The sequence below is a fragment of the Lissotriton helveticus genome, chromosome 2_1 (assembly GCF_964261635.1).
Source record: "Lissotriton helveticus chromosome 2_1, aLisHel1.1, whole genome shotgun sequence".
NCBI classification, from domain to species: domain Eukaryota; kingdom Metazoa; phylum Chordata; class Amphibia; order Caudata; family Salamandridae; genus Lissotriton; species Lissotriton helveticus.
In genome coordinates, this window is record NC_136059.1 from 1,989,352,499 (window position 1) to 1,989,424,587 (window position 72,089).

The window sequence follows — 72,089 nt, forward strand, 5'->3', positions numbered from 1 at the left end:
AGGCTACTATAACGTTGTTATTAATGGCGGCCATCTTGAAGTTGGGAACAAATTCCCTTGGCCCATATCAGTATTAAATAAGCAGCAACTCATGCATTACTCCATTCACTTATTTTTTTATGTATTTCAAAAGTATCCTCATCATGTTTACAGTTGTATTTATACCAAGATTGCTCCACCAATCTTCTTGGTCCCATTACTGAAATATTTGCTATGTCCTCATTTTAAGTACATATTGAAAATCTTAATTACATTTGCAGCATTTGGATCATACTTTTGGAGGATTATAAGAGTGTTTCCCAGTCCTCACGGCTGTTTAATCCTCTTTTTACTGTATCGAAAAAACTCATATAGTATTGTTCACGTTTTTTCCTTTTGATCTGTTGATCTCCTCCTCGGAAACTAATAGGTATGGTCTCAATGCCACACCATTTAAGATCGTCCAAACTATGTTTCTCTTTTATCCGGTGCTCTACTAAAGGAGCATTTCTCTTACTCGTCGAATGGCAGATTTATGTTCAAGGATCCTGTTCTTAACTTCCCTTGAAGTCTCCCCTATGTATGCCAGCTTGCATGGACATTTGATAAAGATATATCAAATTGCTTGAGTGGCAGTTAATCAGATTGCCTATCTTGTACCTGTTATATAGGAAAACATAGGTCTGGGTAGCATTTCTCTGTTCTGATGTGTTATCAAATGCCAATTCCTGTTAATAATGTTTTTAATTTTATTGCTCATATTTGAGAAGTTTGTCACAAAAATAAGCGGTCTTTTTTCTTTCATAGTACTTTTCTCTTTCTCCATAAACAAGGTCTCCCTATTAAAGTACTTGGCTCTTTTGTAAGCATGTTTGACCAATTTTTTCGGGTACCCTCTGGTGATGAGTGAGGGTACCCGAAAAAATTGGTCGAACATTCTTACAAAAGAGCCAAGTACTAGAAATGCTACCCAGACCTATGTTTTCCTTCAGAAGGAACAATACAATCAGAAACTGTCTTGTACATACCTATAGAGATAATAAAAAAACAACTCTCAATCCCTATCACCGAATGCCAGTCTACCCGTTGGGACTTTTCCATGTCAAGGATGCAGCATTTGCCCTCATATAATGAAAGGACCAGAGATTATCATCAATGATAACAGGTACAAGATAGGCAATCTGATTAACTGCCACTCAAGCAATTGGATATATCTTATCAAATGTCCATGCAAGCTGGCATACATAGGGGAGACTTCAAGGAAATTTAAGATCAGGATCCTTGAACATAAATCTGCCATTAGGACGAGTAAGAGAAATGCTCCTTTATTAGAGCACTGGATAAAAGAGAAACATAGTTTGGACTATCTCAAATGGTGTGGCATTGAGCCCATAACTATTAGTTTCCGAGGAGGAGATCAACAGGTCAAAAGGAAAAAAAGTGAACAATACTATATGAGTTTTTTCGATACAGTAAAAAGAGGATTAAACAGCCGTGAGGACTTGGAAAAACTCTTATAATCCTCCGACAGTATGATCCAAATGTTGCAAATGTAATTAAGATTTTCAATATGTACTTAAAATGAGGACATAGCAAATATTTCAGTAATGGGACCAAGAAGATTGGTGGAGCTATCTTGGTATAAATACAACTGTAAACATGATGAGGATACGGTTGAAATACATAAAAAAATAAGTGAATGGAGTAATGCATGAGTTGCTGCTTATTTAATACTGATATGGGCCAAGGGAGTTTGTTCCCAACTTCAAGATGGCTGCAATTAATAACAACGTATTAGTAGCCTGTATATGGATTCCTTCTCCATACATGCCCGAAGACATTTACACGAATACTGTCATCGGTAGAGGTTGCTCTACTCTTTTGTAACTATTCTGAACAAAATCGAGTTAAGTCCAGGGCAAATGTGACTTAATGATCAAAAAACACCTTTTCGGAAGGATTTCGGAATTGTGAACATATAAATATTAAAAAAGAACATTTAATAGTATAAACATATACCTATACACGATACCAGGTAACATATGATGTATTATAAGATATTTCCCAATCACGATGATAATGGCTTTGGGATTAGAATATTAGAAAGGGATTTTCTTTCCCGATTTAAGATGGCCGCTACGGAACCAAAAAGATCGAGTGAGTCGTGGTTTATGAGATTTCATCCTGTACTTATGTGACCGCAATTTGTAATCGCCCTCGGCATGTTAATTTAGACTATTCTTTGGGCAGATTTTCTCAATCTGTGCAATTTCGCCTTAGGCTTCACGGTCTATAGCTTAAATAAAATTTCTACCCCGATCTAAGATGGCCGCCATAAATTTCAACAATCAAGTGAGACGAAGTTTACAAGATTTCATCATATTGATAAAGAAATATAAAATAAACTACCAGTTAAGATCCCCACAGTGCGGATGTATCGTCTCTATACCGTCACAATTATTATTTAGTTTAAATAATGACTTTGTTTATGGTCATGTACCGGTACTTAACCTTTGACCCCTTACTGGCGCTTTATAAGCCGCGAGTACGTCGTACGATATTACCTTTAAGAAGAAAAGAACCCGTGTGGGTGCAAGGAGGCTGTTACATATTTTCAAGGTAAGCGTCCTGTCACGAGACAATATTATCGTCAGATGGAGTCTTTAGGGAAGTACGTTTCCCTCGTGTTGTTGACATAGAGGCATATAATGCAACAAACTGCCCCACGTAGTCTTTTTTATAAGATGTGCCCGTGCCATAGTTTATGATAATAGATGGGTAAAAATATCGTAGCGCTCCTAAAACATGAGGATAAATTGATGTGAATGCAAACTTATAAGTCCTCCAGTGCCTTAGAAATGAAGAATTTGGTCCGTTGGTGAACCTCTTACTCAATAGTCTGTTTAAAGATAGTAAGATGAGTTATGAGTTCCCATATAGATGTCAACTTGTGAGAATGCCACTACAAAATGATAGTTGTGAGCTTGTGACAAAGCCATGAAAATATACAGGCCAGATCGTTTTATCAATAATATAGGAACATAGCACAGACAAGCTGTCGTGTAGTTTATCATGACTCCAACATTAACGTCTGTTTCAATAGCGGCAAACTTTATGGAGAGTACATCAGTAGTTATAATAAAAATGTCTTAGACACACACTATCTTTAAAATGTCAAACAGCCTTACATTAGAACTTGACCTAGACAGGTACAAATAAAATGACAGTTTTTTTTCAATAAAATTTCATTGTAGTATGTCAAGAAAAATCTTATTGGGGTTTACAAGGCCAACTCGCCAATTTCCAGCGAAGCGCCAACAGACCAATTTTACAGTCTGGTTTCAACCAAGTATCAGGCAAGTCGGTTTGGACCTCTGTTACCGTTTTTTCTATAGGCTTTAGTTAATACCTGAAGAGGAGGCTGACACAAATAATATGTTTCTTTGCCCACAGAGTTTGTCAAAAATAATTTTTTGCCACCCACAGATGGTCTATTAATTTCAAAATGTTTTCATGACCAGGGTAGGTGTATCCTAATTGTGGACAAAGATTGATCATCAGATAGATCTTAAATACATATGGTTGATATAATCTGAATAATCCATAAATCCTCTCATTTATTTATTTGTAGGTATTATCCTTGGACCCAGTTAAATGATTTTATTGCATGAATTGATGTTAATTTGTTTTAATACATACCGAGACTGAGAGCGGAGACTACGTCTGGCCGTTGAGCCAAGATAGGTATGTCACCCCGCAATTATACTATTTTGTTCCCTGAAGAGATTGACTATAAGAGAACAGGAGGGAGGCCCATCTATTCAGTAAAAAAGAATGGGGCATTTTCTGATTAGCATAATAATTTTTCATGAAGTACTTAGTAAGATAATGAAACACTAAGTGTATAATTTGTATTTCACAACCCGATGTGTTGGTTTCTCCTCGTTATTTTAACAATGCGATGATGAGAGAACATGTGTGAGATAGATGTAAGTGCCAGGCATGATGGCACAGGGCGTTGATTAGGTGTTTTAACCATGTTTTTAGAATAAGGTTAGTATGTATTCTATGTATAAGAGAAGTGGTCACCAACAACGGATTTTGACAATAACTGCATATATTGTTTTTTGTAGAAATCAGTCCTGAAGAAGGTGAAAATGATAAACAAATCACTGAAACGTAGCGTCGACCTATGTTTCCTAAAAAGACTGAGAACTATAATAATATCACCTTGTGATTTTGTGACTTGTACATGTTTTTAAAAAAAGAAAAATTACTGTTTTTACATTTGAAATCTTTATTGCTTTTATAATGAAATGTTATAATAAAATGTATTTCAATGTTTATCTTTTAGTAAATTTGCTTTTATTAGGATCAGTTGTTGGTTTGACCTTTTGATTTAACATAGTCTGCCTGTATGGTATTTGGAATAGTTTTTGCTAAATTGTTTACCTAAATTGTGTGCCCTTTTTCTATGAAAATTCCAAATATAGGTTATTAGGGACTTTGCTTGTTTTTCCAAATGATACATCTGCCCCTTGGTTCTTCAATTTTTAGATCTTTCTTGCTAGCTCTCAGCTTTCCTACCGGGGTGGTGCCGGGAAACCCCTTGGGGTAAGCTGTGCACCCTACAAATTCTATTCAAATTCAAAAGGACTTCTTTGTGGTGACTTCAATTGTGAAAATGTGATCACACACACTCTGCCCTTCAAAGATCTTATCATAGTATGTCTGAACCTGCCTAATACAAAGCTTTCCTCTTTGTTCCCAGTCTAAAGCTATAGCTATTGGACCAAAACTTCCCTTAGCCTTGTAGGCTAACTCTTTCTTGGTCCATTCAAAATTCCCCTTTCTATTGTTAAGTTTAACTTATAATGACCTATGTCTATCTTCTACCTGATCTACAACCTTCTTCTCTGTCAGTTAACATGCAAGTTAAGTTGTGTCTATGTGCAGGAGCCGTGTCTAGTGTAACAGTGGGTATGAAATACTTTCCCATTCTCTCTTCTTGCTTGTAATAGTCATACTTATTCAGGTGCTTATAAGCTGGAACCTCTGAAAGCATCACATCATAATTCGAGACATAGTACTCATAATGACCTTTTGGTAGAACATGTTAAACAAAAAACTACAAGTAATACCATACGTCAGAGGCAAATGGTGGTACCTAATACCCTCTTCAAATGTCACTGGTAACTGCATACACACATAACAATCCCTCACATCCATCGTATTTACATACTCATACAACAGCTTCGCAAAAGCATTCAACGTATAATCACCTTTAGACATCTACGTGCAACATAGTAGTGTCAGCTCCTAATGTACCCTCTTTTGTACTAGAAGTAGCAGGTGTGGATGTCCCATGTACGCCCACCCCATCAGCTTCAGTTTCGTGTGAACCTATAATGGACATGGTAATGACTACCGCTATAACTATGATTACTCCTACTATAAGTGTACCTATCACACATTTGTTTCTCGGTTCGAATTTCCAGACTCCATTTTCAAATGAGTTTGGATTGTGACTGTGTGATGGGTTGGATTCGCCTAGCAGGAAGACAAAGCAAGAAACTGACTGGTGGTCCGCTATACCTGTCTCCCCTACTCTTGTTCCCCTCCAGCAAGATGAGTGGATATCGGAAGATAACTCTTTATTGTTCCCTGCAGACACTGAACAGGAGGACGGCTCCTTTAACTGGGGGTTTATGCCAGACGTGACTCCGCCTGCAAATGACGTCAGCCTGCACCCGGCGTTATCTGCGAAAATTTCCTGGATCCCTGGGTGCCCAGACACCGGAGGAGAGAAGGCGTGAAGTACGGGAGCGTTCGAGGTGACGAGAGGACAAGAAGTAGAGAGCGAGGAAGACTGAAGACTGGTTCCGGCTGGAGCCGCGATGGAGCCAGAAGGCCAACGACCCCGTAACCCACCGTGCCATGCCCCAGTAGGAGTGTGGCTCAAACAGGTATGGAGCAAGTTCTCGGGGTGATTTTGAAGGAAGGAGTGTAACCCGACCACCGAGGCACCTCCAAACACCCACCAGTTTTTAAATACCCCTTCAGCAGATCCGCACGAGCACAGACCCAATCCTTTCCTCGCGTGTCACCCAGTGCACTGTGTGTGGTGTTTCACCTCACTCCTTGGCCCCTCACAACACAGGCTCTGAAGAGCAAGAGTCCTTATATTTTTTTTTATTGTTTTTCTTTGTTCTGCAAAACACTCATCTACCTGACGGGATCCCCGGGAGCCCGGACCCTGACACCAGGTGTCCCGACCATTCAAGACAAGCCAGTTCCCAGGAGAGTTGGAACCACCGCTACCAGGGATCTTGACACCTTTAACAAAGAGAGACTTACTCAAAGACAAAAACGTATCTTTGGAAAAATAAAACCCTATCTGACCCGACCTGGCCTACGTCCTGTTCTTTTGACCCCGCCACAACTGGTGTCAGAAGTGGGATTGTCATCCCCATCCATCAGTCAACCCATGATGGAGACTTTTATTCAGCATCTCATCAAAGGCCAGGAGAATTTGGAATGGGCCATAGAAAGGCAGATGACCTTAGCGCAGGCCGATCGAGATGTCTTCAAAAATACCATTACAGCGCACATTGAGAGCATGCAGAAGGTTGGACAGGTCCCCGGCGCCTCTTTACAAGTGGAAAGACGTGCCTCCTTACCGAATCCGTCAGGAATAACCCTCCAGAAGTACCTACCAGGGAAAGATCCTGATGCCTTCTTACTGAATTTTGAGAGGGCAGCGCGAGCGTGTGGATGGCCCGAGGACAAATGGCCCTTCTTCTTAGCGCTCCTCCTAACCGGAGAAGCCCAGTTTGCTTACCAGGTCGCCAACCCCACAAGGGATATCCCTTATCAGAGGATCAAAGACGTAATCCTCGACCACATAGGACTAGACGCCGAAGCCTACTGGGTGAGATTCCGGAAAGAGCGAGGAATACCAGGCGAGAACCTGAAGACACTATTCTTCCACCTTAAAATGGCCGCAGACAAGTGGCTGAAGCCGACCTCTAGCACAAAGGAAGAGATAATGACAAAAGTATATCTAGAGCAGTTTATGGAAGCGCTCCCCTATGGGACCCAAAGGTGGCTGAAGCAACACTCTAATCTCACAGCCGAAAAAGCCATTGATATGGCTGCAAAATATTCGAGAGCACAACCAAAAACAGTGACCTGGGATACCAAGAAATGTCACAGAAGTGCTCTACCCCAGAAGATTGACAAGAAACCTAAATCTCAATTGGACCGCCCAAAAACCCCATTCAGAGGGCCACAGTGCTTTGAATGCGGCGACTGGGGCCACATAGCCAGTCTGTGCCCCCGAAAAAAGCCAGTGGAGGAGCCCATGGAGGCTGGGTAAATCCCGAAGGCGGTACTATACTCAGCAGAGATGGGGACATTGTTTTATGTATGTGTGCAGGTGGACGGTAAAACAGTAAAGGCGCTATTAGATTCTGGGTGTAAGCAGTCAGTGGTTCAGAACAACATCATCCTTCCCTCCCAGATCATTCCCGACACCTTGGTCCACATATGTTGTGTACACGGGGACTTAAAACCTTACCCATTGGCGCTAGTCACTATGGTGCCTTTGGACAGAAGCCTGTGCATGGTAAGGGTGGGGGTGGTGGATTCCCTTCCCAAAGACATCATTCTGGGGGTTGATAATCCCAGGTTTCTATCTTTGTTCCAGGATAGAGTAGGGAGAGAAACACGAGTACAGACAGATCCCCTTCCAGCTTTTACCTCCCTCGAACCTTGGTTACTGGATCGTAGCTTCCGTTTTGCACAAAGCAATGATCCCACGTTATATAATGCTTGGGAAGGCACCCAGAGAAATCAGGGTAACCCATCCCCCTCTTATCCCCGGTTTCTGATCAAAAACGACCTCCTGAACAGAGACGGTCGTTCAGGAGATCATGCACAATTACTAGTCCCGGCACCATTCCGAGAGCAGATCCTGTTTTTCTCACACGCACATATCACCGCAGGACATACATGCACGGAAAAAAACACTGAAAATGTATTGCGCCATTTCTTCTGGCCCGGTATTTACAAGGACATCCAGAAGTATTGTCAGACACGAGAAATATGTAAAAAAAAAAGAATATGCAAAGACCTCCAGCGGTACCGCTTCAACCCCTACCCATTATAGGTACACCCTTTGAAAGAGTCGGTATGGACTTAATAGGACCCCTACCTAGAACTTCAAAAGGGAATCTATTTGCGTTAGTTATCGTGGATTACACCACCAGATTCCCCGAGGCCTTTCCCCTTTGGGCCCCTACTACCAACAATATCGCAGAAAAATCTGTGGAGTTGTTTTCCAGGGTGGGCTTCCCCAAAGAAGTGCTTAGGGACCAAGGAACACCCTTCGTATCCAGCCTGATGAAGGAGGTCTGCCAGTCACTGTATATACATCACCTCCGCACCTCTGTATACCATCCTCAGACGGACTGCCCCGTCGAGAGGTATAACCGGTCCCTCAAGACCACTCTGAAAAAGATGCTCAGCGTTGAGGGACAGCATTGGGACCGACTCCTACCCCTAGCCCAATACGTGTTAAGTTCTCAAGTACAAAGCAGCCTGGGATGTTCGGCATTCGAAATGCTGTATGGATAACAGCCCAGATCCCTCCTAGAAATGACCAAGGACGTATGGGAGACAGAAGAAGAAGGCAATCAGCGTTCCCTGTTAGAATACACCCAACAACTAAGGCCCAAGCTAGGAAAATTAAGGGATCTGGCTTACTCGAATCTGGAAAAAAGCAGGAATAAACAAAAGAAGTACTACGATAAAGGAAAGCGGTGGAGGCATCTCTCCTTTGGGGACTGGGTGTTAGTACTACTGCCTTCTTCCACTCGTAAGTTCCAAAGTGAATGGTTGGGCCCCTACCGGGTAACAGAAACCCTAGGCAACACAACTTACCGAGTACAGACAACACCTAATAAGACACAATGCTACCACATAAACATGCTGAAAAAGTGGCTTGGACCCCCACCAAAAGCAGCCCACCTTTCTTTGCCTACTCCCCTTCCCAGAGATCCACTCTGGACAAACTGGTGGTCAACAAAGAGCTTTCGGACAGAATGAGAGAAGACCTACAAAAAACCCTCCTCCCCTTTTCGAGCATTTTTTTGGTTGTTACAGGAAAGGCTACCATAACCGAACACAAGATCGAAACACCAATGGGCAAGACAGTAAAACAAAGACCCTACCGGATACCTGCAGCAGGGAGGGAGGCCGTAAGAAAGGAAGTACAGGAGATGTTGAAGCTAGGCGTAATACGACCCTCCAACAGTGATTGGTCATCCCCGATAGTAATGGTCCCAAAACCAGGCGGATCAACGCTCTTTTGCATGGACTTTCCGGCCCTTAACGCTATCTCTACCTATGATGCCTATCCCATTCCTAGGGTAGATGAACTTATAGAAAAGCTGGGCGACGCCAAGTTCATCACCACGTTTGATTTAACCAAGGGGTATTGGCAGGTGCTCCTCCGTGAAACAGACCGAAAGAAAACCACATTCTCAACTGATGCCGGGTTGTTCGAGTTTAATGTCCTCCTGTTCGGTCTCCACGAGGCACCTGCCACAGTTCAAAGGATGATGAATAATATTCTCCAACCATACCCCTCCTTCTGTTCAGCATACCTGGACGATATTATGGTCTTTAGCCCTACTTGGTCTTAGCACTTGAGACACCTGGAGACCATTTTGCATGCACTCGATAGTGCAGGTCTGCACATCAATGCAAAGAAATCACGGGCAGCATATCCAAGAGTGAAATACCTTGGATATGTATTAGGAGATGGAGTGATTGCGCCCCAGGCAGAAAAGGTGAAGGCAATAGTGAATACACATTTCCCTACTACAAAAAAGGAACTACAGGCTTTCTTGAGCCTAAAAGGTTACTATCGGAGGTTCATTCCCCAATTTGCAGAGCTTGCAGCCCCTTTGACCAACCTTCTTCGAAAGGAGATACGACCACGACAACTCCTACATCCCTCCTCCGAAGCCTTGGAAGCTCCTGATTCATTGAAACGTACTATCACCTCAGGGCCCGTTCTCATTTCTCCCAACTATAACAAGACATTTATACTATCTACTGATGCATCAAACTCCATGCTAGGGGTGGTACTGTCACAAATACGGAATGACGAACTTGAACATCCGGTTCTATTTGTTAGCCGAAAATTGTTTCCCCGGAATGCAAATACCCCACAATAGAGAGGGAGTGTCTAGCTATTAAGTGGTCTATATAAACATAGGAGGGAGGGAGAGAAACAGTGGATTCAGTCTCCCAGTGCAGTATAAGTAAACAAAGTGGAATCCACTAAGGCGGTGGTGGTGGTCCCTACGGTGGTGGAGAGCACACCGTGTTGTTCAAATACCCCTCACACACCAACAGGCCCCTTGGTGTCATGCTTCATCATTGGGGTCTTAGCACCCCTCTACGGGATGCGGCGTGCTGCGACCGACGACTACGTGGGAGCACTTACTGTGGACTATGTGTGAAATAGTGTGGGGTATTTTATGTGAATGGTGGGGTGGTGAAAGTGATAGTAAAAAATACCTGGCTCATGGGGAAAAAAGACTTTAATTAAGACCCTGGCTGGTATTGTTAAAAGGGTGCAGCGTGAGGTTATTAATGTGAAATTATGTACATTAACCTCTGTAGTGCGTCGACATGAACATGTTTCGGAGTGCGAAACTCCTTCCTCAGGACAGGGAAAGCACAACATTCCCCACATTACTCACATGAATGTATATATGAAATATGGTATATGTATATATGAAAGTGTATTATACAAAAATCGTGAACTATAGGTGTGTATGTACCTAAAAATATAGTTCAACACGTAGTCTTTTCGCCCATTTGGCGGTAGTTAAGACCTGGAGGGAGAAAAGTACATAATCAATACCTTTCTCAATATGCATTGGTGATTGTCATGTAGGTTACTGTGACCCTAGGGACAAAAAAAGTGCATATATATATATATATTCACTGAAAAAACCATAGGTTTTACACACGTTATAGTTAGGAAGTAGCATTTACAAAACCTATGAAATTCACTGAAAAAACCATAGGTTTGACACCAGTTATAGTTAGCTGGAAATTTTACTGATATAAAACCAATGAAATTCCCACGTTATAGTTAGTTGGACTCACTATAACTTGCGCGTGCAATGCACTGCTGATGACGTCACATATTACATCACTCATGACATGGTCAGTGACATCACTCATGACATCACTGATGACACCATCCTTGTGACAGAGTGAGAGACCTCCTTTCACTGTAATGTAACCCTTGAAACACATATTCAAAAATAGAAACTAACATTTTCAAAAAAATGCAGATACCCATACCACTTACAACAACCAATTCAATAATTCCACCATCTATATACACATCCACTCATTCACCAACAGTTTTATATAGTCACTCATACATATACTCACTCATCATATGTATTGATACACTTATACATCCTGTTACACACTGACAGGCATCCAAAAGTTACTCACACACATACTCACACATGCAAATAAAGTATTGAACATCCATTTATTTGCATATACAGTTATACACACACTACCACTTTACTTCTAAGGAAACTTACACATACTTACTCTCTTAAACAATCACTTATAGAAACACATACTAATTTAAACAGGAACTCTTACAATCCCTCACTCTCACATATACTCACTTATATACATCAATATTCACATATACTAGATTAAAACATATGTAGTTACTGATAAAGACACTAGTGAGACAGTCATTCACTCACTAACACACACATATACACACTCATCCACCCATACAGTCCTGCACATATGCTATCTTCAAAACACATACAAAGAGAAAGTCAGTCATTCATGCATCTATGTGCTAAGTAATACCCCCACCAAACCATACAAACACTCATACTGATACTAAGAAAAACATCTAATAACCCATATACATACACATGTAGCTACTCACCAACCCATGCAGCCACTTATACACAAAGTGAAACAATAATACATATATTTAAAAATTTAAACATTACTCACTAATATTTATTTTTCAGAAAGACACACATTCACTGGATGGTGTCATCAGTGATGTCATGAGTGATGTCACTGACCATGTCATGAGTGATGTAATATGTGACGTCATCAGCAGTGCATTGCACGCGCAAGTTATAGTGAGTCCAACTAACTATAACGTGGGAATTTTTATTGGTTTTATATCAGTAAAATTTCCAGCTAACTATAACTGGTGTCAAACCTATGGTTTTTTCAGTGAATTTCATAGGTTTTGTAAATGCTACTTCCTAACTATAACGTGTGTAAAACCTATGGTTTTTTTAGTGAATTTCATAGGTTTTGTAAATGCTACTTCCTAACTATAACGTGTGTAAAACCTATGGTTTTTTCAGTGAATTTCATTGGTTTTTAAAATGCTAATTCAGAAATATCTCGTGTATGCAACCTATACTTTTGTCAATAAAGTTCTGGCAATATTTTTTTCGGAAACAAGCCGTTTTCTTCACTGTTCAAGTTGCATAGAGACTCCTTGTACAGCGATACAGAATTAGAAAGTCTGTACCTTGCCTTTTTTTGAACGCATTAAAATTTGTCTGTAAATAAAAATAACCTTTCTAAACTTTCGTGCACGACCCGGTGTGCGCACTCTCGGCAACAGTTCTCAATAAAATAGATAGCGCATTTCCAGGCTTTCGTGCGCGACCGACTGCGCGCACCCGCCTATATATTTCGTGAAAACTTTGCAATTTGAACTTATTGAATTTCTTCATAGACCCATCAAAGAACTTATAGTACGTCAAAGAGACTAAACCTAGGCTTCTTTTTTATTATTATGAAAATTTTCATTAAATGGAGCCGAATGTCTTTTTAAACTTTCGTGCGTGACCGAATGTACACACCTTGGTATTTTTAAAAAAAATATAAAAGGTTTTATACTTTAACAATTGTATGCTTGAATCGAGCTCAGAAGATATATTAAATCCGGATGTGTTTGGATTTACTCCTTTTCACGTTTTGAAACTTCGCTGAATTAGACCGCTACTTCCAAATGACGTACGTGACCAGATACTGTCACCGCGTACACGTCCTGAGACGCGCATGTGAAGTCTTGTGACTTGAAAACAACACTTCCAATTGGTTCTTAGTAGTTTCTATTCTGCAATTTACACGGAGCACTCCACCCACTTCCCTCACTATCTTTTGTACTCTCAAAAGAGAACAACGTTCAACATCTTTCGGAAAACTTTGCTGAAATGGCTGCCGTTCCGCATTCATCTTCCGAATCTGAAGGAAATGAGCGACTACCTTTAAAAAGAAAAAAGGAATCTTTTATTTGGCAATTTTTCACTTATCCTGAAGAACAAAAGAAAGTGAATGCGCCAAAAGTTACCTGCACGATATGCAAATCGGTTCTCTCAAGAGGAAATCCAACAAAAAAATATTCCTTTTCCATACATACCATGGTGCGGCATGTCAAACAAGTGCACCCTGTGGAATTTGCACAGGCATCGACAAGAGCCCTGGCCACGCTATTACCATCAGAGGTGGCCAGCACATCTTCTGGTGGACGACCTGTATCTCCATCGAGTGCTGTGATGGACTTGAGACCATATCTTGCAAAGGTGCACATGAAATGCAACGAGTGTGGAGAAATTCTTCTGTACGGAGAGCAGAGCCTCATTCTTACTAAACTAAAAATTGAGAGTCATAAATGCCCCGAGAAAAGATACATTTCTTCATTTCATTTTGATCCTGTGTCACACATGAAAATGTTGTTGCAAGTTTAAAAAATCAAAAACAACATAACACTTGTTTTAAAAAAAATAAAAAAAAAGTTCTTTTCAGAACTAACTCATTGTACCAAAAAGAGCTCTGGAAGCATATTATAAAGGGGGTTTATCTCCGCTTTTTTGGCTTTCGTTCGTGCGCGACCGTGTGCGCGCACCCGCCTATATATTTCGTGAAAACCTTGAAATTGCAACTTATTAAATTTCTTCATAGACCCATCAAAGAACTTATACTACGTCAAAGACACTAAACCTAGGCTTCTTTTTTATTATTATGAACATTTTCATTAAATGGAGCCGAATGTCTTTTTAAACTTTCGTGCGTGACCGAATGTACACACCTTGGTATTTAAAAAAAATATATAAAAGGTTTTATACTTTAACAATTGTATGCTTGAATCGAGCTCAGAAGATATATTAAATCCGGATGTGTTTGGATTTACTCCTTTTCACGTTTTGAAACTTCGCTGAATTAGACCGCTACTTCCAAATGACGTACGTGACCAGATACTGTCACCGCGTACACGTCCTGAGACGCGCATGTGAAGTCATGTGACTTGAAATAACACTTCCAATTGGTTCTTAGTAGTTTCTATTCTGCAATTTACACAGAGCACTCCACCCACTTCCCTCACTATGTTTTCTACTCTCAAAAGAGAACAACGTTCAACATCTTTCGGAAGACTTTCTTTTCACGCGATAATGTGAAATACTGAGATTGTTACAGGATTTTCTATCAGATATCTGTTCCCATTGCTGTTGAAGCACTAACACCGTGGAAAATTCCACCGATAGCAGTGATATTTTTAACGCCGAGCACCGGCGATTTTTATCGCTTAGAAGCCTTCCTATTATGAAGGTTTATCTCCTAAGTCTCTGATTCTCAAACTGTGCAACGCGGCTCCCCTGTGTGCCGTAATGAGGTGCTAGGGGCGCCGCGCACACTCTAGTGTGACTAACCATCCATAAATTCCACGGACATCTCTACCCTGTTATCTGCAATTGTGAACATCAAAAGGAGCTGCGCTACGCCCCTTTGAGAGGCCTCACTCCCACTGCTGCAACGGCTTGGCAGTCCTCCAGATGCACAGGATTAGCCCCTACGATCCATTGAAGTTCTGTGTCGGTCTCAATACCACTTACGAAATGAAAATAAGCACTGAAGAATATTCAAGTATGTACTACTCCTCCTGCTACAGCATTCAGAATGCATTCTATTACCTATAAAAAAGTGAAACACCCACGCTACAATCATATAGAACACTTCCTCTAAAGAAGCCTGTGAATAACTTTAAAACATCAGGTTAACCTTTTTTTACTCTCTCATCATTGTTAAAGATAAGTATTTACAATACTATATTAAACAATGCCATGGTTGTTGCTTTTTAATTTTAAAAATCTTGCAATCTTTCACAAACCCAATACTCATGGCTTCTTTTTCGTGACACAAATCTTGCAATATTACATACCTACATAGAATAACAGAAAAAACATAACACTACAAAGGCCGAACACTCTACTAAACGCGGATTTGTAACCTATGGGGCAGATTTATGTTAACTACTTCATACCCATATATGCACCAGTTAATGTGCACCACAGTATGCTAGTGCTCCGTTACCCATGGTGTGCCACATTTGAAATGTGGCGCACCATGGTACAAAAACACCATACATGCGTAACACATCTGTGCTGAAAAAGTAATACATTGCTAGAGTTGCATCGCAAGTGTGATGCAGCTCCAGCAAGGCTCACCAATGCACTATATTTACAATGCTGCGTCAATACCTACGCCTGCTTCAAGCACATGCACAGTTTTGAAACAGCATGGGCCTGAAAGTCACTGAGTGAAATATCATGCATTACAGTCAGCCACTTTCAAGACGCATTCCTTCAGAGGAACACTTACCGTTTATTAGAGGTAGATCGTCCGACTCCACCGGAGGACACCCCTAAAAAATGGACATATATATAAAATGCGGACTAGCCGCTGTATCGTGCTAGCAAACTTTAACTTAAAAATCGTTAGAAAAAACAAAAGGAATCGAGCAAAATCAGTAGGCCACTGATGGGATCTCTTTTTGACCTCGCTAAAATAGAAACATTAGGGACAACCCCTCATGAGAAATATGAAACTAGTGAGAGAAACCGAGCTCGACGCCATGATGGCTGCAAGACAGCTCGGCTCCGCTGCCCACCCCGCCCAAAATAACGACAAACCCTATGCAAATATTATAAATATATACAACACACCAGCAAAGTAACAGGGTAAAACGTTTTATTAAATAACTATTTACATGGCAGCCTGCTGCAACATCGATCCAAATGCATGACGCTGTTCCTGTCGAGGTAGCATAGCTGGCGGCCTAGGGGTGGAGGACCGTTGTGCAAATACCCCGGGGATGACACCATGCGCCAAGGCTCGTCCCCAGTACATCCAGAGGTGATGTCCGACAAGTTGTATGGGGGGATGCCTTGCTGATGCCGCCACCCCCACCACCTTCTTGTTGCCTGTTCCGGCCAGCTCAATCGATCGAGCATGAGACTCATGCACTCTAATCTCCTTGGCCTCAGTCAAGCATCAATAGTAAGATTTTCATAGGTGAGTGTAGGTTCATAGTTTTCCATCCACAGACTAAAAGCCTGGAGTGGGAGTGAAAAAACCAAAACTAGGTAAGAAGGAAGGCAGAGACTGTAGGAAGGACTCTGGATATGCTTGGTCCCTGACATGCTTCGATGTCACTGCCTTGCACAAATGGCATAAGTCCTGGATGTTGGGTGCCATAGTTGAGGGTTTGACCTAAAGACACGTCCTGCGGTGCCCTGGTCCAACCATCACATATACCTGCGCCAGGAGACGGCGTGGGGTGCACTGGAAGGGAGAGGCGGCGCGAACGAGCCTCCCCCACCTCCCCAGGTGGAGGTTTCTCAGCTACACCCCAGCGCTTCACTCGACAAGCTGAGTTGCGCCCGCTCCTGCGGCACATTGCCTCGCTCGGCCAGCTGAATTACGCCTGCTCTTGCTATTACAGCGTCTCACCCGCCATCCGGCTGAATTGCACCCACTCTTGCGATACAGCGACAGGCGGCTGCCACGGAGCTCAGGAAATGGCGGTCGGCTCCACAGACTTGGGCCTGGCCTGCAAGGATGGCTCTCGGCAACCCTGGAACTCGGACGCTTGACTGCTGGGGCATGGGCCCCATTCCCAAAAGCGTCCCATCAGCCTTGAAGATTCTACAAGAGTCACCGGGGCCCCCGACTCCCGCAGAGTTCCGGTGGGGAGCGACTGCCATGATTGCTCGCGGAATGGCCACGACGTAGCCACGGGGTGCTCTCATGCTGACGCCAGCTTCAGTCTGAAACATCCAGAAACACTGTAGACTACCAATTCAATCAGTTCCGGTGGAGCCCCAACGACGTATCGCGTTGTTGCATAATGCATCATATGACACGCCGCGTTAGCGCACCCGGAAGTGCTCCGGTGCGCGAGGCGCGAAGCGCAGCTTCCCGGAAGCAATCCGGGGCGCGGCGCGGAGCGCGTAACGTAAGCATAACAGGTCATGTGACTTGTTAATAAAACTTTTCATTGGTTTAGAACTATTTTTTGTCCCAAATGATGAAAACCCCTCCTTGTTTCCTCTTGGCTCCTGCCCCCTCCCCAAGTCTCGCTCGGCCAGCTGAGTTTCGCCTACTCTTACGGCCTACGACATGGATAGGCCGGGGCGTTATGGATCAGTATGGGCAAATATGCACTTGGGGATTCACAAGCAACAACAAGCCTTTGTATTTGGGGCTCTAAATCAACAACAGTGACAGAGAACAGAACCGAACTAAGCACTCAGGGGCTACGTTTAAACGTAACATCATCTCCCCAGAGGTACATCACCTTACACAGACATGCACTCTGATCTCCTTGGCCTCAGTCAAGCATCAATAGTAAGATTTTCATAGGTGAGTCTAGGTTCATGGTTTTCATCCACAGACTAAAAGCCTGGAGTGGGAGTGAAAAAACCATAACTAGGTAAGAAGGAAGGCAGAAACAGAATCTTCCTCTGCAACATCAGGCTCTGCATCGCTACTTACTTATAAATGCAGAAAAAACTCAATTAACACAAGGGCTCTTTTCAGAGCCACCTTATATCAAAGCACTCAAACTTCTGATTTATCTCCATTTTCACACTCTTGTTAATAGGTGTGCGCGCCCGAGTGCGCGCACCCCGCAACTTAAAAAAAAAAATATATATATATTTTCGCCTTTAAGGGCCTTACTGCACACCCTGAGAAAACCTACGCAGCAAAACAATCTCTACCTTCTCCCCTTTCCATGTTCCAATGCTTTGAAATGAACAATATATTTACTCGCAGTGACAAAATGGCGGTCAACACTTCCTGATTTCCTTCGAATCGAACGTTAACAGACGTCACGCAGCAACAAAAAAAATCCGCTCGCGCGCAGCCGCTTGAGTGCGCGCACCCGTGCGCGCGTATAGATATATAATTGACTTTAACTTTAATTTTCTCAGCAACTACTGAACGGATTTACACCATTCCAAAAAAAGTGTAATCTGCGAGCTGGACTCTATAGTTTTGCCAAATTTCTTATAAATCCATTCAGCCGTTCGACCTGTAGCCGTGTCTAAACGTCCTATGGAAAATAACATGGAGAAAACATGTTTTGGGACCCCCCTTTTATCTCAGCCCCCACTTCACCAATCCCCCCCAAACTTTCAGGGAAGGAGCGCAGCGGACCGAGCCATCTTCTTTGAGAAATCCGCAAAGTGTCATCCACCAGGGCCAAAGTTAATCCAAATAGAATGTTGAGGATTTCCAATGGAAACTAGGTCCTAACTATAACTACCTACTGGCGACCGCCAGTAGGTAATACAGATAAAAATAAGTATAAAGGGTAGCAGATGTCCTCCAAAGATCATGCACCCCAAGAAAAAAGGGAACAAAGGACAAGGACACACATATAAACACAAACATAACACACTTGATTGAGTATTCGTTGTTTTCAAAAGAGTTCCTTCAGTTTGGGGGATAAAAACATGATTTACTGTAGAGATTGTCTTACTTAGTATTCTGGGTAATAATGCCTCATGAGCTCTTAGCGCTTATTGGGGGGTTCCATCATGCTAGGATCAGCGATCTGTGGGCATGAAAAAACCTGATTTAGGATAGACTCCTTACATCCAAAAGTAAACCTGCTGACAGCGTGGTCTAGTTCAAACTCACGGTTAACCTGGAGACGATCTGCCTGCTTCCCCTCTGCGCTGCTCCGATGATAATGCCAGTGAGGGGAGAGTGCGTGGTATTTATACCCATGGTTATGAGGATAATTGCCAATTAACTCGCCAAACACCAGCGGATGTACGCCCAAACATGGGCCGATAGTGATGTGAATTATGTTTCCCGTTTCGGCGCTGAGAAGTGCTATTCAAGGTTCCGCGCATGTGCAGAACTTGTGTCTCTCAAGCGCGCATGCGTCGTGGTCGAAGACTACGAGGACGCGCATGTGCAGAAACGGCCGAGTGTCGAAATGTTATTGTTATCGATGGGTTACGTTTTCAGTTAGAAGAGGAGTGAACTAAAGCTGATAGTCTCAATGTTGATCAGCTGTTCCTTCGAAAGAAGGGGAACCAGTGTGTTTTGAACACAGAGTATTTATGGGTAATTAAATCTAGTCAAGGGTATCACAGGGTCTCATGTAGATACGGAGTGAGAGGATGGTGCCCAGGTTGTAAGTACTAGGATGTTATTAAAGTATTCAGAGATTCACAGTCACACACATGATGTTCCTGTCTGAGATAGGGGAACAAGGCAGTTCAATAACACATTATGGTTTTTGAGTAATAGGTATACTGGGAGTAGAGATTTTATAGTAGTTGCCCCCAGGGTATGGTATCATTGAGGCCATCTATGTGAGTGCCCAAGCGGAAAACCCATCTCTGTTCCTTTTCGAAAAGACCTGTTTCTGAGGGTAGCTGTTCAATGACAGTCCAAAGTAACTCGTGAACACAGTGTTGTTTCTCCAGATAATGTGCTGACATCTTCGTTGTTGCTTTTTTACACCTCACATTACTCTTATGTTCGTTTATCCTCACCTTCACAGCTCTAGTTGTCATGCCTACGTACTCTAGGCCACAGGGACAGGTGATTAGGTACACAACGTTCTTACTATTGCGTTGTTGCCACTTACTCCCATTTCTAAAAGTGAGGGAAAGACTTTTCTTGGTCAGGTGACAACTGCTGCAGTTGCCACAGGGATGGTGTCCTTGTATACCCTGTAGTCTGGGTTGTTGGTTTTGTGTCTTGGGTGGCCTTGTATGTACTAGTATGTCCTTGATATTCTTACCTCTCTTGTGGGCAAAAAGAGGTTTTTCTAGGTTTAGTGTTCCGCTGGTTAGTATCCTCCAGTGCTTATTTATCATTTTGGACACTTTGTTCGAGTGTGTGCTATATGTGGTAACACATACTGGTCTCACTTCTGTATTCTCTTTTGGAACCTTGTCATCCAAGAGTGCCTCGCGGTTATTGTTCCGTGCCCTTTTCATTGCAGAGTCTATTACTTTGTCGGGGTATTGTCTGTTTTGCACGAAAAGACTACGTGTTGAACTATATTTTTAGGTACATACACACCTATAGTTCACGATTTTTGTATAATACACTTTCATATATACATTCATGTGAGTAAGGTGGGGAATTTTGTGCTTTCCCTGTCCTGAAGAAGGAGTTTCGCACTCCGAAACATGTTCATGTCGACGCACTACAGAGGTTAATGTACATAATTTCACATTAATAACCTCACACTGCACCCTTTTAACAATACCAGCCAGGGTCTTAATTAAAGTCTTTTTTTCCCATGAGCCAGGTATTTTTACTATCACTTTCACCACCCACTCACATAAAATACCCCACACTATTTCACACATAGTCCACAGTAAGTGCTCTCACGTAGTCGTCGGTCGCAGCACACCGCATCCCATAGAGGGGTGCGAAGACCCCAATGATGAAGCATGACACCAAGGGGCCTGTTGGTATGTGAGAGGTATTTAAACAACACGGTGTGCTCCCCACCACCATAGGGACCACCACCACCGCCTTAGTGGATTCCATTTTGTTTACTTATAGCTATTAAGTGGGCCATTGACAAATTACAGTATTACCTAGAAGGGAAACCATTCATCCTATACACAGACCATGCCCCCTTACGCTGCATGTGTCAGAACAAGTCCCAGAGCCTCAGGGTACTCCGCTGGTTTTTATGCCTACAGCCATTTGCCTTTGAGGTACACCATCGTAAGGGGAAAGACAATGGGAATGCTGATTTCCTGTCCAGGGTCTCCCCGATCAGGAGAATCCAGGGGGGAGGAGTGTGATGGGTTGGGGTCGCCTAGCAGGAAGACAAAGCAAGAAACTGACTGGTGGTCCGCTCTACCTATCTCCCCTACTCTTGTTCCCTTCCAGAACGATAAATCTTTATTGTTCCCTGCAAACACCAAAAAGGAGGACGGCTCCTTTAACTGGGGGTTTATGCCAGATGTGACTCCGCCCACAAATGACGTCAGGCCGCGCCTGGCATTGTGTGCAAAAACTTCCTGGATCCCTGTGTGCCCAGACACCAGAGGAGAGAAGGAGTGGAGTACGGGAGCATTCGAGGTGACGAGAGGCCAAGAAGGAGAGAGCGAGGAAGACCGAAGACTGGGTCCAGCTGGAGCCGCGACGGAGCCTGGAGGCCAACGACCCCATGACCCGCCGTGCCACGTCCAGGAGGAGCGTGGCTCGAACAGGTACGGAGCAAGTTCTCGAGGTGGGTGGGAAGGAAGGAGTGTAACCCGACCACCAAGACACCTCCAAACCCCACCAGTTTTTAAATACCCCTTCAGCACTGTGTGTGGTGTTTCTCCTCACTCCTTGGCCCCTGACAACACAGGCTCTGAAGAGCAAGAGTCCTGATATTTTTTTTTTTCTTTGTCCTGCAAAACACTCATCTACCTGACGGGATCCCCGGGAGCCCGGACCCTGAGACCAGGAGCCCCGACCATTCAAGTCAAGCCAGTTCCCAGGAGAGTGGGAACCACCGCTACCACTGATCCTGACACCTTTAACAAAGAGAGACTTACTCACAGACTAAAACGTATCTTTTGAAAAATAAAACCCTATCTGACCCGACCTGGCCTACGTCCTGTTCTTTCAACCTCGCCACAGACTGTAAGAGGATCAATGCAAAGTTTCTTTCTCTGCCTCTCACTGCTGCACAACAAAGTCCATAGACAGTGTTTTGAAGTCATAAAAACTGTTTTCTCCGTTCGTTGCACAATTATCTACACAACTCGATAACTACCCTAGCCTTCTTTCTTCTTCAACGGAAAGCTCCCTAACTTTGTTCTTCTTCCACTCCGCCTAGGATGTCTTCTTTCGACAAAAGCTTTTATTTACAGTTCACAGGTCAATTCACATCCCTTATAAGATCAGAGCCAATTTCGACAATGACATGGTGCAAAAGTTCAATCCAAAATGATCCACTCTTCTGAGCTGGTGCCTGAGACCCAAAAGTCGGAGACGGAAGATCTTCCAGAATCAACCTCCACAAGCCACTCAATCTCGGAGGATCTGGTACAGTCAGTATAGCTTCTACACCAGGACCAACGGTTCAATTTCAATTATCAGCACAGATGTTCCACGCCTCACTCGTCCAGACCTCACTGTTTACGGCATCTGTAAACCAGATAAGTCCACTCTGGGGCAGCGTATCTCCGGCACGGTACACTCTCTCTCTCCTTGATCTCCTCAAGCGCACCCGTGTTTATTGTGTGTCACTTTGCTCTGACTCAGATGTTTCAGATATGGGAGCCAGATCTATTTCAGGTGAAAGTCTCAAGTTCTGCCTCCCCTGTCGAACAGTTCACAATTCTATTGTGACCTCAGTTCTCCTCCACAACACCCGACCTCCTTTCACACCAGTCTCTTCAGCTGAGCCTGACTCTATACCACTTGCAACATTACCATCTCCCTCAGAGTCAATATCTGGGGCTTGTGTAGCGTGATCCCCCTCAGCTCGACCAGGTTGGTAACCAACCTCGTCAGGAACCCCCACAGCTTGGCTTGCCCACTCCGGTGGCCTTGCAACCACGGCTGGATTCTATTCAGGGAGAGGAGCTGTTTCTTCTGAAGGTCCTGAAACTCTGGGAGGCGTGAATCCAGTTCGGCAAGCCTCTACATTTCACAGCAGTGTCCTGATACAGACCACGCCAGCGTGCATCAAGGCAGTTCTTCCTCATGTGTTTCTGGACTAGGACCCAGTACCCTGGACACACATAATGGCGTAGGTCTTTCGATGTTGGTGCAGTCACAGCTTCAACCTGGTGAGAGACAGAATGGACCACGTCAGCCAGTCCCATGGAATAGTCAAGAATTAAATCACCAGTGATGTTTATCAACGCTGTAGATGGCACTGTAGGCAAGCGCATCGCCCTCCCCAGCAATATTTCCTGTGGGGATATTCCAGTCCTCCTGTCTGGAATGCTGTGCAAATCAGTACATAAAGCAACACATCAGGCTAACTTAGTGAAGTCGAGGAGCACACTTTTGCCATTCTCATCTTTAGAGTTCCATTAATCTGCCCCACCATGCCTGACGCCTCCGGTCTGTAGCTACAGTGCAGTCTCTGATCAACTTCCAAGGCAGTATACAGCAGCTTCATGATTTCACTATGGAAGTAAGTTCCTCTGTCTGACTCCAGTGAAGTTGGAAACCCGTACTGCGGAATCAACTCCCTAAGTATCAACTTGGCTACTGTAACACTATTTCACCTTCTGGTCAGGTATGCTGCCACCAACCATGAAAAAGATGCACACGACAACCAAAATGCACCTTAGCCCATTGCACCTAAGCATCTCAATGAAGTCAAGCTGTATCCTATTTAAGGGACGTCCCAACTTCACAATGTGACTCAAGGCAACCACATTTTTCTTTCCAGCATTCATCTGTTGGTACGTAACACATATGTAGCACATATGTGGTACACTGGTTTTGCACTCAACAAAAAACGGGGGAAGGAGAGGTAGAAGCTAGGTTTATCCTCCTTATAAATACTTATTCCAAAAAATTGAAAGAAATCTGAAAAAAACTGCCCAGGGGAGGGTGTATGAGATACAGGGAATCTCCACTGAGATCGTTCAGTAGAAAAAAAACATTTTTCTAGAGACCCCTCACCCACCAGGTTTGCCCCTTGGTGGCATACCTCATCATTTTGGTTCATCCCAATCCTCTTTGGATTGAGACGTGCTACGACACAACGGTTATGTGGGAGCACTTATAGGTGGAGTCTATGACAAAGATAGTGTTCGTGAAGGAGAGTGGAAATTAAGTGCTGGTAAGTTTAAAAATACCTGACTAGTAGGACTATTTTATTATTCCCGCCTCTAGCCGGTAAGGTTAAATTCAGGGGTTGTGACTGAAGGCATGGACTGTAATGAGTCCGTTCTCTTCAGAAATGATCGGTCAACAGGTTTCAAAAAAGTTTTTTTCCTACTTAACGATCCCAGTGGAGAGTCACTGTATCTCATACACCCTCCCCTGGGCATTTTTTTTTCATCTTTCAATTTTTGGGAAAACTCTGCTTTTGCAAACACACAAAACCTTGGGTTAAACCACGTTTTTCTGAACACTAGTACCATTGCATCGCTCCCAATGTAAACAGCTCCATGAATCTGTCTTATCCGAAAACCGGGCAACACTACTCTCCCATCTGTTGAAACCTGCTTTGATCCAACCAGCTTTCTCTTGGTCTGACACTTCTCCCTGCAGATGCTTTACCTCGTCCTTAGTGTCCGCTATGGCAAACATCATGCTGAGCTCCGTTCTTCCTGTGCTCTCGCCTGAATAATCCCCATTAAAAACAAAAGCATGAATAGCACAAAAGAGGGCTACTTCATCAGCATATCTGTTACCCACGGTGACAAAATCCTCCCCTTCCCATGGGCAGCACACTTCCGAACTGCCACTTCCTTTGGTCGCTGTAAGACTTACAACAGTCATCTCACATACTCCCCATTTCTGATAGGAGATCCTGATGACGTTAAGAACCCCCTCTGTGACCTTAGTTGTCCGAAGTCATGAATCACACCGAAACCGTACTGGCTGTCAGTATAGATAGTAACTCGGATTTGAACAGAAACAAGGCAATCATGGGTCAAGACAATGATTCAGCTACTTGTACGAAATGTACTCCCTCTAAGCAAGCAGCTTTTACAACTCCAGAAATGATACAGACAGCTGCCCTCAAGTAACCCTCATTGTCTCTCAGACGGATGTATGACATCACAACGCATACTTTCACAACGCATGCCATTACGACGCAACTTTTACAACGCATACCATTACAACGCATAGTGCTTTGGGGCGCTGGATAGTGAATAGTTTAATTTACTATTCCAACTCCAGTCCCCGTGGATAGTAGGGAAGGTGTTGGATAGTAAATTAAACATATTCCCTATCCTAGAGCGCCCCCCAGCGCAATGCGTTGTAATGGTTTGCGTTGTAAAAGTTGCATCGTAATGGCACTGCGTAGTAAAAGTTGCGTTGTAAAGGTTGTCTCCCCTCTCAGACATGAACCATGAACAAAAAGGACTTGGTCTGATTCAGGTTTATCGACAATGTCGGGTCTCAGTTTAGTACAAAGTTCAGTCACATCCAGACAGTCATGGTCCTCACAATCTTCTCCTTCTGCACTTGGAATAGGCATTAAAGTAGCAGGATTTAACACAGAACATCTTTTCAACGTTACATTTTCAGAGGCCAGCAAGATCTGCTAATATTGGGTGAGCCTGCTATTAGTCAAGTCCTATGTTTTGGTTCTCCTCATTAGGAGCTCAAGTGAATGTGGAACATAAACAGTAAGAGGATGACCCATCACAATACTTCCACATCTTTCAATGCTGACACCAGTTGCTGCAATGGATTTGAGACATCCGGGCAACGCTGAAGCTACAGGATCTAATGTAGCTGAGAATTAGGCCACCGGTCTAAGGACACCCCAGTGTACCTGGGTGAATACAGACAGAGCACAACGCTCACTCTCACAACAGAATAATGAAGATGCTTTGTTGTAATCGTGCATTCCCAGAGCTGGGGCGTGACCCAGGTTTTCTCACAGCCCCAAGATGGACACCAAGCAGTCCTTATCCCATGGTACCGGATCACTCAATCCATGTGCATCAATCTCTGTAAGAGCTTTGCCTTCAATGAAAAGTTGAGAATCCACTTTGAACAGTAACCAACCATTCCCAAGAGCATTCTGACTTCCTTCTGCGTGGTGGTGTAGTGAAGACAGGGCCCTGCTTGCACACATTGCTATGTTAGCATAAGCGTAGTAGAAGTTTAAACACCATTTTGCCACTTTGCAGCTTTTGCACACAAAACTACATGCAACTGTTTTTGTAAGTTAGACTGCTTGGGTTCCAAACATGAGAACGGTCTGTTTTTCACATCCCTAGACTTACATCGCGACCTTAGTCTGTACACCGCGTGCAGAAGCCTTCAAGGTCACCATAACAATGTATGCTGTTATTCAGGTTGATCGGCCCCTGCTCTAGACACAACACGCACACAGCTTCAACCAACTGAAATTCTAGTGCCTTTAATATTGCACTGCATGCATGATTTGGGCACTTAGAAGAACATCTTTTCCAGATACAGAGACCTTTGCTTATCCTGAGATGTGATTCACCTCTGCTGATCTTGGAAGTATGGGGTTCCCCATTCAAGCCTAAGAGACCTTCTATTATTAGTATAAAACTTAGTTCCTAGCAGGGTGGGGTGGTTCACAAGGCACTATATGACCTGTTTCCACGATCATTATAACATGATTTCTCCCTTTGTGTTTTATGGAATTGTAACAATTGTGATCGTATTATTTCTAATCATATGCCTGCTTATGTTAGCCAAAATACTGCATCTTAGGGCACGTTGTTAAAATGAATACGTTAAACTTTTCCGTGTCTCTGATTACTCACGTTGTGGACTGGTATGAGAATAAAAATGAAAGAGTGTTCTTGATTCCCACCATTCCTGAGAGTACCCTAAGTTGCATGTTCTAGGTTGTTGAATAATTGGTAGCTTCGCTGTAAGACGGAGAGCTAATGAGACACTGATGCTAATCGGATAGGAGTTCTGGGTACTGAGGTGAGTTTCTTGCACACCACAAGTCACTGAGGTTCTGGTTTCCTGCGCACAGTTCTGTGCCTACACAGAATCCCCGCAGCATGGCAAACCTAACATTTAGTCTTCTATTCGGGACACCCGCGTAGTGCTTATATTAGTCCACAACACCTTCACTCCTGTTTCCGGTTTCTGGTAATATACCTATATGGATTAATTATAGGTTCATTCAAGCTTGAGATTTTAAAAAGGTTTGTATTTTGAATTACTACCCGTTTGTGCTACAATTAATTTAGATTGTTTTTCCTGTACTGTGTCATTATGGCTGTAGTTGAGATTGCTCCCCATAGTCATGAGTCACTCCGGCTTCATTTGACGACGTTCAGGGTACCTGCTGAAGGTATGGTGGTTCTTTTTGTGGTGAGTGCCGATGCAGCGTACCCATTTGAGCTTTTCTACTCTTGGGTTACATTTCCTGCTGTGAATGCGGATGATGATACATTCCATGCTTACACTCCCACTGCGATACCTGCAAATTATATTCCATATAGGACACAGGAGATTTCAATTTCGGCTTGGCAGCATCAGGTTTGGTTTAATGGCGCCCTTCCCCACGCAGTGGGTGCAGTTCGGTTAGGTCCCTTGTCTATTCCTGGGGCCACCTGGCCCATTCTGGCCAGGTTCACACCACAAATCCACGTTGTATGACAGTCCCTATTGCAAAGTTGCGACTACTCTATACCTCCGTTGTGGTGGTGCATAGGGCTTTGGTGCAATTTGTCTCCAGCAACATCCTGGTGGGGGCACCTGGTGCTGCTGAGCAACCAGTTGGACCAGCCGGGATTCAAATTAGTCCTGTCATGTTGAATTCGGTTATGGGCAAGCGCCCCCAGGATAAGGACGAGATGCCTTATTGGCTTGCCGAGAAACTTGACCAACTAGAAGCAGTATTTCCTAATACGACTCCTGTTGAGGAAGACAGGATTCTAACCATTAGTTTGCAGAAAGACGAAGTACCAGAGGTGACAGTTTGTGAGACCTGGGGTAAAATATTTGCGGCGGTCTATGCAAAGTGCTTCTGCAGGCCGTCTAGGACTGTCCTGCCCTCCGTAATCAAGTGTGTTCAAGATCAACACGGTCCGGAGGTGGCTGTTGAGTTGGGAATGAGACTTGTCGGGGTGTTTGACATAGTTTCCGATCTCATCCTTGCTAATGTCAATGGAGATGCGGTAAACTTTCAAGTACCAATGCTTGTCGCAATGTCCCCGATGCCGATAAACCCCGGCAGTTACCCAAATCATTGCGTAAGCGTATAAGACCATTGGCCGCAATAGTTTGGGTGTTAAGTGTCAGAGATGCCGCCTCAAGTCCAGATATTCCCGTCTTGAAGATGACTAGTCCCAATACCTTCAAGAACCAACAAGTGTGCCAAGGAAGTCAACACTTGACGCAACCTGTTGGCCCCAAAAGGGAAGGGGAAGTGGACGAGAAAGAGAAAACAAACAAACACAGGATCTCTTCGTGAGTAGTCTGTCTGTGTTTCTCCTGAAGTATTCTGGGCTTTCTCCAATCAACTGCGATTCCTCGAAATGCTGAAACAGTATTAATAACCCAACTCAGATCAGCGTAATTCTATACAGTTCTTCTATTTTATATGAGTTACAGAAACTGTGATGTACATACCAACATTAAGAAAAGCCCATTCCAATACTTCAATCAGTGCAAGGTTTGGGTGCTTCTTACATATAATGACACCTTGAAAAATAGACACACCTTAAGTCAGAATTGTGTTTTCATGAGGGTGGCGCAGAACTAACTAATCAACTTGTTAGTCAACGAAAACCAAAACTGTAAGCATGCCAAGGGCTTCTCTTACCTTAGATTCAAATGCACTGATCTTTTTAGAGGGTTCTGTAAAATAAAAGAAACAAGAGAATACAAGCCCCAAAAAGAAACGCTTCACAGTAATTGCGAAATAAAATCTAAAGAGTTCAAGTCCAGCAGTTAAAAGTCACTGCTTGCACTTTAGAATACAATACTGAAGTCAGAATACATTCAATATGTCCTTGAATCAAAGTTCTTCTGCCTTACAAGTCTCTGAAATAGCCTTCTGCATCAAGGTAATATTGTTTTTGCCAAGGTTTGTTCGGTTGGTTTAAATAATAGTCTACAGGTCTCCGAAAACTCAAAGTAAATAGTCTTACTTCTTTTTCAGCTCGCCGGAAGCTCGAGGAACTGGGACCAGGAAGGAAGGGACGGGTCCGACCTGAAATGCGTTCCGATGCTGCAAACCGGAAGTTGGAACACACGAAGAAGACGGAGTTCAGGGGTTTCTTCCGATGGCCCCAGCGAAGGGAATCCTGCAGCTGCTGGGCTCGTCGAGGTGAGGCAAGGTAAGAGGGAGTGAAGGAAACCAAGCGGGGGCTGGGCGCTGGAAGCTGGATTCAGACGCGAGGGTCCTGGAGCTCTGATGCGATGTCTTGCTGAGAAGCGAAGCGTCTTTCCCGGCTCCGGCAGCCCTTTTATAGGCTTGTGGGTTTTACATGGCACGTGTAATTATTCAGTTGGAGCGCACACGCTCCACGTGAAGTTCAGGAATATTCTTTGCAGTTCTACAGTGCTTAGACATCAAGCCTTGCTAAAACCAAATATGATCAATACTACAGTGCAATGAACAAACTTAACTCAACAAGCATTGCTAAACCCAAGTGTAACTAATGCTTTGACAATCAGAGAAAAGGAGTTATCGAATGTTATGTTCATGTTTTCATGACAGTTCCCCCCCCCAAAGGTCTTCTCAAGGGTCGTGGTTTGTCAGGATACAAAGCATGAAAAGCGCGAATCAAACGGGGAGCATGTACATTATTTTCCGGTTCCCAGGATCTTTCAGATTTATCATAACCTTTCCAATCAATTAAGTAAAACAAACGCCCTCTAACACGTTTTGAGTCCAGAATTTTCTTGACTTCATACTCAATATGATCCCCAACTATGATTGGGGGAGGTGGTGCATCAGGACGAGTGTTTGGGTGTACGGGTTTTAGCAGGGATACATGGAATACTGGATGGATCTTGTAATCCTGGGGAAGATCTAATTTTACTGAGACCGGATTTATTATTTTCTCAATGGAAAAAGGACCAATAAATCGGGGTTTGAGCTTCCTAGGTCCTTCAATCTGTATATTCTTGGTTGATAACCAAACCTGATCTCCAGGTTGGTAAACTGGTGCTGGTGTCCTATGTTGATCAGCAAAAAACTTCATCTTAAGTTTCTGCTTTAACAGTGTTTGTTTTACAGTTTCTTGAAATGTTCGTAAACTGGCTAGTCTGTCTGAAACTGCTGGCAGATCGGTTCCTTTTTCTGGAAATATTATTGGCAAGGTTCTGGGATGTTGGCCAGTGAGGAAGTAAAACGGGGAACAACCTAGAGCTGAGTGTACAGTGTTATTATATGTGAATTCAGCTAAAGGGAGAGCTTCAATCCACTCTGAAGATAAAGTAGTGGTCAAACAACGCAAACTCTGTTCTAAGTATTGGTTAACTTTTTCGGTTTGACCATCAGTTTGAGGGTGAAAGGCTGATGATAACGCTAAGTCAATTCCTAACTGATCACTTAATTCTTTCCAGAATTTAGACAGGAATTGTGGCCCCCTATCACTAATAATTTTTTGCGGCAAACCATGTAATTTAACAACATTAGCTAAAAACACGTTACTGAACTCGACTGCTGAAGGGAGTTTTGGTAAGGGAATGAAATGCCCCATCTTGGATAGCAGATCTACTACTACCAAAATCGTAGTCATTCCAGACGATTTTGGTAAATCAGTTATGAAGTCTAAACTGATGGTATGCCAGGGTGTTGGAGGAATTTCCATTGGTTGCAATAAACCCATAGGGAGAGAGTGAGAAGACTTTTGTCGAGCACATACAGGACAAGTTTGAATATATCGCTGTATGTCAGATTTCATGTCTTTCCACCAAAAATACCTTTGACATAATTCAACAGTTTTGTTTATTCCTGGATGAGCAACCATAGCTAAATCATGGTTCCATTTTATGACTTGTTCCCTCAAATCTTCTTTAGGGATGTAAATTTTACCTTTAAGATAAAATAAACCATCAGATATAGAAGTCTCTTTTTGTGCTAACCAGTCCTGTTGATTTAAAGTCCGAATCTGATTCCTGAGCATGGATAAAAAATCCACTTGTGAGATTTCTGCACAGATCTTTTCTACAGGAATAATACTCTGTTGTTCATTTTTAGGCTCTTTGTTTTTATCGCAAACCAATCGTGAAAGGGTATCAGACAATAATTGTTTGACTCCTGGTCGATAAGTGATTATGAAGTCAAACTCGCTAAAAAATTGTAGCCACCGCATCTGTCGTGGTGTGAATGCCTTTACAGTAGAATAAAACTGTAAGTTCTTGTGATCAGAAAATATTGTTATTGTATGCTTGGCTCCCAGGAGATGATGCCTCCATTCAAGAAAAACTGCCTTGATGGCCAAAAGTTCACGCTCAGCAATAGTGTAGTTCTGTTCTGCTGGCAGTAATTTCCTGGAGTAAAAGGCCAAAGGATGGAAATTTCCTGAGTTTAAATCTTTTTGCAACAGAACTCCTCCTATTGCTGTTTGTGAAGCATCTGCTTCAACAAAAAATGGTCTGTCAGGGTCTGGATGCTTTAAAATAGGAGCAGAAGTGAATGCCTTTTTCAGGGTATTAAAAGCTAATTCTGCTTCCGCGTTCCACTGAAATTTCTTTCCTTTCTGCAACAAGCTAGTAATTGGTACTACAATGTCTGAGAATTTAGAGATGAATCTTCTATAAAAATTTGCAAACCCTAAAATTCTTTGTACCTCTTTGACGGAGGTAGGAGTAGGCCAATCTAGGATTGCTTTAACCTTTTTTGGATCCATTACAATGCCTTCGGGAGACAGCCAATAACCAAGAAACTCAACTCTGGAAGTGTTAAAAACACATTTTTCGAGTTTGGCAAATAAGGAGTTATCTCGCAGTTTTTGTAGAACTGATCTCACATGCTCCACATGTTCCTCGGGAGTTTTAGAAAAAATCAGAATATCATCGATGTATACAATGACACAGATGTCCAAGAGGTCATGTAATACCTCATTAATAAAGTATTGAAATGCTGCTGGAGCATTACAAAGGCCAAATGGCATCACTGTATATTCAAAAAGCCCGAATTTTGTACGAAAGGCAGTTTTCCACTCGTCACCTTCTTTTACACGGATCAAGTGGTATGCCCCGCGAAGATCTAGTTTATTGTAGATAGTTGACCCTTTTACCTGATTTAACAGTACTGGTATCAATGGTAGTGGATATCGGTTTTTAATAGTGGCCTTATTGACTGCACGATAGTCTATGCAGGCCCTCAAGTCTCCTGTCTTTTTTGCTGCAAAAAATAATGGAGACGAGACTGGGGAGGTGGAATGACGAATAAAGCCTAGATCCAAAAGTTCATCAAGATATGTTCGTAAATACTGATTTTCAGGTTCTGTAAGTGCGTATATTCGACTGCAGGGTAGGACCGCTCCCGGAATTAAATCTATTCTGCAGTCATAAATCCTGTGAGGAGGTAACTTAGTTGCCTTTACTGGATCAAAAACATCAGAAAAGTCCTGAAATTCTGATGGAAGTTCTACCAGGCCAGGATGAGTGACAGCACAGGTAAGTGGTTGATCTGGATCCCTATGTTCTTGATAACAATGTGTTTTACAGCGTGGAGAATCTAATGTTACAGTACGTTTTACCCAGTCAATCTTTGGGTTGGAGCTCCAGCCATGGAATGCCTAGAATTACCCCAAAAGCTGGTGTGTCGATGAGATCAAAAACAGTTAGTTCTGTATGCCCATTATCAGACACTAGAAGCAAAGGTGGTGTATGGAACCTGATCAGACCAGACGAAAGTGCTGAACCGTCAACAGCCCGCACAGGCTCAGGTTCTTTCTTAGGAATTTGAGTCAGGTTTAGTTTTCTTGCAAATCCTAAGTCAAAAAAGTTCCCAGTAGCCCCAGAGTCGATTAGTACAGGAATACTGTGTTTTTGTTGGTTAGCTAGAATTAAGATTACCCTTATGGTGAAATGTCGAGGTACATGATTAGAAATACTAGTTAAATATTGTGAGATCTCCAAACCTTTCTTTCTCGAGGAATCGACCTCTTCTTCCCTCGAGACACTTAGTTTTCCGATTCCTGAGGGGGACTTTGAAGAGTGGCCAGGAGTTTCTTCTGCACTGGTCTAACCGGGCACTCTTTGGCAAAATGACCAGCCTTTCCACAATACAGGCATAGGTTGGCTTTTCTTCTTCTATCTTTTTCATCTTGTGTTAAAGGCCCTTTTATGCCTCCTTTCTGCATTGGTTCTACTTGAGCATTTCTATCCTCACTATTTTTCTTTTCAGTTTTAAAATGTAAAGTTCTGAAATCCGATTTGGGTCTTTCAGTTCTTCTTTCACCTAGCCTATGGTCCAACTTGACCACAAGGTCTTGGAATTCAGTGAAGTCGCTAGGTAAGTTTACAATATGAGCCAAAGAATCTTTCAGCTCCTCCCTAAGGCCACGATAAAACAATGAAATTCTTTTGTCTTCTGGCCATTGTGTTTCTGCTAATAAACGATTAAAGTTAGTCACGTAAGAAATCAAGTCTCGTGAGCCTTGGCGTAAGTTTAAAAGCTCGTTATCAGATGCTTGCAGAAAGACATGTTTTGCAAAAAGACTAGACATTGCTGTCTTAAATTGAGTTAAATTATGCAATAACGGATCATTTCTATCGACTAAAGGCATGGCCCAATTCGCCGCCACTCCTCCTAAATAAGAAATAATAAAGGCTACCTTAGAGGTGTCTGAAGTGAAAATGAGGGGTTTGCATAAAAAATGTAACTGACACTGACTCATGAAAGTGTTAAAATGTGCACTGTCTCCGGTAAAACGTTCTGGATTAGCTAAAGGCACAGGTTGTGGTGATACTACTGTAAATTGGGCTGGCTGGTTTTGACCGAAACTTGGGACTTGAGCTTGGTTTTGAAATGGGTGCCCGAATTTAGGTGGCGACAAGACTGGTTTTTTAGGTTCCCCTTTACCTCTCCAAGATGTAAACCCATCTCTAGTACTATCTAGTTCCTCTCTGGTTTGATCTAATTCCTGCTTAAGGGATTGATTTTCTAACCGTAGCTCTTGAACCTCATCATTCATTTTACGCACTAACTCTGCCAACTGAGTTACATTCATGTTTTCCATGGGATTAGTCAGCTTCAAGAGGAAATGAGGGTTTTTGGCTTCGCTTTCTGTCAGAGATGCCGCCTCAAGTCCAGATATTCCCGTCTTGAAGATGACTAGTCCCAATACCTTCAAGAACCAACAAGTGTGCCAAGGAAGTCAACACTTGACGCAACCTGTTGGCCCCAAAAGGGAAGGGGAAGTGGACGAGAAAGAGAAAACAAACAAACACAGGATCTCTTCGTGAGTAGTCTGTCTGTGTTTCTCCTGAAGTATTCTGGGCTTTCTCCAATCAACTGCGATTCCTCGAAATGCTGAAACAGTATTAATAACCCAACTCAGATCAGCGTAATTCTATACAGTTCTTCTATTTTATATGAGTTCCAGAAACTGTGATGTACATACCAACATTAAGAAAAGCCCATTCCAATACTTCAATCAGTGCAAGGTTTGGGTGCTTCTTACATATAATGACACCTTGAAAAATAAACACACCTTAAGTCAGAATTGTGTTTTCATGAGGGTGGCGCAGAACTAACTAATCAACTTGTTAGTCAACGAAAACCAAAACTGTAAGCATGCCAAGGGCTTCTCTTACCTTAGATTCAAATGCACTGATCTTTTTAGAGGGTTCTGTAAAATAAAAGAAACAAGAGAATACAAGCCCCAAAAAGAAACGCTTTACAGTAATTGCGAAATAAAATCTAAAGAGTTCAAGTCCAGCAGTTAAAAGTCACTGCTTGCACTTTAGAATACAATACTGAAGTCAGAATACATTCAATATGTCCTTGAATCAAAGTTCTTCTGCCTTACAAGTCTCTGAAATAGCCTTCTGCATCAAGGTAATATTGTTTTTGCCAAGGTTTGTTCGGTTGGTTTAAATAATAGTCTACAGGTCTCCGAAAGCTCAAAGTAAATAGTCTTACTTCTTTTTCAGCTCGCCGGAAGCTCGAGGAACTGGGACCAGGAAGGAAGGGACGGGTCCGACCTGAAATGCGTTCCGATGCTGCAAACCGGAAGTTGGAACACACGAAGAAGACGGAGTTCAGGGGTTTCTTCCGATGGCCCCAGCGAAGGGAATCCTGCAGCTGCTGGGCTCGTCGAGGTGAGGCAAGGTAAGAGGGAGTGAAGGAAACCAAGCGGGGGCTGGGCGCTGGAAGCTGGATTCAGACGCGAGGGTCCTGGAGCTCTGATGCGACGTCTTGCTGAGAAGCGAAGCGTCTTTCCGGGCTCCGGCAGCCCTTTTATAGGCTTGTGGGTTTTACATGGCACGTGTAATTATTCAGTTGGAGCGCACACGCTCCACGTGAAGTTCAGGAATATTCTTTGCAGTTCTACAGTGCTTAGACATCAAGCCTTGCTAAAACCAAATATGATCAATTCTACAGTGCAATGAACAAACTTAACTCAACAAGCACTGCTAAACCCAAGTGTAACTAATGCTTTGACAATCAGAGAAAAGGAGTTATCGAATGTTATGTTCATGTTTTCATGACATTAAGCCTTTTGCTAAAACAGCAGCACAACCGCAAACTCAAACAGCAAAGTCTAATAAAGACAACTGTCCCAATTTTCCAAAGCAGAGTTGGAAAAATAAGAAACAGGGGAAGCAGCAAAAAAAACAAGGGTCGCGTCCTGCATCATCAATACCTGCGTCCACTGAGCGCACATATGATTGGCGCGACCGCGCGAGTATTAAGTCACCTGAAAGATTTCAGGTTCCTGATCAACGTTCTCCTCATTCTTTGCAGGAAACATCGGTCTCACAAACCGGTGGAGGAGAACGCGGTAGAGGCCGGGGTACCCCACAAGGACGTGAGCAGCCCCGTCAGACCGAAAGTAAAGGCAAGCAGGACGACTTTCCACGTCAACGCCCTCAGTTTCAGAAAAAGAAAGTTGCTGCTTTAACAGCGCGGTATGCCACGGATAGTGACAACACAGCTTCGAAACCAGACATGGGCGCAACGCTGCTAGACAGCGCAGCAGCAGTTAAAGTAGTGCAGCAAGCACTGCGTCCATATCAAAGGCGACAGCAACTGACACGTTCATCACTGTAGAGACAGCTGATACCAGAGTGGCTCCCCCAGATAGACTATATGACATTGTTCTTTTACTTGAAGGTGACATACAACGTAAAATAAAAGGGATTTTTGGGGAAAATCTGACCTCTACAAATGACATTTTGTTAGCTAAGTCATACTGGCCCCCACCCTTAGTTTTGGCCGCTCCGAGAGGGGAGGAGGTAATCCTCCCTAGTTTTGCACACACTGTGCCGAAAGAGTAGTGGGCTCAGGTGCTTGCACCAAATCTGTACCATACTCAATGTGGATGGGACAAACTTTCGCCCAGACATGAGATTCCTTTGCGGTCTATGCCACAGCCTCAACCCCAATATCCCATGTGTTGAGAAGCGAAAGCTCCCATTGCAGAAATCCTTGATCAATTGGAGTATCAAGGTGTGATTGAAACATGTGTGTCACCCATGAATAATCATCTTTTCACTGTAACCAAACCTGATGGGTCGTACCGCCTGGTATTGGATTACCAGCATTTAAATTCTCATTGCCGGACCTGCGCGGTGCAATATACTCACAGTTTGGCCCTGATAAATAGTCTCGTGAGAAAAAGGTTTAAGACCACGCTTGACATATCTAATGGCTTTTTTAGCCATAACCTGTCCTCTATTAGTAGTCAATGGACAGCTTTTACCTCTGGCGGCAAACAAACACAGTTCAAAATATTAGTCATGGGCTATAAAAATAGTCCAGGCATCTTTGCCGCACGTGTTGTCTCTGTTAGAGAGCATAGACCCTGATGCGTACTGGTATGTTGATGATATTTATCTCACAGACGACGAATTATGGCTGCTTCTGTGTCGCGTAGACCGCATCATTGTTATGTTTGCGGACTTCGGTTACAAATTTAACTTTGCTAATGCATATATTGCAGAGTACACAGTGTTGTTCCTGGGCTATGAGCTCAACAACGAAGGTCGAGGTTTGGCACCTCAATTTCTGGAGAACTGCGTACAGTTGCGTGCTCCAACAACTCTGAAAAAACTACAATCTTTACTGGGTTTTTTGAATTTCGGGCGTACTTACATACCCGATTATTCCCAGTGTATCATGTCACTATACGCCTTGATACAACCTACCTTTACCAAATCTTGCTGGCTGCCGAACATTCAGTGACATTCAGTGACAACCACACAAACCTGGTAATAAGAATTGTGCCAGGTGCAGTGGGTTTCACATATTTAATGTTTAATGAAGGAGACACAGTCCCTATTGCTTACAAGTCACACTTGTACACTTCGGCTGAAATGTGATTTTTACTGTTGAAAAAGTTTTGACTGCAGTGCAGATGGCGATTCTGAAAGAGAGAGCGCTGTTGCACAGGAAACACATGTTGGTTGTAACACCGTATCCTGCCCTAGAGGCAGTGGCGAAAGCCAGTGTACCTAATTCAAAAGCTTTGTATCCTCATTGGATAAAATGGGCCACTTTACTGACATCTCCGGATGTCATGTTTATTTTTGACCCCTCATTACAGATACAGGAGTATTAACAGTATGAATTTGTTCATCCTGCTCCTTAGTCCTTGCATCCGCTTGAAGATTACCACTGTATCATTTACACTGACGGTTTGGCGCAACCGGCGACGGAATAAGCATGCTTAATCAGCGGCCTGCGCAATAGTGGTAGGTACCATGGTGAATGGCGACTTCAAGTCTGATATCGTGCACACGTAGACATTAGGGGACTTTACCGCCCAGTTGGCAGAGCTACGTGCTCTGGTGCTTGCACTCAAGTTTGCTGATCCTCGTGTGACTACTCTTATTGTAAGTGACTCCTACTACTGTGTTCAGTCTTTCAATGACAATTTATTCTTTCGGACTCAGAATGAGTATTGTGATTCCAAAGATAGGACAATCAAACATGCAATGCTTTGGGTTCAAGTAGCAAAACTAAAAGAACGTTTGCCTCTCGTCAATGTAATTCCTACTCTTGGTCACCAGCGTGTAGGAGTATTGGGGACGTATGTCTGGTGGTGATGTTGAAGGTAATGCCGCAGAGGTACTTGGTATTGCTGGTGGTGGAGGTACATTTTTGGTGTAGTCTTCTACATTCTTTGTGAATATCGTTCACAGGATGCATGGATTGGTGGTGCTTGCGCATACTAGCAGTGCCACAGGAGTATTTCTTGTTTGGATCTCCTCTGGACAGTACTGCCTGGCAAATCTTGCATGTTACTGTGGTAGCAATACATTTCTTTTGCCCCTCTGGAAATAAAACATTTCCATACGATGGATGTGTGTCTTTTGGGAGGGTGAGGTTCTGGTAGAAATTGTTCAGTAACAAAATCATCAGAATCAGATGATTCTTGCAGTAGTGTAGCCATTTTTGACTCCAAAAAAGAAGTTTAGGCTTCCAATAAACAAAAAGTGACATTCTTTTCAGGATAGGTCTTCTTGCAAAGTAAGGTCTAGGAAGAGTAATTGAAATGGGTGGGGTTCTTCAATAGTTAGAACAGTAAGTGTTATAAACCAATGAAATCTCTTTTTTTTTGTCACATGGGATCCGCGTTGGGTGCGTACACGCAGCACGCATCTAGCGCGACTTCTCCAAATTGCATTTAAAATTAATATAAGTTTATTAAAACTAACAGAATATTATTTTTCCACTTAATATTTATATTAAATATATATATATATATATATTTTTTTTTTTATCAAAAAGTTTTGCGGAAGCCGTGCGTCCACCGCGTTGAACGTAGATGACGTCATGCAGAAACGCACGCGCGCGGTGTGGCGTAATTCGTATATGTTGCGTATGCACTTGAAGTCACGTACGGGTCGCGTAGCAATCGCGCATGAAAATACGCACCCATCGCACACCCATGTGCATCCTACAGAACAATTGTAAAATGGCGGCTATATTCTGCGCAGCAATCGAGAGAGGTGCACTTTGGGTGTGGAACTGCTCAAAAAATTATTTTAAAAAAAGAAAACAGAAAATATAAAAATATTTTCAAAAATATAAAACATATATATATATATTACATTTAAAAATATATATATATTTTCAAAATGTGTAATGTAATCTAAAAAAATAAGATATCTAAAAATAAATATATTTAAAAAAAATGTGTAAATCAGTATCAAAGAAATAATATAACAATTAATAGATTTAAAAATTGTTATTGACTAAATCTTACAAAATCACTGACAAAAACCTTGGGTTTCAGGCAGGTTATACTTTGGAATTTTCTTTTAAAAAACCTTTAAAATTCACTGAAAAAAACATAGGTTTCAGGCAGGTTATAGTTTGGAATTATCATTTAAAAAACTATTGAAATTCACTGAAAAAAACATAGGTTTCAAGCAGATTATAGTTAGGAATTAGCAGTTAAAAAATCTTAGAAAGTCACAGAAAAAAACATAGATTTTAGGGGTGTTATAGTTAGCTGTACATTTCACTCATACAAAATCATTGAAATTCCTCCGTTATAGTTAGTTGTACTAACTGTAACTCTCGCGCCCGCAATCCACCGGTGATGATGTCACATATTACATCATTCATCCACCGGTGATGATGTCACATATTACATCATTCATGACATGGTCAGTGACATCACTGATGACATCTCAAATGACATCACTGATTACATCATCCACATGACAATCAGATACACCTCATCATACACTACTATAATCTTTCATCAGTCACTGTAAAATACAGAGTACCATATTTTAATCCATTGACACAGCCATACTAGTATCTAAAAACCCACTCAGTGATTGCTAGTTCTACACACACATCTAATCAATTACCTATAGATTCATTCATACATGTTGTCAATGATCAATAGAACACAATCAAATATACTTATACATTTATATAGACATTATACATCAGCACACATACTATTCAGTTATGCAGTCATTCTACTCACTTTTGCAAACAATGTATCCTATTTCCATTTACTCACCTACACACTTATACAAATAGCACTTCATTTATTCATATACATAGTAACTCTTACTTAGTGTGTTATGAAATCACTATTACAAGTATAGAATGATCTATACAGTCACTCATGGAATCAATGAGTTGTATGTACAGTTATTTATATACAACAACTGTCACATACTCTGTCTTTTATTTTTTCTACTTTGTTGGACTTGGACCATTGAGAAATGTTTTTGCTCATCACCACACCCATAAAGAGATTCACTCACACAGACAAGTATTATAATACGTAGTTTTAACCTCATATACGTACTGAATTACCTATTCACATATCTTTGGGCAGTCACAGATCCCCCACCGAAGCACACACACATTCACTCTTCATTGTAATCAGTTAACTAATCAATAACTAATATAGAGTTTCACGTAGCTAGTAACCAACTGGTGCAGTAGTTTACACAACAACTGACCAAGTAATGTAGATATTCACACAGTTTAGTCACTATCCAATATATTTAGTGAGACACTATATATTACTCAAGTAAACAATCAATCATCAGTCACACTGCTACTAAATCCACTATCCAGATTTTTATATATCCACTCATTCTTCAGTGCAGATTGCTATATATATAATACATATTTAAATATGGAACCAAACCACATTCACTGGATGATGTCATCAGTGATGTCATCAGTGATGTCATTTGAAATGTCATCAGTGATGTCGTCAGTGATGTCACTGACCATGTCATGAATGATGTAATATGTGACATCATCACCAGTGGATTGCGGGCGCGAGAGTTACAGTTAGTACAACTAACTATAACGGAGGAATTTCAATGGTTTTGTATGAGTAAAATGTCCATCTAATTATAACACACCTAAAAGCTATGGTTTTTCAGTGAATTTCTAAGGTTTTTTTAAATGCTAATTCCTAACTATAACCTGCTTGAAACCTATGATTTTTTCAGTGAATATATATATATATATATATATATATTCTCCAAAAGCTATCAGCTGATAGCGCAAGTCAGCACTCAACAAAGGATATGTTTTCCCAAAATTTCACCATTTATTTTCAGAAAGCAGCATTCATTGCACAACACCAACGCGTTTCGCAACCCACTGTTGCTTGAACACGAACATTGAGTTTTCCATAGGGCGGTTGGCCTCACTTTTAGCCCGAACGGCTGAATGGATTTGCACGAAACTTGGCAAAATTGTAGGGACTGGTAGCCCGATGTGCCTTTTGTAGGTCTCAATATATGTGCTTCAGTGGATTTTGAGAAATTAACGTTCAAAAAAAGATATATATCTGTAACAGCGGACCGGGCAGCGCTCCGGTTCGCGGACTTTACGTGGTACGGAGCTTTGTGAAGCGAAGCTGATTGGTTCTCCGGCGTCTGTAAACATTCCAAACAGTCCGTAGCGGCCGCCATCTTGTCTCTCGGTAGGATCGAGAGACAAGCGGAGGCCAAACCGAAGGGGCAAATGACCATAAGGGGGCATAGTAGATCCTCCCTGACCCTCTAGGTTTGATGTGGAGGTTTTAAAAGGGCCCCGCGGGGCAAAAAAAAAAAAATAATAATAATGGAACGGCTGAATGGATTTGCACGAAACTTGGCAAAATTGTAGGGACTGGTAGCCCGATGTGCCTTTGCTAGGTCTCAATATATGTGCTCCAGTGGATTTTGAGAAATTAATGTTCAAAAAAAGATATATATCTGTAACAGCGCTCCGCTTCGCGTACTTTTCGCGTTACGGAGCTTTGCGAAGCTGATTGGTTCTTCGGCGTCTGTAACCATTCCAAACAGTCCGTAGCGGCCGCCATCTTGTCTCTCGGTAGGATCGAGAGACAAGAGGAGGCCAAAGCGAAGGGGCAAATGACCATAAGGGGGCATAGTAGATCCTCCCTGACCCCCTAGGTTTGATGTGGAGGCTTTAAAAGGGTCTCGCAGGGCAAAAAAAAAAATATCGTTTTTTTAGTTTTTTTGCGTGGAGTGCGCCCGGTTCGCGAACCGGGAAGCGTTCTGGGGAGCGTACTTTCTTGAAAATTAGTGAAAAAAGTTAGAGTAAAATAATAATTGTGAGTGATCAGATGTAGGGTAGCTCTGAGAAGAGCTTTTGGGTTTATGGTACATTTAGGTACTTATAAGTAGGTACCAATGCACAGTCTTAAATTCAGAGTGAAAATTCTGTTGCCCTCATCTGAGAAGTGAACTCCATCTCCTCTGTAGATAACTTGCATGTAGTAACGCAAGTTATTGTTGTACAGGGAGCCCATTCCATGGTCTCTCATGTAAGCTGAAACAGATTTGTTTACATGCTTCCTCGATTTCTCAATTTGTGGACAAAATTGGTTCGACCACCTCCATTTTTGTCTTTGGCATATATTTGAATATACCAAGGCAGTCTGAGGAAAAAGTGCCATCAATTGCTCAAAGGTGTCCTTTAAAAGCATTTCCAGACCTACCCCAGTCAAAGTGCCCAAATCATTACCTCCACAGTGCACAATTAACAGGTCAGGTTTTGGCAAATGCATAAAGGTTTTCACCAATGGTATCAATTGGTGACATTTTAATCCTCTGTGGCCAAACCACTTAATTTCCACATCTTGTAAATTGAGGTTAGGTAAATTCCTGTTTTCAGCGTACCTCTGAGCCCAATAGATGTAACTATGTCCAACAATCCAGACAGAAAACATGGCGAGAGAAGGTTCTCCTGCAGTCAGATGAAGTGTGGCAATGAAATGGCAGTTGAAAAAATGAGAGTGTAAAATGAAAAAAACTGAGGAGTTTCTGTGTTAATGAAGCAGTAAGAGTGATTGGTGGATTTTGATTGCTGAAAACAGAAAGTTAGGGTGCATGGATGAGTTCGTTGAAAGATGTATTTTGAGTGGCGAAGAAAAAATCATTAAATGAAAGATTGCACTGGATATGCAGGTGCACTGAGAGTTCAGAGTTCAATTGCAACATTGTTGTGTGAACTTGGAAACACCAGAGGTCTTGCAAGAGGTGGTTGCTATGCAGAAAAAGCAGAGAGGGGGCAGAGGGGGGAAGGGTTTTGATTTGAAAAAAAGTGAGGGAAGAGTTTAGGTTATAGACCATATATAGTTAGGAATTTGCATTTACAAAACCTTGAAAATTCACTGAAAAAACCATAGGTTAGAGACCATATATAGTTAGCTGGACATTTTATTGATATAAAACCAATGAAATTCCATATATATATAGTTGCACTAACTATATATCGCGCACCCGCAATCCACTGCTGATGATGTCACATATTACATCATTCATGACATGGTCAGTGACATCACTGATGACATCACTGATGACATCTCAAATGACATCACTGATGACATCACTGATGACATCTCAAATGACATCACTGATGACATCATGACACACCAATACCAGTTACTACATACGCACTCACTGATTCCTACGTCTACACACACATTCACTCATTCACCCATACAATCACTCATACATACAGTCACTCATTATTACAACACTATCATATGCACTCATACACCTAGTCAGTCCTGTGAAGAATCAATCACACTTCGATTTCCTCATCTATACAGTTAAACACAGAACACCATACTTTTCACACATATACTAACACATACTTACTCTCTTATACAATCACTGATACAAGTACACATTGATATGCACAGAGTCACACACCTCCCAGCCAGCCACACACACACTCGGTCTTCCATACATCCACTCATTCTTCAATATGTAAAACATATTTAAACTTTACAAAAACACACAGACACTAGATGATGTCATCAGTGATGTCATTTGAGATGTCATCAGTGATGTCACTGACCATGTCATGAATGATGTAATATGTGACATCATCAGCAGTGGATTGCGGGTGCCCGATATATAGTTAGTGCAACTAACTATATATGGAATTTCATTGGTTTTATATCAATAAAATGTCCAGCTAACTATATATGGTCTCTAACCTATGGTTTTTTCAGTGAATATATATATATATATATATATATCAATCATCACACAGAATCCGATAATAGTAGAGGCTGTCACATGGGGCGGCCCTCGCTCAGGGTATCGGAAACAAGGAAGCAGGAGACTTCCGAAACGCGTGTAAACAAACTGAGTGCTTTTAAACCCTACCTCGGAGTGCCGAACGATTGTTTATTCAAATACTGGATGATCTCATATTCGATATAGATATATATATATATATATATATATATATCGGATTCTGTGTGATGATATATATATATATATATATATATATATCAATCATCACACAGAATCCGATAATAGTAGAGGCTGTCACATGGGGCGGTCCTCGCTCAGGGTATCGGAAACCCTGCAATATACAGCACCAATTCCTGACATTTCTCAGAAAAAGCAAGGACACCTTGGAAATTGCAGTATAATGATACGCCTTGGTCACGCTGAAGGCTAAGCAGTAACATCATCTTTTTATTTTGTTTTACAAGTGCACTAAACATAGTAAAAGGACAATAACACCCAAAGGTGAAAATTTCACAGAGCAAAGCAGCCATCTTGTTACTGTCACACAGTTAAACACATCAGAAGTCTTGTTTTGTATCCAATCCTGGCTGCTATATCCTCTCCACATAAGTCACTGTTGACATAATATTAATTATCCAATACAAATGTATTTCAAATATACAACATTATTACTATGACTTAGATTAATATTAGCCACTCAAATAAAACACTGGAGGCAACTTGACCATGTGGTCAAAGCTTGTACCTATATCAATACATAGCAATTTCTCTGAAAGAACAAGCTAGCCACACAGTCCCATGTTCACAGTATATACGTTAAACAATTCTGCCCCAGTGAGCGAAGGATTTCAATGTCTCATATGTGCAATATAAGATGTGCTCAGTCAACAATTCTGCCCCAGTGGGTGAAGGATTCCAACTCGCAAAACGAGTACATGGCCTGAGTTAATTCTAAGGGGGTCATAGTTTCCAGGTCAATGATGTATCTTGACTCTAATTGGTGTAATGACAGTTGTCTATTCCCACCCCTTACATTAATTGGGACTGCATCAATCACCACCATTCTTAAAAGTTTTTCATCTCGAAGATGATGATCAAAGAAATGTCGGCCAACTGGATACTGTCTGTTGTTATGACGTATTGCCCTGACATGCTCAAGTACACGTTTTTGTGTGCAGTGAATCGTACTGGCTATATAGGCTTTGTTGCAAGGACAGATGAGTGCCAAGGAGCTGTATTGCAGAGTGTTGTAAAAAGGGGCGTGGCCTCTGAACACCTCTCTGCAACACAGCTCCCTAGCGCATTCCGGAGGTACCTGGTGGGCTAGTTGGCCCCCAGGGGACCTCTGGATTGAAGATTAATTAATTTCCCAACTTAAAACGCGCCACAGGGCGTGTTTGCACACATCACCTCAGGCCCCGCCCCTACCTTCACCACTGTGCAAATGCGCCCTGTGGCGCGTTTTAAGTTGGGGGAATAAGTCCCCTTGAAACCTGAGGTCCCTGGCGGCCAACTAGCCCACCAGATACATCCAGTAAGCGCCACAGAGCTGCATTGCAGAGAGGTGTAAAAAGGAGCATGGCCTCAGAACACCTCTCTGCAACACAGCCCCCTTGCGCATAATGGAGGTACCTGGTGGGCTAGTTGGCCGCCAGGGGACCTCAGGATTCAAGGGGACTTAGGGGCATATTACCAAGCAATAGCGATAATTATCGCTATTGCTTGGTTAGAGACAAAAATTTACAGCTGAGCTGCGGCGATTTTTATCGCAAATAAACCTTGGTATTACCAAGGTTTATCGCCAATGCGATAAAAATCGGCCGCAATGCATGAATATCGCTGAAAAGTCAGCGATATTCATGCATTACCGAGCTAATGCTCTTAGCCATGTTATCCACCTCCCATTGGATAACATGGCTAAGAACTGATCAGGGCAGGTGTTAGCTTTTGGAGATATTCGCGCTTAGCGCGAATATCTCCATAAGTTGGTAATAGGAGATAGCGATGTTAGCGACTGTTTCCAGTCGCTAACATCTTGGCACACCCACTTTGCATGTCATTAGTGATAAATATCACTGACATGCAAAGTAGGGCCCAAGATGGTCGCTATCTCCTACTAGCTGTCGCTAACTGGTGTTAGCGACAGCTAGGTAATAGGGAGATAATTTTATCTCCGCTTTCTGGGCTTTTAAAGCCAAAAAAGCGGAGATAAACCCCCTTGATAATATGCCCCTTAATCCCCCAATTTAAAATGCGCCACGGGGTGCGTTTGCACAGTAGTGAAGGTAGGGGGAGGGGCCTGCGGTGATATGTGTGCAAACACGTCCTGTGGCGTGTTTTAAGTTGGGGAATAAATTCCTCTTCAATCCACAGGTCCCCTGGGGGCTACTAGCCCACCAGGTACCTCCACTAAGCGCAAAGGAGCTGTGTTGCAGAGTGTTGTAAAAAGGGGTGTGGCCTCTGAACACCTCACTACAACGCAGCTCCCTGGCGCATACTGGAGGTACCTGGTGGGCTAGTTGACCCCCAGGGGACCTCTGGATTGAAGATGAATTAATTCCCCAACTTAAAACACACCACAGGGCGTGTTCGCACACATATCACCTCAGGCCCCGCCAGTCTTCTGTGTTAGAACCTTAACCCTTTAGGAACACTTTTTACAAGAATCTGGTTGTTGCTTCACAATTGCCAAATGCAATGCTTCTTGTAATTGCCAAACTCCCTTTCTTACACCTCCATACAAAACTACCTCTTCTATGTTAATATTGTTATGGGGCTACAGATGACAAGAATAATGAGGTAAACATTGATACAAATTTTCAAAACCAAATAGATCTTGCCTGTCTTTAAAATTAAATAGTTCTTTCCAATCTTGAAATGCTCACACTTTGGAATGATCCATAGCCACTTTCGTGTATGAGAGACTTCATAACCTAAAGCAGTCTTCCATCCATCTACTAGTTTATTATATGCTAGGCTGTACTCTCCCCATATCCAATAATTTTCCAAATAAATAAAATGGGTAATGATCATGTATGTTATACAATTTAAATGGGAAAGTATTGTATTTCTCACATTAAATGTACAGAATAATCCTATGAAAGATCCAAACTAGGTGTGTTTGCCTCTTTTGGACTTAATATGACGGAATGCACTTCATATTCCTCAAAGATGACAGCTTTCTGTCACTCTAACTGGTTTAACAACATTCAATTTTCCCTTTGAGGTTCGGGTTACAGCAAATTTTTTTGCCAACTAGATAATCTGACAACACAGTTGTAAGACTACATTTATCTGCTGTCCAACAGACTGGTAGGCCGCACATTACAAACCATACGTGTGTTCAATAAATGATAAACTGATGTAATTCAAGGACAGTCGTTATTGACTAATAAAAGCAGTCACTTGGATAAGAATAGTAACATCATACCTGTTTCATTGCAGGGGTCAACAAAGTTTGATTGGCATAAACATTATTCTGAGATGATGCTTCTGCAATTTACAGGAAGATGTGTCACTTAGAGGGTAATTGCAAGTGCCTGTGCCTTGGAAAGATTTCTGCCTCCCACATATTGAGTTACTGATACCGATACTGGCCAGAGTTATAGTTTATACAAGTGGGATCGTGACTGCCCCATGAAAAAAATGAAGGATTCCTGTGGAAATCAGCAATTTAAATCCTGATTCCCTTACTTATTCCTTATATCATATCCAGTATTACACCCAGAAGGTTTCTTCTGCTTTTCATAGCTGAAGTCTTTGGGTGGACTACACTGGGTCAGTGGTAATCCCACAAACGTTGTAATTCCAGTGGAGTTGGCATCTTCAATTGCCGTGGTGCTGTGTCCAACCGACTTGAGATTACTTACAGAAGCAGTGAAATATTAAGAAACTTTGTGAATCCCGTCTATCTTTTCACTCCTATACCTAAGTATATCTGGCTGTCCCACAACTTGATTAGGTTTTTTAAATGTGGCATGCATGACATATGTTGATGTGCATGATATAGATATATATGCTTTTGATACAATATTGCAAATACATGTGGAACACTTGCATTCAAAACACAATGATTATACCAAAATTCCCATGGCCATACACTATGGTCTTGTTCATGGCAGATCAGGAGAAGTAAACAAACAGAGGCCTTTTCTCAAAGGCATGTAAGAGTACATAAAAAGGTACTCGTGCTTGTATATGCCTTTTTAAATCGACTGCAAAACATTTAGTGGGAATAAAAATGGAATATTCAGAATCTATTCATATAAAATTAGAACAGCTAGGTCTGTGCCCTCTTTGCACTTTCACTGATTGTGAGTTGAGCGTTTTAGAATGAATCCCACCTGTACTCATAAGTGCGTTTGTAACTTGAACCCTAAGTTTCATGCTATTGAAACAGTAAAGGCTAGCTTGAGAGGTGGTGATAGGGCAATCAGACCGTGTAGTAATGAAGCACTCTGGATTTCTAAACCAAATTAAAAGCAGTAAGAATGGGCCTGGATACAGACTATGAGATGCAATAGTTTATGGATGAGTAATGTGTTTTATGTTACATGTGTTATATTTGCATGTAATTTTCACTGCAATAATCTTACTTTTATATTCGTTTGGCATATAGATTAGTGAGACATAGGGTCTGAAGGATGCAGAATAAGATAAGAAATATAGATTGTGGGACTTTACACGGTGGGAAAATGTGTTCATGTTCTGGACATATCTTGTTTTTTAATCTTTATTCCACAGAAGGCTGAATAGTTTCTCTTGTATATAGATGATGCTCAGATGCATCTGATAGCATTGCTATCTAGGACATTAAATTATTTTGAGTATAGTAGGTCATTATTGACACGGAACATTTGACAATGAAATAAGCACGGAATATTCGAAAACAATGGGGCTGATCCACAAAAGTATTAATGAATAAAGGAAGTAGTACTACGAGGGATCTATTTTATGCACTCTTACATACCTCTGTGAATCAGTGGTGGACAACCAACTCCCTATTAGCAAATGTTAAACAATTTCTATTTCTACTAGTTTTATATTGATATTTCCTGCATAATCCCATTTCAAATGTTTTGAGTTCAATTCACAAAGGCTTGTAAAGGTACTTAAATAAGAACTACAGAAGGGCTACTTCCTGTACTCATAACTTCTTTTGTAAATTGGCCCTAATATTTGCAAAAAACAGAGATGCCCTTGAATTTATGGTTTATCTCTTTTTATTGATTTCTGAAATACACATTTCATCACCTGCAGCAGGCAGGCCGGAGAAGTCACACCCAATTTACTCCCCAAGGCCCCCAACTCCTTGGTGACTGCTGTATAATACCTGAAAAATGGCACTGTGGAAGTGGCGGCGAGCACATCAAGAAGCATCAAAGTTTCAAAGGAAAACAGGTCTGTTATGACGGGCAAGACATCTGCTAAGTATGATCCACCAAGAGAAGGCGTAGAACCCTAGGGAATCTGGGGTGTGTGAGCTCCCTATTCTCTTGTGAAAGAATATGAATGATTGGTGCCCAGTCGATTTCATATGCCTTTAGTTTGTGTTTGATGGAAAGCCCATTTTTTTCCATGGCCAGTATCTCCTAAAGATTAAGTAACCATTGTCTAAGCGTTGGTACCACCTGTTTTCTCCAGTGGCCTAATATTACTTGTATAGCTGTGATGACTGTAATCTGTGTATATGCCTGAGAGATTTTTGGAACTCCCAACCAGATATTGCAAGCCTTGTAACACTGCCTCTGGCTCCCTTTTGTTGTTAACTTCAAAGGTCAGGTCAGTTTCCTCTAATACCCTTCCCAGTATTTGTGTAACTTGGGGCAAGACTAGAGAAAGAGCATTTCTTTTAAAACATGAGAGAGTGCGTAGCTCCTTGTTTAATTAATGGTGTGTAAGACCTAGACTTGAATCTGTAAGTAGGCAAATCGTTCTGTCTTAGGTATACTATACTGCCTCTTAATCTCTTCAAAATACTTTTTCTGCCCGCTGTTATACAGACAACCCACAATAACGCACCTGCTAACCTTTTACCTGTGGAAGTAAGTCCTGGTTGCCCATACCTTAAGAAAAATCAGAATTGAAGCAGATGGGGGTGAATGGCGAGGGGTATGAGGTCATCCTCAAGAGAATGGCCACTCTATTTCTCTCATACTGCCAATGTTGCCCTGGTGACCAGGCATGAGTAAAGTCCCCAACACCATTCTGAGCATATCAGTCATGGGACCTGCATGGAGGGTGCGCAGTTATTCAATAATCTATGTAAAACCAGAGCTTGGTGGTCTTCACCTCATTCATCCCACCAAATAGCATATACAAACAGAGCAATAGTAGATAAGATGTGTGGAATAAATAAGTCACTTTGGGCAGATGTCTGAGAAAGTATTCCATTAGCCAATCTCGGGGCCTCACCCTGTAAGATTATTGATTAGTGTCTACATTTGCTACATTTGCTTCAGTAACATCCCTGGTACTGCCAGTGCAATTGTCTGAAACAAGTAAAGGGTGTTAGGTAGTATGTAAATGTTTACTTTAGCCACCCTGCCCATACAGGTTAAATATCTTGACTGTAAGACCTTTTTAACCGCTACCGCGCTAGTGGGTTTTCCCGCTGTGCGCTGAAAATTCGAAAATCCCGCGTTACGTGACAAAGCCAGCTCGTCATGCGCGTAGCGCAGGTAACGCCCATGACGAGCTGGCTTTGTCATCCGCATCGAAGGGGTTAATCGCCTCTAGGAGTTTGACGTAGTTAACATAGTATGAATTCACATTCAAATGTACATGAAAATGTATCATAAAATATTTTTCTTATATTTTTCAAAGTTAAATACACTTTTTAACTTTCCTCATACATTACCATAGGGATATACCCTCCCATGTGTAGGAGACCTTGAATAATGTGTGAAAAGTTACTATTAGTAATTTTAAACTTGTAAATTAGGATCACCTTCTGGATTCAGGAGGTGAGGACATGTAAGTAAAAACGTTATATTAAATTTCACTCGTAAATGATGAGCAGCCAAAAAGTAGCGAATTAACTACAAAGTATGAGTAGATCTACATGTGTAGATTTAATCACATGTAGGATTACCTTTGAGGCACAAGTGTGAGTTTCACAACATACATATCAGCAGGAAAGTACATAATGGGCCTCATTTACAAACTGAATTTTGTAATATGTAAAGTAGTGCTGCAATAGTATTACTTACTTACTAAAAAATGCCATTTACAAAATTATGCGCTGAGATCTTCACCTCAGCATCTCATATTGTTTCTATGTGGCTGTGCCCGCACACATAGATCTACATTCAGTGTCCTTTTGAGGATTTTAGGGGTCCTGGGCAAGATATATTTTGGGGGCCACTGTTTAGTATAAATAAGAATTTTGATTACCCATTTACTGCTAATTCAAGCCTGCATGATGCCGAGCAGTACTAAATAATATGTTAAACCTTAGCAAGGTAATAAAAACAGTTCAACTATATATTGTTTGGACCCCAAAAAATCCGTAAGATGACCCTGCGTAGTGAGACAGTCAGAGATAAATGTTGGATCAGAGGGAGGGAGATTTAGACAGAGAATTATACCACACAGAAGTCTAACAGAAAGAAGAATCACTTTCCTAGGAGGTCCCTTGGAAGGTGGGTGTCTTGGGCAACTCCCCACTTTGCCCATGCCTTGGAATGCCTCTGTCTACATGTTAGAAATAAATGTGGGAGAGGCAGGGATTGATTGTAAATTTGGAAATACTTACATTTAAATGGGAAAGGTTTGGGGGGGGTTTGGGACATGCAAAAAGAAAATACCCACACACACACACAAGGGAAAGCCCATTGCTGTTCACAACTTACACTTTTAAATTTACTACACCTAAAAGGCCCCAACAGAGATGTAAATGTACTGCAGCCCAGTCTCGGAGTACGTCCAGCACACACATAGCAACTCACAGGTAATGCAACATTCTCCCATAGAAAAATATGGCTGCAGGGTCTTAAAATTACACCAATAGGAAACAATATTTAAAAAAATTATTTCAACATTTAAAATACACATCTAAATGCTGCTTAATTTGAATATATATGTGTGTGTGTGTTCCGACAAACAAAGGTTAAAGTAACATTATAGTTAGGTGAATTTGTCAGCGTGAGCATTAACGTTCTAATCAAAACAAACACAGAAATTCACCAGTTATATTTAGCAGAGCTAACTATGACTTGCGCCCCCGCCGTGAGCTGCTAATGACCTCACATATGATATCACTCATGACATGTTCTATGACAACATTTATGACATCACTGATTACACCTCAAATTACATCATTGATCATATCTCTGTAATTATAGGAGTGCATAGTAGGGTGTGGAGAGTGACTGCCCTCTCCTTTCAGATCACAGATATGCATAGTAGGGTGTGCGGAGGGACTGACCTCTCTGCTGACACCTCTCTCTGTAATTCCAAGTGTGTGTAGTAGGGTGTGGGTAGTGACTGGGCTCTCCATTCAGGGCTCTCTCTCAGATGACTGGCGTGTGTGAGAGGGTGTGTAGAGGGACTGAGCCCTCTCTCTGTAATGATGGGTGTGCGTAGTAGGGCGTGGAGAGGGACTTTCCTCTCCTTTCAAACATCTCTCTCAAATGAGGGGTGTGAAAGGTCTGTGGCGGGACTGGCTTCTCTCCTGAAACCTCTCTCTGTAGTGATAGCTGTGCTTAGTAGGGTGTAGGGAGGGACTGGGCTCCCCTTTCGGACCTCTATATCAGATGATTGGTGTGCGTAGTAGGATGTTTGGATGAGTCTCAACTCTACTCATAACACTTCTCAAACCAATAGACCTACATAGTAAAGTCTGATAAACACCATAGCCTGCTGTAGCAGGCTCTACCGGAAATTAAAGGCCCGCTGCAGCGTTAAAGGCCCGAACCGAAGGCAGGGTACTTTATCAAGGGAGTGGGCCTTTAATTGTCGGCATAGCCCAGCGGGGGGGACTATAAGGCTATTTGAACATTCATCCACTAGAGGGCAGAATGTTTTAACAGATAAAACAAAGGCCTCAGCGAGTTTGAACGGATTTAAATCCGCTTGAGCTCCATGTGGCTTTTGTTCATTCAGTTAATGTAAATCCCAATGTCCAAAATATTTGGCCCAAGTAAGCAAGACGTCCAGGTACAAATTAACCCAAATGACAGCTACATTTGGCAGATTATTAATAATCCAATGGTTAACGTCCAACATAAACGTCCAAAAACCTTGAAAAATACAGATCTAAGAGATGTTCAATATCTAACATTTTTCTTAAACAATTAGAAACGCTACCTAACACAAAACAAATCTAAACACAATATAATCTGTTTGCTCAAATGCAGTTTGCTGCGAAACAAACATTATGAATATATGCATACGCAGGTATCGAGCGGGTGCCAGGCGTTGCGGGCGTGAGTTCCACTTCATCCCATTCGACAGCTAAGTTTTCCATGATGCCTCGTGCATCTTTTTACAGAGTCTAGTTTAACTCCTTTTCTGTTATTTTATTGTCCTTCCTTCAACAGGGTGTGCCATTTTCGCCTCCACCCCCCTCCCGAGACCTATGGGGCATGGATCTTTTACTTGACAAGTGAGAGTCCATATGTTACAATTACCGTTACGACTGTACAGGGTTAATTTTCAGTCACCTTTTACCCACTGGCCCCGTATTTTGGCCTATTGATCTCTGACCAGGAGTATCGATACAACGCCATAACCGTCGTGGAGGGCCACTCTTTACGCCATTTTTCTTGCATTTTGCATGCATTGTCACCAGTCTGTCACTTCAAGTCCAGTGCATTTACCACTAAAATATTATTATGGCATTATGGTCACCACTGAGTGACTAGTCACAAGCACATCTCTCAGAGATCGGTTTTTAAGAGAACCAATGTGACAGACTTGACTAACTACGTGTTTTGTCTTTCTATATGTGTGTATGTCATTTACTCTCTTTTTCCAGACTATACAGGTTCCTCTGATTTTGAGGTAAATTCCCACAACTTGTTGGTTTGTTCTCTTTCTTTTTCTTGCACCTCCTAGTTTTTACACTATTTTTTAACTTTCACGTCCTCAGGTTAGGGTGGGCCTTAGCGCGCCCATACCTCCGAGGTACACTTACCATGGTCCTGAAGAATGCCCAGTAAATTACACATAAAGGGCAGAAACATGTTGACCCCACTTTAAGTGAAAATACCCAAACAATTTATTTGGTAATTTCACAACACATCGTTTTAATATGTCAGATTGAACACAGAATAAAGTTTTTATGTGAGACACAATCTGGACATTTTTAACTTTTTCACACAATCTTCACAAATAACCAGCTCCGCAGTATCCTGGCGTGGTAGCACACCGGGGAGGCATTCGGCTTCTCCCGGTGGGCCCAATGAGGAAGCATGTGAGTGAGGGCTTCCTGTAAAAATCCAATGAGATTTGTTTTTTTCACCTTTCTCCCTTTTTGTGCTTGTATACATTTATTGAATTACACTCTTCTGTTGTTTGAAATACATTTACCTGGGGGACTGAGAGTGTACTCCTCCCTCCCTCTCCCATTGTTAAGATATATATGCATAACTCTTCATCGCTAATAAAATCTATTGGCTCTTTTAAATCCCACGGAAACAATGTATCTCAATTCCAATCTGTGTAGCTGTTTTTCTCTATCCCCCCCTTTTGTTTTTGGGGATGTTGTATATTACACAGTATTGGAGTGACTCTGTGGCTTTCCGTGGAACTCATGAATATGAGTGCTTGTTTTTCATGGCTCTAAGGTGTTGGAGGACTCTTTTGTGTACTGGTAGAATAGTGCTACCCATACAAATCTTGGTGCAAGGGCATTTTAGCATGTTTACCACAAATTCGCTTTTACAAGTAAGGTGTTCCTTGATTTTAAACACTTGCATATAAGGGCTAGCGATCTCCTCCACATTCACACCATGTCTGCAAGCCTTACATTTACTACATTTCTAGAGGCATGCTGGTGGTTTAACCAATAAGGGCCTTTCTTTTCTTTATTTGTGTTACTCTTTAGCAAAATGTCTCTCATGGAGGGTGCTCTTCTAAAGGTCATCGTAGGTCTCCTAGAGATAGGATTATCTATCACTGGATTGCTCCTCAATAGATGCCAGTGGTTGTTCAAAATGGATCTGAGATGGACATGTTGTCTGTGATAGTCAATAATACATCTACATGTTGTCTCCTCCTTTTCTTCTTGTTGTTATCTCTCTCATTTTTTCATTTCATTTCATGAAGCTTTATTCGGTACATGTTAGGCAAATGACCATAAAAGCATACAGGCAAAAGAAAAAACAATTACATAAAATATACAACATAAATGTAAACAGGATTAAAACATCATGCTTTTCCGATGATAAATGGATTTGCATATAAAAGTAGCAGTAAAACACGTATATCCGGCGAATACACATTAAAAATCAATTTCATAGCCTCGTCAACGCTGCGGATTCCATATTTAATGAATAATGGCTTAAGGTAAACCAGTCTGAGGGGCAAGAATAAAGGACAAATTAGCATAAAGTGCAATGTGCTTTGCTTTGTGTGCCCATCACATTGGGCAAGGGCCAACAGGTTGTTTCTTGGGATGCGGGAAGGCCACCAAAACGTGGGCCAATCCAAATCTAATTCTGGTAAGAAAGAACCTGTGGGCCGGTCTGGAAACCTGGCTTAAGTACAACTGTGGCCCTTCGCAATCATTATATTTGGTGAAAAAATTCACAGAAGTCAGGCAAGCGTTGTTCACTTGGCGCCTCTCCACTTGATATGCTAAAAATGTGTTTTTTAATACATGTTTAGGGATATCTCCTGCACCAAAGGGATTCTCTATTATATCCAATCCAAAAATGTCCAAAAAAGCATCAACGGTATATTTTAGCCAGGAGATCTTTTTATAGTTAGCTAAATTAAGACAATCCCGCATGACATGTTGGTTAAAAAGTGTCTCTTCCTTATGCCATATGGCGCGCCAGATCATTAGGGGCCTTAATGAAACAAGGTCAGACAAATAATCAACCCCCAGTTCCCTGTGGGTCAGGTCAGTTGCAGCTGACGCAGGTAGGCAGAGAAGTTTTTTCAAGAAAGTATTTTCTTCCGTTTGTAAACTGCCTACATTAGAATAGCCCCAAACCCCTGCCCCATATAAAGCAATCGAGACACTTCTAGCCTTATAAATCTCCATCATGTCAATAATTCGCCTATCACCAATTTTGGAGCCAAATTTAAAAATTCCGAAGGCACTTTTAGACATCTTGGACCTTACTCTAACAAGTTCTTTCGTCCAGCTTCCATCGCTGGAGAAGGTCACACCCAAATAACAAAAATTTTCCACTTGCTGAACTTTCACCCCTTCTATAAAAAATATGTGTTTTATCTTCGTCTTAGCACCACAAATCATGGTATAGGTTTTGCTATTATTAATTAACAGTTTCCGTTCACTGATAAAAGCCGAAAAACGATCCATCAGGTGTTAAAGTCCTATAGGGGTCCGGGACAGAAGCACAGCATCGTCTGCATAAAGCAGTACTGGTACTCCAGACCCATTGACCTGAGGTGCATCTGCATTAACAGTTTTTAAGATCTTGTCAACAGCATTAATAAAAAGGGTAAAGAGCAAGGGGGCAAGAACGCAACCTTGCCTTATTCCTCGCCTAACATTAAAATTTGGGGTACATTCCCCGCTAGCCCCACGTCGCACACAGGCTTGCATCTTTCCATATAAGCGGGCCAGAAAGAAAATAATTCCTTCTGGGGCCCCAAGGTCTAACAGAACAGGCCATAAGAGTGAGTGGTCAACCAGATCGAATGCACTGCTCAAATCAGCGAAGCAGAGATATAGAGTACTTTGCTTAGCTTTGGTATATTTGCCGATTGGAAGTTCTAAATTTAAGCATTGATCCGTTGTTCCACGGCCCTTTCTGAAACCATACTGAGAGGGAGCCAATATCCCCTCTTCATTCGCCCACTCTTCCAGTCTAGTGAGCAGCACTCTGCTCATAATTTTCACGGACGAGTCGAGCAAGCTAATTGGGCGATAGTTACAGGCTTCAGACTTGTCGCCCTTCTTATAGATGGGTACAATAATAGAGCCCCCCAAGTTGGTGGAATCATAGTAGCTACGGCAGCATTCAGGACCAGGGTAAGGATAAGTCCCCATAGCAGCGGGAGAGTTTTATAGACATCAATGAGTACCCCATCCGGATCCTGGGCCTTGCCCCCTTTGCTGATTTCAATGCTGGTTACAACCTCAGTTAGGGTGATATCTAGAGGGACTATAGGCCAAGATGTAGAATTTTGATTATTTGGGCCAACTGCCTGGAATATATTTGAGAAGTGTAAAACCCAAACATCACTACTAACATTTGATGCGAGATGGGGGGCCCTATCGTCTCTAAGAAAGAGGGAATAAATTGTAGCCCAGAACAGACAGCAGTCAGAGGTGTCCGCAGCCCGCGCTAGGTTGTCCCAGGCTTCCTGCTGCAGCTCCCTCTTCCTGATGGAGACAGCTGATTTATATTCGTGTCTCAGGGATATTACCGCTTCTTTGTCCCTGGGTCTAATAGTTAAAGCCTGTTTCAATTTGGAGTAAAGAGCTGTACATGCGTGGTCAAACCATCCTTTATTTCTGGTAATTTTCTCTTTGCTAGTCCTAGTAAATATGGTGTCCACAATTATGTTAATATTAATAAAATTAGCTACAATAAAATAGGGGTCGCTCCCAGGGGTTAGGATTTCATTTATATCTGCCATTGATTTTGTTACTATTAAACTCAGCACCTTTTCGGTTTTTTCCCCGTTCCATTTTAACCTAAGCCCATTAGATCTATGTGGTTCGATATTATCGACTTTTTTGGAGATCTGTGGTGATCTATTTTTCCAGATCGTATTCGCATTATAATACAGTTATGATCACTAATAGGGGATTCATCAATGACCGGGGGCTGACAGTAAGGTCCAATACCCGATGAAACCATAACGTGGTCAATGTGGCAACTACTATTTCTGCCTGTAAAAGTCGGAATTGTCTGACCCTTGACATCCGACGCCTGTTGCAAGAGCTCTAAATCAAAGGTTGTCAGCAACTTGTTTATGGCCTCACCGTACTTATTATGCGGGAAGTGTGGTGTGTTAACACCCCTATTGTTATGTATACCACAAGCCCTGGAAGTCGACGAAGAACAAATTGGGGAATTAAAATCACCTAACCAAATAAAATCTAAAACAGTTTTAGCCTGTAATGTAAGCTTCAATAAAACACCTTCCAGTTCCTCTATAACTTTGTATCGAGTATTGTCGAAACAATTATTATAAAAATTAATTAAAAGCACCTCTTTACCTTTTTTCTCACGTAACCATAAAATTTGTGAATGAGTCCCGACAGTTAGGTGTTTAACAACAGTCAGCATAAGGTTCAGTGACAATGAAATAAGCAAACCGCCTTTAGCTCTGCCATAACGTGACTTGGTAGCTTCTAGATGGTAACTTACAAACCCATCAGGGCTCGGTTTAATAGAGCACCAAGTTTCTTGAAAGCAGAGGATATCATAAGACCTTATCAAATCTGTCCACCCCAACATTTTTTCTTTGGAAGCCCAACCAGCTATATTCCAACTGATAATAGAAGTCCCCCTCACATTGCAACAGTTAGGCTGCACATGGGCATTAGAACAGGTATTACCGTCATCTCCATCCACTATATCATATATATCAGCATTAATTGGTTCCACATCAGTAGGGCCTAGATCAGAGGCGGACCTCTCAATAATAAAAAACAGTTTCATCCCCTACATCGGTCGAACACAGTTCACTCATCACAACTCTCTCCAACTCAGTGCTTTTAACACCTGATTCATTTCCCAGATGAATAGGAGTCACATACACAGGAGGTTCACAATCCCATGTATGTCAATCATTCATATCCAAAAAACTCAAGGCTTGGTACCTATTTTGTACTGGGACCTCATAAAAGGGGAGCTAAGTGGGTGTTAAAGTAGAAGTGAGTGGTCTACCTCTTCCATTACCCTGTGATGGTTTGATGAGATGACTGTAAAAATACTCAAGAGGGCGGACATGTATACTGGTCTCGTCATATGTCAATGAAGCCGCTCTTAGCAAGACTGTAGCGACATGTTGGGGGTATTTAAAATTAACAATGACGCAGTCGCCCCTGCAAGATTTACTGGCATTACCTATGCAATTTACCCTTCTAGTAGTGAGTATTTGGTCTGAAAAGGCAATGGGGAACCCAAAATGCTTGTATAGCCAAGAAACTGTTTTGTTTTTAAGCGCTTCATGCGTTTCTGGCTAGGGTTTACTCGGATTTAAGTCAGGAGAGGGTACATTGGTTATGACTACAACATATGGAGCACATTCAGGTGGGAGGTTAATAAAACGGCTCTTCTTTGCCATAGTTACCCCTGTCTTACTTTCGGGTATAGGCAGCTCTTGTTCATTCTGATGTCTTAATGACGCAGGGACAGACAAGGTTTCTTTAGTTGTATTAGTCCTACTGTCAGGTGTCATTTGAACATTCGTGCTGACTTCAGGGTTTTTAGTAACACCCCTACAATTTTCGCACTTTTCGCCTCTATCGTTGTGCGCGGCTAAAAGCCCACCTAGTCTTAACACCTCTGCTGACATCTGGTCAAGCTTAACTAATAAAGGTTGGATAATTTTCTCAAGCTTTGCCTCGATGAGACTAGTTAATAAATCAAGTTGTTCTGAGCTACGGGAGACTGCCTCATTGTTACCAGATATGATAACATCAGAATGAGTGTGTTTAGAGGCAGCTTAATTTTTCCTTTTGTTATGATTCCCCCCTGGTTTGGGTTGGACTTTCCTGCAAGTCCTCACTGCTCTAGGGGCTGGGGAGCACTGTCTAGGAGTGTTATTATCTGAATCACAACTATTCTGAGCAGGTACAGGAATATGTAATGCTTCCGGTGTAATATCAACAAGGTCACAGGTATCATTAACTGGTGATGTTGAGACTGGTGAAGGAGCAGTAAGTATTAGGGGTAAAGCCGGGGTACTCCCCCACCCAGCGATTTTCTCCGCTCATCATTAATTTGGTTAACAACTTTCACCAGATAATTATCCAGTGTCGCCTTTTGTCTGTAGAGACTCGCGGTTACAGGGAGACAAACACTGAGTATAGAGTGCTGAATACTAAAGACAATACGAACAGAATATATGGCTCTAGAGGTCCTTAGAAGAGTTATAGTCAATTAAAAGCTGTATATATCAAAGTTTGACAATATGATGATCAAAACAAATGTTATAGAGATTAGGGTCTCACTAGACACAAGTAGAGGACCTGCGTTGCAGCCGCCAAGGTCTCTGGTCCAGCCCAGCCTCGGTCTGTCCCGGACTGTCACAGACTGTCCCACCCTTGTCCCGGGCTTCTCCCGGCATCGCCCGCGCGCGGCACGCGACGCGGAGAGAGCCTCTGATCTTAAGTAGCGCCTCCGGGCGCGATAATGGCGAGAACCAGAAGTGCCCGCTAGGCTGTCTGGGAGCTGTAGTCTCCGGCCGCAAGATGGAGAAAAGCGGCGGCAGGGAGACTCACAGTGTTAGCCCCCCAGAAGCTGCAGGCGGAGACCGGTCTAGCAGGTAAGTGCAGCCTTCGTCGGAAATGACCCTCGCTCCACCGAGGGAGCCTCTGGTTTTAAGTAGCGCCTCCGGGCGCAATGGTGGCGAGAACCGGAAGTGCCCGCTAGGCTGTCTGGGAGCTGGAGTCTCCGGCCGCAAGATGGAGAAAAGCGGCGGCAGGGAGACTCACAGCGTCAGCTTCCCAGAAGCTGCAGGCGGCGACCGGTCCAGCAGGTAAGTGCAGCCTTCATCGGAAATGACCCCCGCTCCACCGAGGGATCGTCTGGTCTTAAGTAGCGCCTCCGGGCGCGATGGTGGCGAGAACCGGAAGTGCCCGCTAGGCTGTCTGGGAGCTGTAGTCTCTGGCCGCAAGATGGAGAAAAGCGGCGGCAGGGAGACTCACAGCGTTAGCCCCCCAGAAGCTGCAGGCAGAGACCGGTCCAGCAGGTAGGTGCAGCCTTCGTCGGAAATGACCCCCGCTGCACCGAGGGAGCCTCTGGTCTTAAGTAGCGCCTCCGGACGCGATGGTGGCGAGAACCGGAAGTGCCCGCTAGACTGTCTGGCAGCTGTAGTCTCCGGCCGCAAGATGGAGAAAAGTGGCGGCAGGGAGACTCACAGCGTTAGCCCCCCAGAAGCTGCAGGTGGAGACCGGTCCAGCAGGTAAGTGCAGCCTTCGTTGGAAATGACCCCCCTCTCACTTGTTTTGAAAAGAATATCATCTCTTTTCGCTTTAGACACTCTTCGAGCTGCCCCCCGATAGGACTTCCTGAGTAAGCTCTCTTAAATCTAGTGATATAGACTGTTTCATTACACTTGTATTCATGTTCAGTACTGCATGATCTTTTTATTCTCAAAAGTTCTCCGTAACAGATGCTAGCTTTTAAGGAAATTGGGTAAAACCCCCTAACATGTAATACACTGTTGCCAGTGCTGGGTTTGCAGTTTAAGGCAGTAATGAGTTAGTCTTGATCGACAATGAGTCTTAGATTCAAGAATTCAATAGTGTCCACATTTATACTACTGGCAAATTGCAGATTCAATTAATTCTCATAGATTGCCTTTACAAACCTCTCAGCAGCCCTCTCCGCTACCATGCCAAATGATGAAAATGGAATCTATAAAGCAGACCCATAATAATATGTGGTCTGCCCACTGTCTCAGCTCATCACCATTGAGCACCTGCTCCACCCACCTGACTATATGCAAATTAGTGTAGCTGGGGCAAAGCAGGTGCCCATCGCAATCCCTTGTTGTTGTTCAAAGAGCCCATCATCAAACATAAACATTTTCTTCTTGAGGCACCAAGTGATGATTTTCACAAGCATTTCTGTAAGTTCAAAGAATGTTATGGGTCTAGCCCACAGAAAATGTTTCACTGCTCGTATACCATCTTTATGTTGTGTGCTAGTATAATGGGCAGAGACATCTAAGGTCATTAGAAACATGTCTGGCTCCCAATTAATATCAAACACTCTTTTTAGGAAATTAGCTGAGTCCCTAATGTATGAGGGTGGATACCAAAGTTCTTAAGACTTCGTCTATATTTTTTAAGTGTTTTCAAACATGCTTGCTTGAACTGCTATGATAGGTCTACCCGGTGGTACCTTAGCATCTTTGTGAATTTTGGGGTTCAGGTAAAAGATTGGCAATTTCGGATGATCTAGTTTAAAAAATCTATACTCGTCCATATTTATAAGACATTGATCGCTCCATATCATTTAAGTCTTGATGGGAGTGAACCTTAACCTGCAAATAGTAATCATTTTCTACTTCTTTTTAATAGCATGCTGTGCTTATAAGCCTAGCTCATATAGATGTCTAAAGGCCATAACACAATGTTCCCTCCTTTATCAGAGCTCCGAGCTATGTATTTCTAATTTTCCCCAATTATTTTCATGGTAGCTTGGAACATTTTCAAAAACGTACTAGAACAGAATCTTTGTTCACTGCAAGAAATCTGCATCTCCCTCAGTTCTTTGGTAACTACTTTAAAGAACTGATCTAAGGAATCGTTTGGGGTGATTAGTACATATTTGGATATCAGTTTAAACTCAGGACCCCCTTTTCCGAGATAAACACATCTAACAATTTCAAAACCTCCACCCCATTAAAATCACTCACCAAGCCAGCATTGTTTTGCTCTAACACTAGTAGCTGTTTCCCAAACTCCACATCCTCGACCAAAAGGTTATAGTGCTCCACCCCTGCTCCTTGCATCAATGTCGTTTTCACTTTGACAGATTTCATAGCAAATACCTTTTTCAATTTGAGTTTGTGTACGAACAGAAACAAGTCCATTCTTGTCTGTACTACATTAACATCAGCTGCAGGGCAGCACGATAGACCTAGGAAGAGTAAATGTATATCTGTATCAGTAAGACTTCTGTCTGTGAGATTAATTACCCTCTTATCATCCATTATGATTTAATGCTTCTTGTCACTCTCCCGTTCAGGGTATCTCTTTCTCCGTTTGCCTTGCCCCCCTCGTCTTTGTTTCCTTCGTTTACTGCACTGTGAGGATATGTATATATAAAGATTGTGTTATTCAACAATTTAGTAATAAAATATTCTAATATTGAACCTGTAATAAACTTTAAAACATCTGCTCAAAACGTAATAATATCTAAAAGTAGCTATATACATAACGTTTAATAAATTTTCATATGTCTTAAATAAAAATAATTTTTTATGTAGGTAGGCTTTTTTAATTATTCTTCAGGGAATTATTTTTAAATGAAATACATGTATTCAAAATAATTCAATATTTAATATACATTTCAGTTAAAGTGCTGTAAAATGTCATTTTAATAATTATAAATGTAAAAGAAATGTATAAAGTTATTTTACATTAATATTTTATAAAAGAATATGTGTTATAGCTTTATTAACTTTAAAACATTTTTCTATACTTTACTATAGTGAGATCTCCGCCTAGTGGGGATCTCTGCCGATGTGTGAAAAGGTATGTGTAGTAACTTGATGCTTGTAAATCCTGTTCTAGAAGATTCCACAAGGGGGTGGAGACATGTAAGTTTAAAGCTAGAAGTAACCAGTAACAGAAATGGCAAATAGCAAAAATTGTAAAGTAGCTTCTGCCTGTAGTAATTATTCAATGTGAGTAATCTACACGTGTACATTTCTTTTGTGAATGATGCCCATTCGTGATTCCTTTGTTCTTCAGGTTACAGTCTAAGCAATTGCCAAAATAAAGCAACATTTCATTCTCGGACAAGGAAGAAAAAACAGCTCACAGACTACTCAACCCTTGCATAAGTTTAGGAAGCCAAAACAAATGATAAGACAGGAGTGAACTGGAGGCCCATAGAGTCCTAAGTAAATAGCCTCTTACGAGAGAATACTGAGCTGGATGATGGATGGAAAAAATGTCTGCAAAATAACACAACAGCCAACGCCGGTAGGTCAAGTGTAGGTCACCTCATACAAGTCCTAACACAACAAGAAGTGTGGCCAGTATACGCGCAGACCGGTTTCACAACAACAGACCCGTCTCCTAGCTACTTAAAATCACGTACCAGCGATCACTGACCTAGACTATTTTGATGATGCATCTCAAGATGTTTGTGCTTTTTTGATAAACACATTGTGAAAGTACTAAAAGTATCATCCCTTTAGCTCCCAAATGTATCATAGTACTGCTTCGCGTGTAGATCTAAGCCATAAAACATAATGCCTTGCTTCTCATTCCACGAGATACAAAGGTGAAACCCGAGGGAGCTTGACGGCATTCTCCAGGGCTTGCATAACCGATGTGCAAACAACTGTTCAGCTAAACTACCACTTACGTATGGTGAGCCACTATTTGCAATGCAAAATGTTCTTTCGGGATTCAGGTCTGTGCTAAAATGGTAGACCCAACGCAAATAAACCTGGAAGATGATGTAGAATAAATTATACGAATTATTATGCATGTATAAACTGTTAATGCTTATGCAGAACGGTGGCCTATGACCCGGAAGCGGCCTAACATGGGAAAGCGCCACAATCACCAAATTGGTGCCACACAGCAAATTACAACAGTGCAACGGAAACTACATATAACTTAGCAAACATCAAAACGTGCCACAGCCATAAACATAGGCATGGGCATCCACAGAAATATTTCGGGGGGGGGGGGCAACATTTTAACTTCATCACCATCCTCCGTCATGATTGAGCACAAGTATTAAATACATAAAAAAAAATCTAATAAGACAAAGAGCTTAAATAAACCAAGAAACCCATAGGGGGAAGAGAAAAATCTTGTGAGGCGCCACAGCAGACGACCTGGCAACTACAATAAAACAGAGGGAAAAACAAAAAATGTCCGGAAAAAAACAAAAACATTTTAAATCAGGTTGATGCGGTTCTAGAGCATAGGTACTCACGAACTTTCTCTCAGGGGCCAAATTTAAAGTGTGGTTTGTGCCGAGGGCCGTACCGGTGGAGGCGGGGTCAGTGGGGGAGGGGGGAGAGGCTAGAGCAACAAAAAACTATGACCATGAGGTTGAACACAGATCCCTGCAGCGGACACCTTCGTCCACTTAGCCACCAGACCCGGCATACACACATCTTTCTTTCTCTCTCTCTCTCTCTCTCTCTCTCTCTCTCTCTCTCTCTCTCTCTCTCTCTCTCTCTCTCTCTCTCTCTCTCTCTCTCTCTCTCTCTCTTTCTCTCTGTCTCCCTCCCTCTCTCTGTGTCTCCCTCCCTCTCTCTATCTCTCTGTCTCCCTCCCTCTCCCTGACTCCCTCTGTCTCACTCACTGTGTCTATCTCTCTCTCCCTCGCTCTTTCTCTGTCTCCCTCCCTGTCTCTCCCTGTCTCCCTCCCTCTCTCTCCCTGTCTCCCTCCCTCTCTCTCCCTCTGTCTCCCTCCCTCTGTCTCCCTCCCTCCCTCTGTCTGTCTCTCTCCCTCTTTCTGTCTACCTCCCTCTGTCGCCCTCCTCCCTCTGTCTGTCTCCCTCTGTCTGTCGCCCTTTATCTATCGCCCTCTGCCTCCCTCCCTCTGCCTCCCTCTCTCTCTCCCAGTCTCCCTCTCTGTCTCACTGTCTCCCTCCCTCTCGCTCTATCTCTCTCCCTCCCTCTCCCTCTCTCTGTCTCCCTCTGTCTCACTCACTCTGTCTATCTCACTCTCTCTCCCTCCCTCTCTTTCCCTCCCTCATTTTCTCTCCCTCCCTCTGTCTGTCACTCTCCCTCTGTCTGTCTACCTCCCTCTGTCGCTTTCCTCCCTCTGTCTGTCTCCCTCTGTCGCCCTCTGTCTGTCGCCCTCTGTCTGTCGCCCTTTGTCTATCTGTCTCCCTCTGTCTCCCTTCCTCCCTCTGTCTCCCTCCCTCCCTCTGTCTCCCTCCCTCTCTCTGTCTCCCTCTCTGTCTCACTCTGTCTCCCTCTCTTTGTCTCCCTCCCCTTGTCTCCCTCCCTCGGTCTCCTTCCCTCTGTCTCCTTCCCTCTGTCTCCCTCCCTCTGTCTCCCTGCCTCTGTCTCCCTCCCTGGCTCCCTCCCTGTCTCCCTACCTCTGTCTCCCTCTCTCTTGGTCTCCCTCTGTCTCCCTCTTTCTGTCTCCCTCTCTCTTGGTCTCCCTCTCTCTGTCTGTCTCCCTCTCTCTGTCTCCCTCTCTCTCTGTCTCACTCTCTTTCCCTCTCTCTCTCTCTGTCTCCCTCCCTCTGTCTGTCTCTGTCTGTATCCCACCCTGTATCTTCCTCTATCTGTCTCCCTCCCTCTGTCGCCCCCTTCCCTCAGTCTTTCTCCCTCTGTCTGTCGCCCTCTGTCTCCCTCCGTCTCCTTCCCTCATTGTGTTTATCTATAATTATGTCCCACCTCTCGCCTCTTTTCCTATCTTCTCTCGTCAATCATTTCTCCCTCTTTCCTCTCCCCCTCTCCGTTTGGCTCTACTCCCCACTACGTCTCTCATTTTTCCTTTTGGCTCTGTCTCTCTCTTTATCTCTCCTCTGCTCTTACGTCTCCCTTGGCCACAACATGGAGGAGAAATTAAATTTTTCACTACAACATTGTCAAAGTCCTTAGTGTTTTTTGCAGGGTTTTTTCACTGTTAGCTGTATACAGCATTCTCCCCATTGCACAAACGGATGGAATTTCATGATAAAGTTTCAATTTCATTGAATGTCTGCCACTTCACAGTTTTTAAACTAAGAATGTTTGCACTAACCCCGCTCCCCAAACGCCCCCACCCACGCCCCGTAGCTTTTTATCTGATTGTTGTGGCCTGTTGTGAGAGACTAAAGCTCCCGTCCCCTGCCTAAGACTTGCTAATTGTGCTGCTCACCTCCTGAGGCCTGGGATGGGCGGAGATGCTTCATGCTGTCTCTCCTCTGCCGGCCCATAGTCATTCTGCCCATGACAATGGACCGGCCTCACTCTGTGGCCTGCTAAGAGTCACACTCGGCGCTGTAGCAACCTTTCAGGTAGGAAAATCGGCCCCGGTATGTGGGCCCATCCTCTAGAACCGGGCCTGAATCCAGGGGGGCAAGCGCCCCCTCTTGCCCCCCCTGCGGACGCCCATGAACATAGGACTTTTATTAAAGGACGCGTAAATAAACATGAAACAAGGTGTATGTATCTATCTATCTATCTATCTATCTATCTATCTATCTATCTATCTATCTATATATATATATATATATATATATATATACACACACACACACACACACACACACACATGTTGTATGGATATGGAAATATTGAAAATGGTGCTAATAAACAATCAAAGAAACATTTTTAATAAATACATAGGACAGACAATCTACCTTGCTTTAACTCTGCCCTTTATCAGTATGCCAATGCTGAAGACCCTGGGAGGAGAGGCTTAATATGTAGGAGGGGAATGGGAGGGAAAGCCAGCAGAGGGTTGCATGACCGCACTCCCCATCCATCCACCATCTGTGGGCAGAAAATGCAGGAAATCGCAGATTGCGCTGCGTCGAGAAGTAGCAATGGAACACCAGTGGTGAGAGATGGCAGCACCTGGACGAGCCTCCACAGTGACCTAAAGAAATGGAGGCCCACCTTACTCAGGCATCCAAAGAAACTGAAAAATAAAGGGCAGATTCTGGTGGAAATAGGTAAAAATACAACGCAATACATACAGAATCTGAGTAATAATTTATAGCCATGTGGGTTATCAGTAATTATAGGTGGTGCAGAAGAGTGGATGTTGGTTTTAAACAAAGTAAAGTGTGTTATGGGCAACCCTTAGCGATAACTCAACATTTGGGATGCTTGAGGAGCCTATCTGCTAGATTCATCAAAGGCCCGTTTTGCGAGTGTTTAATAGCGATTCATAAGGAATCGATATAAGGACTTGCAAAACGGGATTCATGTAGGAATTGCAAAAAATATTGCGATTCCTACATGTTCCTTATTTGCGATTAACAGGCCCATAGGAATGAATGGGGAGTTATTCCTTATTTGCGATTAGCAATTTGCTAATCGCAAATAAGGATGCAATTTCAAGGGTGCAGGGGTGTCCAAAGGACACCCTGTAGCACCCCTGAAATGTGAATTTACACTGATGTTGTGCACACACATGTCCAAAGGACATGTGTGTGTGTAACATGCAACTTAGAAAAATGCATTTAAATGCATTTTTCTAAGTTTTCGCTATTTACAACGAGGTTTGACTTTGTGGTAAATAGCGGTCCTAAATTTCGAATTCGCAATTTTTAAATGTTTCATGAATAGCATTTAAGGAATCTCTAATAGAGATTCCTTAAATGCTAATCGTCGCAAATTTGCGAATTCTCTATTAGCGATTTTTGCATTTGGGATGATTAATCCCAAATGCAAAAATTGCACTCGCAAAGGGCCAGATTCTCCGAATCGGGCCCTTTTGCAAGCGCATTTCGCTTGATGAATCTGGCTGTAAGTCTCAACTGCAATTAGAGACAATAATAGGACTAAGCATGACAACGGCTTTAAGAGTAAATAATGAACATTACAAAATAAAGAACGTGTGAACTAATTGAGAGATGTGACTCTTTTTAACAGAAATCTGTAATAGGACAAATAAAACAATAGGCAGCATGCATCAGGATATGTTATGAATTCACAAAGACACTCAGCACTATTCCTTCCCATCAAAGAACCAACCTCTGAAAGAGGATTTCTACTCGGATCGGCACAAAATCACACTATTCCTGCCTCATTATCAACAAAATAAAATGATAAGCAATGACAATAATCAAATTGGCCGCTGCCACAATGACTACACTGTGGCAATTACAGGACGCCTCAGCCAGACCATTCGTTTATACCCAGACACCAGGGATATGTCTAGAGGAAGCAGGATACCAGACAAAGCAAACTTTGGTGTCTGAGGGTGATCCTGGCAGAGGAACAGCTGATATCAGCAAGCCCCTCAAAGCACAAGAAACACGGGAGGAGGTCTGAATCTTCTAACTGTTAGAAGCAGAGCAGAATATACATGGGTTCAAATGAAATTGCAAAGGTAAAACAAGGAGCAACATTTGAATTATTCTTTTATTTATATCTGGCATATTGTCTTATGACATTTATGTAGAATGACTTCATCTTGGATAGATTTATGCATACCACTGGAAGCACAACAGGACTTGATGCAAATGGATTTTAACCCCCTGTTTTCCAAGGAACCGCTGTAAGGATGCCAGAAAATCCTGCACCAGCCTTCCGGCATTGTCCAAAAGAGTACAATGAGAGTGATAGTGCCAGATTCCCTTTTTCCCAACTTACTCAGGAACCCCTGGTCAATAGACCGTTGGTGCCTGCTTAGAAGTGTAGAGGGGATAAATAACTTGTCACATCAAGTTCACAAGCACAATAATTCATGACTCCGAAGACTCACAAACTCCAGGTTCTAGGTTATTGGGTTTATTATGAAGCCAAAAATAACTGGACATACAAACACATAAAGATGGGGTTGTAGAAATACATCGTAACAAATACAAAGCCAAACGTACAGGCAAATTCAGTCTCTGGAGCATGAAAAGAATGACGAATTCCAAAATCAGAACACGGGCAAAAAGTGCCCAAACGTCAGGATCAGACTTCATTGGAAGTTCATAAGTAAAAAGCATTAGTCTGTTCCCACACTACCACATGACATCCCTACTTATCATTCCCCAGGCAACTTTAGGAAAAAAGGTGTCAGCGAGTGAAGACTTACTTAGAAGTGCACTCACGCTAAATGGGTCAAGTAGCCTAAGGCTATGGAGCTCGTTCTAAGAAGCTCCTTCTCTCTCCATCGATCTCCTCTCTCCTTCTGACTCAAAACCCGGGGCACTATCCCTAATTCCAACACCAAAATCATAAAAAACGTCCTTTACACATCATCCTATCGCCTCATCTAGCTGGACAACTCCTCGCAGGTGATTTTCCACTCAGTTTCAATATTCCCAGCCTCTGGCTCAATGATCTTGATTACCAGGCCTTCTCCAGTGTGAAAGAACACTGTCTCACATTATCAGCACACCTTGTACAAATGTATCCTCTCCTCCTTGCACCTAATTCCTAAAGTAAAAAGTTTACTTCTAACAAGGATGAATTTCTCCACCTGCCACAGAAACGTGAGAAAGAACAAATCCAACATGCCCATGAAATTCAACTTATTAAATATAATACGAGAGCTTCCAGGGAGAATACATTTCAGGACTTCAGAAATGGACCAACATAAAAGAATATCACACAGGCCTTATAAAACTACATATAAATGAACACTTTTACTGAGCATTTCTAAATCAACACGTTACATGAATAATTGTAAGCATCATACACAATACTGCACGTTAATAATTTCAGCTAAACATGTATATATTGCAACATTAATTTCATCACGTTTATGTGGAAAATATCTCTAGCACATCACTTTTCACATTATTACAGTACACATTCAACTGTCCCATGTTAATACAACAAAAGAATAAATGCAGGTGCAAACTACTCATGATTATGATGCACCCTTACAAATGAAAAGAGCACAACCGCCCTCTATCAGTCCCCCTCTCTGATGACAAGTGTCGTCACAACCAAGTACAACTCCCTGTAGAGAGAACCAACCTAAACAGAAGTTTTAGCCTTTCTTCCCTCTCTGAACTTTTCTAGGCTTTTGAGATTTTAGTGACTGTCCTGCAGTCTCTCCATTCTCCTCTCCCGCTCTCAGGGCCAGATTGGTGCTTTTGGGCACCGGGCAATCCCCCGGTAGGCTGGATGGGGTGGGTGCCTGTTTTCTGACAGGGGGATGGTTTTGTGGCAGGGGGGCCGATTTTCAGTCCGACCATCGGACCGTGAGAGACGTGAGTCACTTCAGAAAGAAGTCACTGTCTGACTGACTGTCTGTCTGAGTCTCAGACAGACAGTCAGTCAGACTTCCAAGTTCCAAGCAATACTACTACTCCGACCAAGCCCACTCTCTGCAGCTGCAGGACAAACAGCAGCAAGCCTGATTGACCCGTGGCCGTGCAGTGTGAAAGTGCAACCAAACATTTCAGGAGGAGGAGGAGGTGCCTGTGCGCAGCGAGCAGAATGATGCACTTTCTCCTCCTCCGCCGCGTCTGCCCACCACTCTAGGGTGCGGCTGATGTCATTCCTGCATGTGCATTGGGCCTCGCGCAATTAAAACTGCACGTGACTACCTGCAGCATCACGAGTGACGACGAGCAGAGTTGCCCAATTCTTGACTGGAGCTTGCGGGCGGCCATAATTTAATTATTCTATCCTAGGCTAGCCTGCCCAACTAGCCCTACAAACAACAATATATCCCGGAGTCTACATACAAAAGGGACCACGAATATCATACCAAGCCTAGGCTATCTCACAAAATAATGATAAATCCTGAAAAAATATTCAATACATTTTCGGATTCTCATCACTCACCGTTCCAGGTGACATGCTTCATCATCTGGGTCTCCTTTGTAAGGGCTACAACTCCACCCTATTGTTGGAGGAGCCCCACGTAGCCCCCCTGTGTCTACCACCAACAGCAGGTGAGTACGTTTTTCCGGCACGAAATCAATGAATGATTCGTCATGGTGGCACAAACAGTTGGCAGGCGTTGCACCTCGTGCAGTGGTGGTGGTGGTCTGGAGATTCCGTTACCGTATATGCACAGCTCTGTGTGTACATGCTGAGGCCTCTCGCCTGGTAGCTCCTTGTTCAGCCTTCAATGAGCTACCCATTCCTGAGCTAAGCGCACACCTCAGGCTGAGAAGGGGGTCCCTCAGCCTGAGTTGTGTGCTCAGCTCAGCCTCTCACAGGACCG